Source organism: Schistocerca gregaria, chromosome 8, assembly GCF_023897955.1.
Source record: "Schistocerca gregaria isolate iqSchGreg1 chromosome 8, iqSchGreg1.2, whole genome shotgun sequence".
NCBI lineage: Eukaryota > Metazoa > Arthropoda > Insecta > Orthoptera > Acrididae > Schistocerca > Schistocerca gregaria.
Window position 1 is genome coordinate 16,928,500 of NC_064927.1, and position 60,948 is coordinate 16,989,447.

Genomic DNA, 60,948 nt, shown 5'->3' on the forward strand with positions numbered 1-60,948 from the left:
CACTTAGATCACCTAACGAGAGTGACCACGGCGTTGCGGGGGAGAAAGTTGATAATTGCAGCTGACATAAATGCCAAATCCCCCCTGTGGTACAGTGGCACACGAGATGCAAATGGTGAGAAGGTAGAAGAATTTATTATGGCAACACAACTTGTGGTGGCTAATAGGCCGGGCAATCCTCCTACCTACACGGCGGGAGGAAGACAAGGGACAAATATTGACATAACTCTAACAACACCGAATGTTACAAACATACTCCAAAATTGGAAGGTAATAGGGAATGCCACCACAAGCGACCATAACTTAACAACTTTCACCATAGGGGATAGAGAGTGCCGCTGGGCCATGGGGTGGGAATTGCAATATAACTTTAATAGAGCAGATTGGGAGCGGCTAGCGAGGGAGTGCGACATTCCTCCTATACCGGGAGGGGACGCACAACAAGATATAGACGTAAACGACAGAACTGACGACATAGTGACCGCCATAACTAGAGCGGTGAGGGCTGCTGTACCAACCAGGAGGAGGGCCATGGCGGCCTCTACGTCACCATGGACGCCTGAACTAGAGGAATTGCGTCAGTCTGTCAGAAGGCTTAGGAGGTACTACCAGCGCAGTGTCGTCTGGCAGGAGAAACAAAGATGGCACTTGCGGTATAGGGAGGCCAAGCAACAGTTCCAAAAGGAACTACGCGAGGTCAGGACACGGAGCTGGGAATGCTATGTGCTCAGTCAACTTGTGCTGGATCCATGGGGACTTCCCTACAAGTTAGTGAGGGAAAAGATCCGCTCTCCTATGGAGCTATCAACTGTCAGGCACAGGGGCGGGATGACGGAGTCCTGGCAGGAAACTGCTGGGTTCCTCCTCCAGTCCCTGTTGCCTGATGACTATGCGGACGGGGAAACTGAAGCACAGCGGCAACTGCGAGAGGAGGATCAAGTGCAATATAACAACGATGCAGCGGTCTACCCCTTCTGGGAAGAGGAGGTGGCGGCCCACATAAAATCTCTCAAAAGAGGGAAAGCTCCTGGGCCAGATGGCATTGTGGCGGAGGTGGTGCAATTCCTGGCCCCCCAGCTGGTTGCGCCATTAACGCATTTATACAATGAATGCCTAAGGCAACAACAGTTCCCAAGGAGATGGAAAAAGGCAAATGTTGTCATTATAAAGAAAGGACAAGATAAAGATCCAGCGGAAGTGAAGTCATACAGGCCAATCTGCCTGTTGGACTTGCTTGGTAAAATATTAGAGAAGTTGCTGGCTGACAGACTGGCGGCACACAGAGTTTTGTGCGGGATGAGCAGCAGGCAATTCGGTTTCAGGCCGGGGCGATCGGCATCTGATGCAATCGCCCTAGCAGCCGAGGTCTGCGGCTCAACCCCGCATAAATACTTGGTGGGCATCATGGTGGACATCAGTGGCGCCTTTGACAACCTGTGGTGGCCTTCGCTCTTCTCCTGCTTGCGGGAGAAAGAGTGTCCAGGGCCGCTATATGGTTGCCTGAGGAGCTATTGCGAGGAACGAGAGGTCTGGCTATCATCCTCTAGCGAGAGAGTTAGTAAAGTGATCACGAAAGGATGTCCCCAGGGATCGGTCCTTGGACCGCTTTTTTGGGACATCCATATGGAGCCTTTATTGGACAATCTACAACAATGCGAGGATGTGCTAGAGGTGATAGCCTACGCAGATGACCTCCTCCTGTTGGTCGGTGGCCGGAGCCGAGAAGACATTGAACCTAAGATAGAAAGGGCCATAGACAAACTTCAACAGTGGTGCCACACCACCAAAATGACAGTCTCACCAAGTAAGACAACTTACTTACTGCTGAAAGGACAACTAACCAGGAACCCGACAGTCAGAATCGACGGTTCACCAGTATTACGAAGACGTGACACACGATACTTAGGAGTCATCATTGATGAGAAATGGAACTTCGGGAGGCACATTGAAACCGTAACCCAAAAGGCCCTACAAATTCTAAATAACCTCATTTCCATAGGACATAAAAGATTTCACCTCCCTCCACACCTCATTAAACTATATCATAATAGTATCTTAACCTCAGTGGTGGGTTACGGCTCGGGAGTCTGGGCGCACAGACTCACGAGGGTTGTGCCTGCCATGGCAGTGAGAAGGGTGCAAAGAAGTATGATATTACGGTCTGTGGGGGCTTATAGAACGTCTCCAGGGGGGGCCCTGTTAGTCATAACGGGGCTCTGCCCACTAGATATAAAGATAAGGGAGCAAGCAGCCTGGTATTGGGCAAAAAAGGGGAATCTAGGTAAAATTGAAGAGATTATGGGGGTGAGGGTGGCAAATAAGACGGAAATTATGAAAAGGGGAGAAGAATTATGGCAGGGGACTTGGGAAACGGAGGAAACCGGACGTAGAACTTTTCAGTTCATTCCGGACGTGAGGGAACGCTTGCAAATGAAGTATTTTGAGCCAACAAGGGGATTGTTCCACTTTCTCACTGGACATGGACCCTACCCGACATACCTATGTCGGTTTGGGAAGAAGGCAACGCCCGCGTGTGACTGTGGCTTCCCGGAAGGTACTCCTGAACATGTGATCTACGAGTGTCATCTCTTCAATGATGTTGCAGCCACACTCCGAGATAGACTACCAAACCAAGACACATACCAACTTCTGAGACGCGAAGATACCTTTCAACTGCTTAACACTCTGGCAAACGAGGTATCACGTAAGGTGTTGATGGAATATCTGAGGGACATGAATTAACATAAACTCAGAAATATACACCGATTTCGTCTAGATCCCTGTTCCCATACCGCCTGTGCGCGGACTGGCCGACTATCCACCATAGTTGGGATCCGCCGCGTGCAGGAATAGGGGGAGTAGGGGTCAACTTTACCAAAATGGAAAGCACCGGATTTGACTTAGGATAAGCCTAGTTTGTAGGAATTAGACTAGGATATTTACGTTTAGGAAACTGCAGCGAAATAACATCTTGGCCTGCCCAGTGCCAGGGGCATGCTCTTCGGGTTTAGCTCGAAGAGCAAGGCAATTATCAGTAGGTTTATACTCTCTGCTGGCATATATGTGACGCTGCAGATGTTAGAACTCAGAGATAAGAAGTGGTATTTAATTGTAGGTATAGACAATAATATTAGTAATGCCAATCATTGTGTAACACCTGTAGCTCACTTACAAGTTAGAATTAAGAGCTGCATATTTGTAACAATCATTGTATAATAATACAGGCCCACTAATCAACTAAGGGAGTGGGTTATTAAGTATAACTATTATTGTAGTTGAAATAAAGTATTTTTTAAAAAATAAAAAAAAAGGCTTTATCTGCGCCATTCACCTTAATCACATCTGAGAGTAATTCTTAATAAAAGGCATGTCGCTAATTGTTCGTCATCACAGATACTGTTTGCTATACGGCCACGACGCGCAACTGATTTCCAAAATTCGACTTCTTCCTTTGAGGATGGAACTCACGACCCTTGGTTTACTAGTTCAGTGCTCTACCACTGAGCTAAAGGGGTGCGGCCTAGCGGTACTTTTGCGTACTTCGTCCTTACGCTCGTCTGGATCATCAGACTTCATCTGACAACACTTCATATTACCGACTAATATTTGCAGCTATGGCGACCCATTACTGCTTGGCTACACATCTGACACATAACCGATGTCCTCTCCAAACAACAACACTTCCATTTCAGAACATGTCTTTCACACATGTCTACAAAATCACCTTCACCTTCAAATACAGTTTCCTTGCGACTGACAGAGACGTAGGCAAAGTTTAAAGTTGCTATTGCCATTACATCACGTTAATCAGAAAAACGGTAATTTACATCTGCAGCGGAACAAAATTCCGTTCCGCCCAGCGTGGGGCTCGAACCCACGACCCTGATATTAAGACTCTCATGCTCTACCGACGGAGGTAGCCGGGCTGCTTCGGTGAATACTTGCCGGGCAGCACGTCACACAGTACTCGTTTGGGTTGGGTGGTCCCATACAGAATCTCTCCATGCTGCCTAATGTTTTTCCTAACGTCACACTCGTCACGTACTTCACTTTTATTTCATAATCATTTCTGAGAGGTAAAGGAATTGCATGACAACCTGCAGAGCTAGTGGCGTCAAAATTAACACTCATACTTGATGTGACTCAAAAGGCGAACGAGTTACTTTCCGACGTTGTTTTAGATGTGCAAGTGCCAGTGGAAACTCGCGGTGACGGCACTCTGCCGACCATTTCGCTAGTTAACACCGGTCTTGTAGTGTGTGTTTCAAGCTCAAGAGCATCTCCAAGCAGAAAATGGTCAACAGCAACATTCAGACGGTTTCGTACTGCTCAAATGCTACATTAAAACGGTATGTTTCTTTTTCAGAACTGATAAAACACGAGTGTGACAGCATTCGAACCTGTAATCTTCAGATCCGAAGTCCGACGCCTTATCCATTAGGCCACACAGTCACTGACGACCAAGTGCAACTTGTATATGACTCATCTCTAAACGCTCACACCCCTGATAATTTGTGTTTTCGTTCTACACAGCCGCTGCCCTTGCTCTTTCCCACCCATTCGTTACATTCAACCTCTTACGTGACCGACCAAATATAGACTGGGAAACAAGACCACACACTTTGTGCATACGGAATCGAAGGCAGGGCGTGCCTCGCCGCATTTGCCACGATGGCCATTTGCTACTTCTGCAGATGCGGCGGCGGCGACGACGACGAAGACAGCGAGAGGCTCTGCCATATGTGAGAAATACATCTATAAAATGTAATTCAGACTGCCTCGTCCCACCTTATGCTGTACCGCTTTGGCAAAGGCTTTATCTGCGCCATTCGCCTTAATCACATCTGAGAGTAATTCTTAATTAAAGGCATGTCGCTAATTGTTCGTCATCACAGATACTGTTAGCTATACGTCCACGACGCGCAACTGATTTCCAAAATTCGACTTCTTCCTTTGAGGATGGAACTCACGACCCTTGGTTTACTAGTCCAGTACTCTACCACTGAGCTAAATGGGGGCGGCCTAGCGGTACTTTTGCGTACTTCGTCCTTACGGTCGTCTGGATCATCAGACTTCAGCTGACAACACTTCATATTACCGACTAATATTTGCAGCTATGGCGACCCATTACTGCTTGGCTACACATCTGACACGTAACCGATGTCCTCTCCAAACAACAACACTTGCATTTCAGAACATGTCTTTCACACATGTCTACAAAATCACCTTCACCTTCAAATACAGTTTCCTTGCGACTGACAGAGACGTAGGCAAAGTTTAAAGTTGTTATTTCCATTACATCACGTTAATCAGAAAAACGGTAATTTACATCTGCAGCGGAACAAAATTCCGTTCCACCCAGGGTGGGGCTCGAACCAACGACACTGAGATTTAGAGTCTCATGCTCTACCGATTGAGCTAGCCGGCCTGCTTCGGTGAATACTTGCCGGGCAGCACGTCACACAGTACTCGTTTGGGTTGGGTGGTCCCATACAGAATCTCTCCATGCTGCCTAATGTTTTCCTAACGTCACACTCGTCACGTACTTCACTTTTATTTCATAATCATTTCTGAGAGGTAAAGGAATTGCATGACAACCTGCAGCGCTAGTGGCGTCAAATTTAACACTCATACTTGATGTGACTCTAAAGGCGAACGAGTTACTTTCCGACGTTGTTTTAGATGTGCAAGTGCCAGTTGAAACTCGCGGTGACGGCACTCTGCCGACCATTTCGCTAGTTAACACCGGTCTTGTAGTGTGTGTTTCAAGCTCAAGAGCATCTCCAAGCAGAAAATGGTCAACAGCAACATTCAGACGGTTTCGTACTGCTCAAATGCTGCATTAAAACGGTATGTTTCTTTTTTTGAACTGATAAAAAACGAGCCTGACAGCATTCGAACCTGTAATCTTCAGATCCGATGTCCGACGCCTTATCCATTAGGCCACACAGTCACTGACGACCAAGTGCAACTTGTATATGACTCATCTCGAAGCGTTCACACCCCTGATAAATTGTGTTTTCGTTCTACACAGCCGCTGCCCTTGCTCTTTCCCACCCATTCGTTACATTCAACCTCTTACGTGACCGACCAAATATAGACTGGGAAACAAGACCACACACTTTGTGCATACGGAATCGAAGGCAGGACTTGCCTCGCCACATTTGCCACAATGGCCATTTGCTACTTCTGCTGAAGCGGCGGCGGCGACGACGACGTCAACCGCGAGAGGCTCTGACATATGTGAGAAATACATCTATAAAATGTAAATCAGACTGTCTCGTCCCATCTTATGCTGTACCGCTTTGGCAAAGGCTTTATCTGCGCCATTCGCCTTAATCACATCTGAGAGTAATTCTTAATAAAAGGCATGTCGCTAATTGTCCGTCATCACAGATACTGTTTGCTATACGGCCACGACGCGCAACTTATTTCCAAAATTCGACTTCTTCCTTTGAGGATGGAACTCACGACCCTTGGTTTACTAGTCCAGTGCTCTACCACTGAGCTAAATGGGCGCGGCCTGGCAGTACATTTGCGTACTTCGTCCTTACGGTCGTCTGGATCATCAGACTTCAGCTGACGACACTTCATATTACCGACTAATATTTGCAGCTATGGCGACCCATTACTGCTTGGCTACACATCTGACACGTAACCGATGTCCTCTCCAAACAACAACACTTGCATTTCAAAACATGTCTTTCACACATGTCTACAAAATCACCTTCACCTTCAAATACAGTTTCCTTGCGACTGACAGAGACGTAGGCAAAGTTTAAAGTTGCTATTTCCATTACATAACGTTAATCAGAAAAACGGTAATTTACATCTGCAGCGGAAAAAAATTCCGTTACGCCTAGCGTGGGGCTCGAACCCACGACCCTGAGATTAAGAGTGTCATGCTCTACCGACTGAGCTAGCCGGGCTGCTTCGGTGAATACTTGCCGGGCACGTCACACAGTACTCGTTTGGGTTGGGTGGTCCCATACAGAATCTCTCCATGCTGCCTAATGTTTTCCTAACGTCACACTCGTCACGTACTTCACTTTTATTTCATAATCATTTCTGAGAGGTAAAGGAATTGCATGACAACCTGCAGCGCTAGTGGCGTCAAATTTAACACTCATACTTGATGTGACTCTAAAGGCGAACGAGTTACATTCCGCCGTTGTTTTAGATGTGCAAGTGCCAGTTGAAACTCGCGGTGACGGCACTCTGCCGACCATTTCGCTAGTTAACACCGGTCTTGTAGTGTGTGTTTCAAGCTCAAGAGCATCTCCAAGCAGAAAATGGTCAACAGCAACATTCAGACGGTTTCGTACTGCTCAAATGCTGCATTAAAACAATATGTTTCTTTTTTTGAACTGATAAAACACGAGCGTGACAGCATTCGAACCTGTAATCTTCAGATCCGATGTCCGACGCATTATCCATTAGGCCACACAGTCACTGACGACCAAGTGCAACTTGTATATGACTCATCTCGAAGCGTTCACACCCCTGATAAATTGTGTTTTCGTTCTACACAGCCGCTGCCCTTGCTCTTTCCCACCCATTCGTTACATTCAACCTCTTACGTGACCGACCAAATATAGACTGGGAAACAAGACCACACACTTTGTGCATACGGAATCGAAGGCAGGACTTGCCTCGCCACATTTGCCACGATGGCCATTTGCTACTTCTGCTGAAGCGGCGGCGGCGACGACGACGTCAACCGCGAGAGGCTCTGACATATGTGAGAAATACATCTATAAAATGTAAATCAGACTGTCTCGTCCCATCTTATGCTGTACCGCTTTGGCAAAGGCTTTATCTGCGCCATTCGCCTTAATCACATCTGAGAGTAATTCTTAAGAAAAGGCATGTCGCTAATTGTCCGTCATCACAGATACTGTTTGCTATACGGCCACGACGCGCAACTTATTTCCAAAATTCGACTTCTTCCTTTGAGGATGGAACTCACGACCCTTGGTTTACTAGTCCAGTGCTCTACCACTGAGCTAAATGGGCGCGGCCTGGCAGTACATTTGCGTACTTCGTCCTTACGGTCGTCTGGATCATCAGACTTCAGCTGACAACACTTCATATTACCGACTAATATTTGCAGCTATGGCGACCCATTACTGCTTGGCTACACATCTGATACGTAACCGATGTCCTCTCCAAACAACAACACTTGCATTTCAGAACATGTCTTTCACACATGTCTACAAAATCACCTTCACCTTCAAATACAGTTTCCTTGCGACTGACAGAGACGTAGGCAAAGTTTAAAGTTGCTATTTCCATTACATGCCGTTAATCAGAAAAACGGTAATTTACATCTGCAGCGGAACAAAATTCCGTTCCGCCGAGCGTGGGGCTGGAACCCACGACTCTGAGATTAAGAGTCTCACGCTCTAGCGACTGAGCTAGCCAGGCAGCTTCGGTGAATACTTGCCGGGTAGCATGTCACACAGTACTCGTTTATGTTGGGTGGTCCCATGCAGAATCTCTCCATGCTGCCTAATGTTTTCCTAACGCCACACTCGTCACGTACTTCACTTTTATTTCATAATCATTTCTGAGAGGTAAAGGTATTGCATGACAACCTGCAGAGCTAGTGGCGTCAAAATTAACACTCATACTTGATGTGACTCAAAAGGAGCACGAGTTACTTTCCGACGTTGTTTTAGATGTGCAAGTGCCAGTGAAAAGTCGTGGTGACGGCACTCTGCCGACCATTTCGTTAGTTAACACCGGTCTTGTTGTGTGTGTTTCAAGCTCAAGAGCATCTCCAAGCAGAAAATGGTCAACAGCAACATTCAGACGGTTTCGTACTGCTCAATTGCTACATTAAAACGGTATGTTTCTTTTTCAGAACTGATAAAACACGTGCATGACAATATTCGAACCTTTAATCTTCAGATCCTAAGTCCGACGCCTTATCCATTAGGCCACAAGGTCACTGACGACCAAGGGCAACTTGTATATGACTCATCTCGAAACGCTCACTCCCCTGACGATTTGTGTTTTCGTTCTACACAGCCGCTGCCCTTTTCTCTTTCCCACCCATTCGTTACATTCAACCTCTTACGTGACCGACCAAATATAGACTGGGAAACAAGACCACACACTTTGTGCATTTGGAATCGAAGGCAGGGCGTCCCTCGCCGCATTTGCTACGATGGCCATACCCTACTTCTGCAGAAGCGGCGACGACGACGACGACGACGGCGAGAGGCTCTGACATATGTGAGAAATACATCTATAAAATGTAATTCAGACTGCCTCGTCGCACCTTATGCTGTACCGCTTTGGAAATGCTTTATCTGCGCCATTCGCCTTAATCACATCTGAGAGTAATTCTTAATAAAAAGCATGTCGCTAATTGCTCGTCATCACAGATACTGTTTGCTATACGGCCACGACGCGCAACTGATTTCCAAAATTCGACTTCCTCCTTCGAGGATGGAACTCATGACCCTTGGTTTACTAGATCAGTGCTCTACCACTTTTTTTTTTTTGGTGCGTGTGTTGTATTCCATGTTCAGAGAGTTGTCCTGGGCCTTCACGGCTACCGTAGCGGCGAGAGGGCCCACGAAGTCCCCACCATACTTCACCCCAGGCAGCAATCCCCTACTTCTGGTCTGCAACACTCTTTCTGTTGTTTGTTGTTCTTTTTAGTGCTTTCGTTGTATTGTTGGTTTGTTTATCAACTTTTATAATCGTTTATTTTTTATTATAATTTACTTATTTATCTTTATTTATTTTTATTTTTTTTAATAGAAAATGAAACAAGGAACTCTGGTCCTCTAGAAAAACAGAAGAAAATAAAATAGTCCTTGTCGTATCACTGTTCAGTATACGTCACTGTGACATTTGAAGAAGAAAAGAAAAAAAACAAAGCAATGTAGAGTGAAGGAAAGAAAAAAAATACTTCTTTCATCGAAGAACGACTTCTAAAAAATTCGCATATCGTTTCCTGTAATGTCTCGTCTGTGAAAGTATGTGAAACTGTAATGCCAGGTAAAGACAGAACGCCGCCTCACTCTTGGGTTCTTGCGTCTGTAAATAATGAACATAATGACCCTTCAACCAATTGACAGAGTTCCGTTTGGTGTTTGGGTACGGCACTGAATCCGGATACAGGAAATCTTCAGGTTTAATACAAAGCTGGGAAGTCCTCATAATCGTAGCCAGTTTTCGGCGAATGCATGGCCAAACTGCTTGGACAGTGGTGCACAGAAAACGATGTTCATCAGTATCAGGCAAATTGCACGTAAGGCACAAAGGTGAGTCAGCCAAATGTAGAGCATGAAGTCGTGAATTGGTACTTATTTTACGGTTCACGACCCTGTACCAAGAGGCTTTCACTGACGTTGGTAAATCACGGCTATGTATGTTTTTCCATATCACTGGCCAGCGATGATTGGGGTATTTGTGTTCGATGTTGTTCCTGTTCTTGGTTGCCAGTAGTTTATTATAAACTAACTTCACCACGGAAAGCTCATTTTCTGGGAGAGTTGACCGTACGTAACTGAACTCAATGAAAAAGCTCTTAAAGTGAGTCAGCGCAGGCGAAATATGTTGAACAGAGACGGGAGGCTGCAGGCAGGCCGGCGCTATTTCAGTTAACAAGTGAGCCGTTAGACTGTTCGGTAACGACCTCCACCGTTTGTAGGTGGTGCATACGTACAATGCTCGTGACTTGGAACGAACATCTGTTAAATTTAAGCCTCCATCCGTCGTGGAGAGAGTGAGCGGATCGTACTTGACTTTAAAAATGTGTCCACGTGTGACAAAATGGCCTAGAGCGGACATCATTCGCTTCGCTGTCTCCTGTGTTGCATGGGCAGTACTTGTGCAACGTAGTTAATCTTTGAGGTGAGGTAGACATTAGCGAAGGTGACTTTCTGCAGTTCATCAAGGCTCCTTAGGTAGTGGGTCTGCATGCAAGCACGCATACTTGCCAGGAGATTCCTATAGTTCACCGCAATTGTGTGCTGTATGTTGCTCCTGTACTCAATACCAAGGCATTTCATTTTAGAAAGTAGTTGCAACTGACCGTGATGGTGCAGCGAGATGCCGCGTCCTATGTTCATAATGCCAGATTTCCTGGCATTCAACTTCGCACCCGCAACAAGTTCGTAGTTTTAGACGATCTGAAGGGCTTCCTCGACTTCACCTTCGTCCATGACCAAAAATCCGACGTCATCCGCATATGCAGTACAAACAATCTTAAAGCCGTGGATGGTTAATCCTTGTAGACGCTGTGTCAAGGGGACAAGCAAAGGCTCAATGGCAATGGCAAACAAGGCCATTGACATAGGGCATCCCTGGTGCACTGAATTAGTAATATTATTCGATGCGCTCAGCTGGCCATTCACCATGAGTCGAGTTACTCCTTTATGAAGGAGCTCATGTATAAGATTGATAAAACGTAGTGGAAATCCCATGGCATGCATCGTCCGGATGAGAAACTGATGGTTTACTCTGTCGAATGCCTTTGAAAAGTCAAGGGAAACTAGCGCACACCGTATCTTGCACGCATCTGCAATGGCTATGACGTCCCTGTATTGAGACAAATTTTGGAAGATCGTCCTACCGACACCTACACTGGTCTGGTACTGACCAATGACAGTATTTATCAACATTTTCAATCTATTAGAAATAATACGTACTAAAATTTTGTAGTAACTGTTCAGTAAAGTAAGCGGCCGAAAATCATCAACAGAACTGCACATTGGGCGTTTAGGGATTAAAACCATGATGCCTTCCACGAGAGCCTGAGGAACATTAAAATCAGGCCGTAAAATGTCATTAAACATACTCAACAACTTGGGCTTTAATTTGTCGCGGAAAGTAAGATAAAATTCGGCAGTGAGACCGTCAGGTCCCGGCGATTTATTTTTCCGACTTCGTGATAGCGCAGAATCAAATTCGTCTTCATCAATTTCTCGCATGAGAGTTTCGACTTCAGCAGCACCCAAAGTCCTTTGCAAGTTATTGAGTAATTCATCGTGAGTTCCATCGTCGGTATGTGTCGTTGCCAGCAGATCTGCCAGGTGATTGTGAAGTGCAGTCCGTATGTCTTGTTGCCGCGTGAGCGCAACGCCTTCACTCAACTGAAGACGAGTTATTAATCTCCGCCGCCCCCTCTTATTTTCACGAATGACGTGAAACATGGATGTCATTTCGTCGTCTATCACATTCTGGGGCCTGGACCTTATTTGAAAGCCTTCTGCCTGCTGCCGCTGAAGTTTTAATAATTTTGCCTTAATTTTTTTAATCTGCATAAAATTTTCAGGTACAGTCACATCGGACTGGTAGAGCTCCCTGAGACAAGTAAAATAAAACTCAGATGTTTGCCGTTGCCACCAGGATTTGTCCCGAGCGTAGCGTTTAAACATTTTTGATAAAGTTGGTTTGGCATGTGTTATCCACCATTCAGTAACGGAGGCATACTGTGCAACCCGTCGTTCACATGCCTCCCATGTTTCGTTAAAGACACGGTGACAGTCAACATCGTTAAGGAAAGCATTGTTAAGTTTCCAGAAACCTCTGCCGCGAAATGTGCCATGCTTGCTTAACAGTACAAATATATGCGGCATGATCGGAAAAAATTGTGGGCCAAACTTCGGAATGGAGGACTTGAGTCTTCATACACGCCGATACATAGATTCTGTCTAGCCGGCTTGCAGAGTGGTTCGTGACATGGGTGAACCCAGGTGCCGCTCCGTGCGTATGCTCCCATGTGTCAATGAGGTTCATTTCTTGGACGATATGTTCTAGTTCTCCAGATTTGTTAAAATTAGGCGTCTGGTCTTTTGGACTTAAGACGCAATTGAAGTCACCCGCAAAAATTATACGATCGTAGGTTCCCCTAAAAAGTGGGACTATGGCGCTTGTGAAGAACTCAGCCCTAGCACGCCTATTGCTACTGCCGGACGGGGCGTAAAAATTGATTATGCGCGTCCGATTGAAAGTGACAGCGATCCCTCTATGATCAGGCAGTTTTTCTGCGTCGGTCGCTACAATCCCTTCTTTTAACAGAATCGCTGTCCCTAAATTCGCACCGCTCCCGGAATTGGAGAGAGTAGTATAACCAGTTATTCGGTCAAGTTCAATCGCAGCGACTTCTTGAAGTAACAGAATATCGATATCCGCTGCGTATACAAAATCTTGTGAATTACGGAGCCGCCAGTACGACTGTATCTTATTGATATTTAACGTGGCAATTTTATAGGCCTGGGGCTCGTTCATGGGGGAAGGCACATACTATTAATTAGACAGTCTTAGAAGGATGGCTAACGAAATTGAGGCCAAGCGCGTCAGTCGGAGTTCCTGTACTTCCCGGTACGGTTGGTGTATGCTGCTCTGTGGGGGGTGCCGAAGATTCCGTCTCAATGGTCCGCATGACAGCCGCATCATTGCTCGCATCCAAGACTTCCATTTCCTGTGCCTAATTCCCAGTGAGAGTGGCCTCTGACAAAAGCGATCCTGCGTTTCCTTGAGCGTGGGCATCCGGCAAAACGACTCTACTCGAGGTATCACTATCTTCCACCCGTCGTGGATTCACAGGGGGAGACACTACTGGATCAATGTCCATTCGACCAGACGCAGGGAGACCAACTTCAGAGGGTTCAGAAGTGTTCTGACTCATTTGGCTGCTTATTCGTTTCGCTTTTTCGCGGAGCTGTGGGGCGAGCTGATTGGCTCCTTGATGTGCAAGTCTCCGCTTCTTTTTGGAAGGCTTCCTGTTAGGGTTCGCGGTATCATCAACATCCGAAGTGGACTGTTGACTCTGGGGTTGATCCGCCGGGAACACAGCGTCTGCTTCATCCTCAGTACCAGTGGCATCAACCACTGGGGAGCCATCCGTCGTTACCTCCATCTGTGAGTGTGGTAGCGGCGGTGCCGGGTCAGCACTCGGTTCTTTGACGTTATCGGAAAAACATCATTCAAACGAGGGGCATCTACAGGCGGGGTCGCGGGTGGAAGACCAGAAGCCGCGGCAACGTATGTCAGTGGCAGCGCCGTCGTCACAGGGGGGCTAGCGGCTTCACCGACAGGTATCTGCGTCACGCGTCTTTGTATAAATTCAGAGCGCACGTGGCCGGGCGCACCACAGCCGGCACACGTTTTTGGCTGCCCATCATATATGACAATTCCGCGATGTCCACCTACGTAAATATATGAAGGTATGTGCTTTTGTAGATCGATCTGAACCTGCCTGACGCCGTTAAGCACCGGAAATTTGTGGGCTTTGGAGCAACGCTCCACAAAATTGTTAATGACCCTCCTGTAAGATGTTAATGCAGAATTTATTTGCGCGGATGATATTTCAAACGGGAGTTCGAAAATACGTGCCTTTCGGATGCCCAGTCCAGCATGCGTAATGCTGACGTCACTGACGGTACCATCACTATGTTTAAACTTCAGTACACCTCCACTGGACTCCACAATTCTGTCACACATTTCAGAAGACGTTAATTTCACATAAACAACACTAGTCACGATAGAGAAATTTATCCCTACAAAGTCATCAAAAGTTATCTTAGCTGTTTCCTCTAACCAAGCTTCAACTTCAAACGAATTTGGTTTCGAAAAGTTCCTATCAAAGGTAAACTTCAAGGTATCTTTCCTGTTACTAGGATTCATAATTCCATATCAGATCCTACAGAACGGAACGAATACTAATACGCAGACGCTGTAAGCACGCGACTCACCGCCTGACGTAAACACTTCCTGCCACAGCGCGCTGGCCCTGACGGTCCGCTCACCACCGCTGCCGCAGGCAGACTGACCACTGAGCTAAAGAGGCGCGGCCTAGCGGTACTTTTGCGTACTTCGTCCTTACGGTCGTCTGGATCATCAGACTTCAGCTGACAACACTTCATATTACCGACTAATATTTGCAGCTATGGCGACCCATTACTGCTTGGCTACACATCTGACACGTAACCGAGGTCCTCTCCAAACAACAACACTTGCATTTCAGAACATGTCTTTCACACATGTCTACAAAATCACCTTCACCTTCAAATACAGTTTCCTTGCGACTGACAGAGACGTAGGCAAAGTTTAAAGTTGCTATTTTCATTACATCCCGTTAATCAGAAAAACGGTAATTTACATCTGCAGCGGAACAAAATTCCGTTCCGCCCAGCGTGGGGCTCGAACCCACGACCATGAGATTAAGAGTCTCATGCTCTACAGACTGAGCTAGCCGGGCGGCTTCGGTGAATACTTGCCGGGGAGCACGTCACACAGTACTCGTTTGGTTTGGGTGGTCCCATACAGAAAAACTCCATGCTGCCTAATGTTTTCCTAACGTCACACTCGTCACGTACTTCACTTTTATTTCATAATCATTTCTGAGAGGTAAAGGAATTGCATGACAACCTGCTGAGCTAGTGGCGTCAAAATTAACACTCATACTTGATGTGACTCAAAAGGCGAACGAGTTACTTTCCGACGTTGTTTTAGATGTGCAAGTGCAAGTGGAAACTCGCGGTGACGGCACTCTGCCGACCATTTCGCTAGTTATCACCGGTCTTGTAGTGTGTGTTTCAAGCTCAAGAGCATCTCCAAGCAGAAAATGGTCAACAGCAACATTCAGACGGTTTCTTACTGCTCAAATGCTACATTAAAACGGTATGTTTCTTTTTCAGAACTGATAAAACACGAGCGTGACAGCATTCGAACCTGTAATCTTCAGATCCGAAGTCCGACGCCTTAACCATTAGGCCACACAGTCACTGACGACCAAGTGCAACTTGTATATGACTCATCTCGAAACGCTCACACCCCTGATAATTTGTGTTTTCGTTCTACACAGCCGCTGCCCTTGCTCTTTCCCACCCATTCGTTACATTCAACCTCTTACGTGACCGACCAAATATGGACTGGGAAACAAGACCACACACTTTGTGCATACGGAATCGAAGGCAGGGCGTGCCTCGCCGCATTTGCCACGATGGCCATTTGCTACTTCTGCAGAAGCGGCGGCGGCGACGACGACGACGACGACCGCGAGAGGCTCTGACATATGTGAGAAATACATCTATAAAATTTAATTCAGACTGCCTCGTCCCACCTTATGCTGTACCGCTTTGGCAAAGGCTTTATCTGCGCCATTCGCCTTAATCACATCTGAGAGTAATTCTTAATAAAAGGCATGTCGCTAATTGTTCGTCATCACAGATACTGTTTGCTATACGGCCACGAGGTGCAACTGATTTCCTAAATTCGACTTCTTTCTTTGAGGATGGAACTCACGACCCTTGGTTTACTAGTCCAGTGCTCTAACACTGAGCTCAAGGGGCTCGGTCTAGCAGTTCTTTTGCGTACTTCGTCCTTACGGTCGTCTGGTTCATCAGACTTCAGCTGACAACACTTCATATTACCGACTAATATTTGCAGCTATGGCGACCCATTACTGCTTGGCTACACATCTGACACGTAACCGATGTCCTCTGCAAACAACAACACTTGCATTTCAGAACATGTCTTTCACACATGTCTACAAAATCGCCTTCACCTTCAAATACAGTTTCCTTGCGACTGACAGAGACGTAGGCAAATTTTAAAGTTGCTATTTCCATTACATCACGTTAATCAGAAAAACGGTAATTTACATCTGCAGCGGAACAAAATTCCTTTCCGCCCAGGGTGGGGCTCGAACCCACGACCCTGAGACTAAGAGTCTCATGCTCTACCGACTTAGCTAGCCGGGCTGCTTCGGTGAATACTTCCCGGGTAGCACTTCACACAGTACTCGTTTGGGTTGGGTGGTCCCATACAGAATCTCTCCATGCTGCCTAATATTTTCCTAACGTCACACTCGTCACGTACTTCACTTTTATTTCATAATCATTTCTGAGAGGTAAAGGAATTGCATGACAACCTGCAGAGCTAGTGGCGTCAAAATTAACACTCATACTTGATGTGACTCAAAAGGCGAACGAGTTACTTTCCGACGTTGTTTTAGATGTGCAAGTGCCAGTGGAAACTCGCGGTGATTGCACTCTGCCGACCATTTCGCTAGTTAACACCGGTCTTGTATGTGTGTTTCAAGCTCAAGAGCATCTCCAAGCAGAAAATGGTCTACAGCAACATTCAGACGGTTTCGTACTGCTCAAATGCTACATTAAAACGGTATGTTTCTTTTTCAGAACTGATAAAACACGAGCGTGACAGCATTCGAACCTGTAATCTTCAGATCCGAAGTCCGACGCCTTATCCATTAGGCCACACAGTCACTGACGACCAAGTGCAACTTGTATATGACTCATCTCGAAACGCTCACACCCCTGATAATTTGAGTTTTCGTTCTACACAGCCGCTGCCCTTGCTCTTTCCCACCCATTCGTTACATTCAACCTCTTACGTGACCGACCAAATATAGACTGGGAAACAAGACCACACACTTTGTGCATACGGAATCGAAGGCAGGGCGTCCCTCGCCGCATTTGCTATGGTGGCCATTTGCTACTTCTGCAGAAGCGGCGGCGGCGGCGGCGACGACGACGACGACGACGACGACGAGGACCGCGAGAGACTCTGACATATGTGAGAAATACATCTATAAAATGTAATTCAGACTGCCTCGTCCCACCTTATGGTGTACCGCTTTGGCAAAGGCTTTATCTGCTCCATTCGCCTTAATCACATCTGAGAGTAATTCTTAATAAAAGGCATGTCGCTAATTGTTTTGAGGATGGAACTCACGACCCTTTGTTTACTATACCAGTGCTCTACCACTGAGCTAAAGAGGCGCGGCCTAGTGGTACTTTTGCGTACTTCGTCCTTACGATCGTCTGGATCATCAGACTTCAGCTGACAACACTTCATATTACCGACTAATATTTGCAGCAATGGCGACCCATTACTGCTTGGCTACACATCTGACACGTAACCGATGTGCTCTCCAAACAACAACACTTGCATTTCAGAACATGTCTTTCACACATGTCTACAAAATCACCTTCACCTTCAAATACAGTTTCCTTGCGACTGATAGAGACGTAGGCAAAGTTTAAAGTTGCTATTTCCATTACATCACGTTAATCAGAAAAACGGTAATATACACCTGCAGCGGAACAAAATTCCGTTCCGCACAGCGTGGGGCTCGAACCCACGACCCTGAGATTAAGAGTCTCATGCTCTACTGACTGAGCTAGAGCGGCTGCTCCGGTAAATACTTGCAGGGTAGCACGTCACACAGTACTCGTTTGGGTTGGGTGGTCCCATACAGAATCTCTCCATGCTGCCGAATGTTTTCCTAACGCCACACTCGTCACGTACTTCACTTTTATTTCATAATCATTTCTGAGAGGTAAGGAATTGCATGACAACCTGCAGAGCTAGTGGCGTCAAAATTAACACTCATACTTGATGTGACTCAAAAGGCGAACGCGTTACTTTCCGACGTTGTTTTAGATGTGCAAGTGCCAGTGGAAACTCGCGGTGGCGGCACTCTGCCGACCATTTCGCTAGTTAACTCCGGTCTTGTAGTGTGTGTTTCAAGCTCAAGAGCATCTCCAAGCAGAAAATGGTCAACAGCAACATTCAGACGGTTTCGTACTGCTCAAATGCTACATTAAAACGGTATGTTTCTTTTTCAGAAGTGATAAAACACGAGCGTGACAGCATTCGAACCTGTAATCTTCAGATCCGTAGTCCGACGCCTTATGATACTTATATGTGAACACGGGACTTATGAAGCGTTGTCTATTCAAAGAGTTATTTTGCCTTCCTGCCAAGATTGTACCTAAGAACTAGCGAGAATGTCTTCCCTGTCATGAAGTTAGCTCAGTATGCCCCTATACCGGTTCCATTAATGATTCAGGCGCAGGAGCGATCAATAGAAATTGAAACTTAACCAACTCCCTGCTTTTCGAAAACAATAGTAAGCATATTCGCAAAGTCCCTCTTAAGGTGTGGGAAAGACTTTTGCGTCCAGTACTCATGAAGCATGTAACCAGTAAACGAAATAAAATCGGTAATACCATGATCATCAACCACTGCAAAAATGTAACGGCCAAGAAGCCACATAACGGTGTTGTTCTTGGTCCGTGGATAAAAAACCGTGTCCGGCCAGCAGAGAATATCAGTCTTAAATGCCGATTCTGAGCTCCTGGTGAGTAAAGCCAGTGCCACATGCGATGACGGTCAGCGCAGGTAAATCGGTGTTGGGGTGTATCAACACAACCACACGTTTGACAAATCGGAGAGACACATAAACCTATACGATGAAGGCGTTCGTTCGTAGGAATCAGCTGATTAACTACCTTATACCATAGGGACGCAACAGCTGTTGAATGAACGGGTAAGCTAATATTCGTCCATATGTTACGCCAATTAAAACTGGTATAATGCAAAACAATCGGGTTGGAAGAAGAAGACCGGTGCCATTTGTCAAGCAGGGTTAGCGTAGTAATAACAGGACGACGTTGTAAGTGGAGGTCTGGGTAACTAATCTCAATGTAGAAGTCCCGAACATGCCGTAGCTTCGCATTTAGAGGCCCAACGTTAATGGGCGGTGACAAGCTCGCAGGACGAACGACATGGAATAATTGCGAAGTAACAGTCGGGGACTCAGATAATAAAAGATGGAGGGTTCGCTTAACATAAAGGGCAGCAGCCTTGAGACGGACATCGGTGAACGACAAGCCGCCCTCAAGACGCGGCTTCGTAAGAACATCACAACGTAATTTAAAAATATGCCCCCGCCAAATATATCTGTTAATAAGCTGGACCATTTTTGCACCCTGCATTCGGGGAAGCGGAAACAGCTGAGCAATATAATATACTTTACATAAAACATAAGTGTCTCATACACGCTTTTTTTGCAGTAGCGGTATCGAACGCCATGAGTGTTCCAATAAAACACCTTGCAGCTTGGAAATGGCCACTTGCCAATTTTTTGCAGCCATCCGGAGAGGACAACGTTCAAGATAGATACCTAAATGTGTATAGTGTTCAACAGCTGTAACCCACGTAGCAACCACACGTTCAAAGCCCCGCAAATTCAGGAGCTTGCTTTTACGGGGATTGATACGAGAACCTGAGGCCGCAGAAAATTTATCGAGTTCCATTTTCAACTGCGGCACTTCTGCGGTGGAACGAAGCAAAACAACCAAATCATCAGCATAAGCCGTTGCCGTCTGGTTAACCCCAGAGATCGTAAGACCACGAAGTGTCGAGTTGAGACGTGTGAGGAGTGGTTGAAGGGAGAGAGCATAAAGGGTCATGGATAAAGGACTACCTTGCGGGAAGCCACGTTGAATATCAATGACCTTTGTCAGCTGGCCATTAATGTCAATCTTAGCAGAAATGCCAGTCGTCATATTCTTAAGTACCAGCAGCGCCTGTTCATTAAAACCGAGCCGGTGCAGCAGAAGCTCTAAAAACGAATGGGACACACGATCAAAGGCCTTACTAAAATCAACAAATAAAAGCGCACAGGAAATATTGGTGACAGCGACAATCGACACGACATCACGATACCCCGCCAGAGACGTCAGTATGGAGCGCCCTGGAAAGCAGCTTTGACAAGGAGGTATCACAGGTGTAAGCAAGAGGGATAGACGTGCATTAACAGCCCTAGCGGCCGTCTTATAGTCAAAATTTAAAAGGGTTAAAGGACGAAAGTCACTAGCTGTCTTCAAACCAGCAGATTTTGGTATCAGGACAACCGTACCTCTCTTGAAATTGGCTGGAATTGTGCCACCATTCAAGATTTCATTCACAATATCCGTAAAAACAGACCCTATAATAGGCCAAAACTAACAAAAAACTCCTTAGGTAGGCCATCAGGACCAGGAGATTTGTGAGATGCTGAACAAGCAATGAAAGCTGAAATTTCGTCTGCAGTAAAAGGAGCTAAAAATTTCGCATTATGGTCCTCTGTTAAAACTGATGGGATAGCAGTTAAAATCTCGTCAACATCAATCGGATCAGAATCAGCCGCAGTATATAACGTCTCATAGTAGCAGGTAAGTTCATGGGTTATTTGATTCTGTAAGGTAAGCCGGCGACCATCAGCTGCCATAAGGCCGTCAATCAATACACGTCGACGGTTCTTGTGGTGACGAAACAGATGGTACATAGAAGTCATTTCATGTGCTAACGTGGACGGTGGTTTGGATTTAATCTTCAATCCTTCCATCTGAAGCCGCTTAATACTAAGAAGCTTGGCCTTAATTTTCCGAATCTCAGAAAGGTGGGCACATGTCATTGTAGAATTATCATAAAGTTCGCGAAGCACCGAATAGTAATACTCAAAAGTCAGTTTCAGATCTCGCGCTCTATTATAACTGTAGGACATTAAAGTGCGACGTAGTTTTGGCTTCACACAGTGGATCCACCAATGAAGCTTAGACGGATAGTATCGCAGAGAACGTAATCAAATGTCCCACGCCGTCTGTATTAGAGGTTCGATGTGAGGGTCATCGAGCAAGGAGACATTTAATTTCCACAGCGGCCTATAAAGTTTAAGAGGTTGACGCTCCAAATTAATTATAACAGCAAGGGCACAATGATCCGTAAAACTGGCTGGAATAACATCTACATCTAAAACAGAAACACTAAGGGGATCAGAAATATACAATCGGTCAAGTCGACTACTTGAGGTGGCAGTAAAAAATGTAAATTTAACTAAAGTGGGGTGTTTAACCTCCCACGCATCGCGTAGTCGTAATTGACGTACAAGAGAATGTAGCTCGAAACAATAATTAAAATGAGGGGATTGGTCTTTAGCTTGTAACACACAATTAAAATCGCCCCCCAATATCAAGGTCGCAGGATTTTTTCGTAGAAGGTAAATCAGATCCTCTTTATAAAAACGAGACCTTTCCTGCCGCTTGCTAGAACCAGAGGGGGCGTAAATGTTAACCAAGGTCGTGTCAAATAACCGACAACCAATGCCCCGTCCCGAGTCTAAAAGCTCAATTTCGGTAACGGGGATACCGTCACGAATTAGGAAAGCAGTACCTGCAGAAAACTCAGGTGCAAAATTTATAATAGTACGAAAACCAGGAACAAACAGGTGTGTAACGGAGACTTCCTGCAGGAAAACAATATCAGCTGCAGAGTCATAAATAAACTGCTGCAGAGACGCTAACTTCAGAGCAGATTGAATGCCATTTATATTTAAGGTAATAAACGTGTACGCCTGCAACATCAACCAAAAAATGGGAAATGAACCCAAATTACACCACACTAGAAGCAACTACATCCATATCATCAACATCAGACATGGCAGAGGGTGATTGTCCAGAATCAACGGAATCGGAGTCGTCCTTCGCATGCTTATGTTTCTTCCGCACCGCGTGGAGATTGGGGGGCACTTTCACCCGACGACGTATCTGATGCACACCAGATTCAAGAGCAGGCGGAGTGGGGGGTTCGAGATCAGGCACGTCAACCAAAGCGTCCGAAGGATTAGCAGGGCGAGAGGAGTCAGAAGGAGGAGCCATCAAGGGGAAAACTGCATCAGGAACATCGGCACCGGTTTCAGAATGTGTAGGTATTGGAAGTGTAGGAGGTGGTAAGATAGGTTTGGAGTCTGCTGATGCGGAGCGCGCAGTTCTAGGAGCGGTTTTCCGACAAACAGCCGTCTCCACCGAAGTGTCGTCAACATGTTGTGATGCCTGTGGCGGTGGGGATGTCAACAACACCTCGACCGAATGTTGTGGCTCTTGCGCCGACGGCATGGCAGCAAGTTTGATGTCATCAGGCAAAGCAGGAGAGACAGCGGGAACAGATTCCGAAACAGTCATGGGAGATTCTGGAATTCTCTCATCAGATTCGCAAACCGGCTGCGAAACAGCAGCTTCGTCATCAGTGCTACCGGTATCACTAGCACGACGGCGTTTGTTGTTGGTAACAGACGGAATCGGTATAGGAGCAGCCGATACGTCTGGGCGAGTGGGTAGCGGAGGAAAACCTGCATCAGGGGAGGGTGACACCTGTTGTGAAGAAGCTACTGCAGGAGGCAGATAGGAAACAGTGGAGGAAGCTGCTGGCACAAGATCGGCAACCGTTAATTTGCGGCGCTGTGCTAGGCCATTTTTAAGCACAAATACCCGCTTAGGGCAATTAGCTCGAACATGACCATGTTCATTACATAGGAAACATGTACCAAGCTGCCCCTCATAAGTAAGATGTACACGATAACCACATACAATCAGATGGGACGGTATATTAGACTTAATATGCATTTCAACTGATCTGACACCATTATAAAATTGCAGCTTATGTTGTGCAGACCAACGTTCATTTCGAATTGACCGAACAGTACCATAACCAAGCAAAGCTTCCTTAAGATAGCTGTTGTCAACTTCAGGGGGTAAATTATAAACCCGAACTGTGGTATACGTAATTTCAGCATTTGAGACAGTAACACTGCTAACAGAACCATCCCTATGACGGAACGACACTTGCTCACCATGTTTAAGTAATATCTTATCCAGCAAAACCGAGTTCAACAATTTCACAAAAAAGCAGTATAATTCTGTATCAAAATACGCCGTATGTACCTGGTCCGATGTAATGCCAATCGTGTCCACAATCCATTCGTGAATATCCAACGATGTCGGTTGGACATTCCTGGTAGCCTTGTTAAACTGAAAACTGAGACTACACTTCCGCGGAAAAAAACCGGGAAGCCATAACACTTAATTAATGCGGCAAAAGCCGCAATACAACGCAAGACACAAAACAAACACTAAGGCAAAGAAACAACGAAAAACAGAAGACAAAGAAACGTCACACACAGAAGGTAAATATTCACAACCCGAGGGTAACGGCGGATCGAATACACAGCACGTCCGATCGCTGTCGCGTCTCAAGCGGAACTATCCATTAGGCCACACAGTCACTGACGACCAAGTGCAACTTGTATATGACTCATCTCGAAACGCTCACACCCCTGATAATTTGTGTTTTCGTTCTACTCAGCCGCTGCCCTTGCTCTTTCCCACCAATTCGTTACATTCAACCTCTTACGTGACCGACCAAATATAGACTGGGAAACAAGACCACACACTTTGTGCATACGGAATCGAAGGCAGGGCGTGCCTCGCCGCATTTGCCACGAAGGCCATTTGCTACTTCTGCAGAAGCGGCGGCGGCGACGACGACGACGACGACGACGACGACGACGACGACGACGACCGCGAGAGGCTCTGACATATGTGAGAAATACATCTATAAAATGTAATTCAGACTGCCTCGTCCCACCTTATGCTGTACCGCTTTGGCAAAGGCTTTATCTGCGCCATTCGCCTTAATCACATCTGAGAGTAATTCTTAATAAAAGGCATGTCGCTAATTGTTCGTCATCACAGATACTGTTTGCTATACGGCCACGACGCGCAACTGATTTCCAAAATTCAAGTTCTTCCTTTGAGGATGGAACTCACGACACTTGGTTTACTAGTCCAGTGCTCTACCACTGAGCTAAAGGGGCGCGTCCTAGCGGTACTTTTGCGTACTTCGTCCTTACGGTCATCTGGATCATCAGACTTCAGCTGACAACACTTCATATTACCGACTAATATTTGCAGCTATGGCGACCCATTACTGCTTGGCTACACATCTGACACGTAACCGATGTCCTCTCCAAACAACAACACTTGCATTTCAGAACATGTCTTTCACACATGTCTACAAAATCACCTTCACCTTCAAATACAGTTTCCTTGCGACTGACAGAGACTTAGGCAAAGTTTAAAGTTGCTTTTTCCATTACATCACGTTAATCAGAAAAACGGTAATTTACATCTGCAGCGGAACAAAATTCCGTTGCGCCCAGCGTGGGGCTCGAACCCACGACCCTGTGGTTAAGAGTCTCATGCTCTACCGACTGACCTAGTCGGGCTGCTTCGATGAATACTTGTCGGGCAGCACTTCCCACAGTACTCGTTTGGGTTGGGTGGTCCCATACAGAATCTCTCCATGCTGCCTAATGTCACGTACTTCACTTTTATTTCATAATCATTTCTGAGAGGTAAAGGAATTGCATGACAACCTGCAGAGCTAGTGGCGTCAAAATTAACACTCATACTTGATGTGACTCAAAAGGCGAACGAGTTACTTTCCGACGTTGTTTTAGATGTGCAAGTGCCAGTGGAAACTCGTGGTGATGCACTCTGCCGACCATTTCGCTAGTTAACACCGGTCTTGTAGTGTGTGTTTCAAGCTCAAGAGCATCTCCAAGCAGAAAATGGTCAACAGCAACATTCAGACGGTTTCGTACTGCTCAAATGCTACATTAAAACGCTATGTTTCTTTTTCAGAACTGATAAAACACGAGCGTGACAGCATTCGAACCTGTAATCTTCAGATCCGAAGTCCGACGCCTTATCCATTAGGCCACACAGTCACTGACGACCAAGTGAAACTTGTATATGACTCATCTCGAAACGCTCACACCCCTGATAATTTGTGTTTTCGTTCTACACAGCCGCTGCCCTTGCTCTTTCCCACCCATTCGTTACATTCAACCTCTTACGTGACCGACCAAATATAGACTGGGAAACAAGACCACACACTTTGTGCATACAGAATCGAAGGCAGGGCGTGCCTCGCCGTATTTGCCACGATGGCCATTTGCTACTTCTGCAGAAGCGGCGGCGGCGACGACGACAACGACGACGACCGCGAGAGGCTCTGACATATGTGAGAAATACATCTATAAAATGTAATTCAGACTGCCTCGTCCCACCTTATGATGTACCGCTTTGGCAAAGGCTTTATCTGCGCCATTCGCCTTAATCACATCTGAGAGTAATTCTTAATAAAAGGCATGTCGCTAATTGTTCGTCATCACAGATACTGTTTGCTATACGGCCACGACGCGCAACTGATTTCCAAAATTCAAGTTCTTCCTTTGAGGATGGAGCTCACGACCATTGGTTTACTAGTCCAGTGCTCTACCACTGAGCTAAAGGGGCGCGTGCTAGCGGTACTTTTGCGTCTTCGTCCTTACGGTCATCTGGATCATCAGACTTCAGCTGACAACACTTCATATTACCGACTAATATTTGCAGCTATGGCGACCCATTACTGCTTGGCTACACATCTGACACGTAACCGATGTCCTCTCCAAACAACAACACTTGCATTTCAGAACATGTCTTTCACACATGTCTACAAAACCACCTTCACCTTCAAATACAGTTTCCTTGCGACTGACAGAGACGTAGGCAAAGTTTAACGTTGCTATTTCCATTACATCACGTTAATCAGAAAAACGGTAACTTACATCTGCAGCGGAACAAAATTCCGTTTCGCCCAGCGTGGGGCTCGAACCCACGACCCTGTGATTAAGAGTCTCGTGCTCTACCGACTGAGCTAGTCGGGCTGCTTCGGTGAATACTTGCCGGGCAGCACGTCACACAGTACTCGTTTGGGTTGGGTGGTCCCATACAGAATCTCTCCATGCTGCCTAATGTCACGTACTTCACTTTTATTTCATAATCATTTCTGAGAGGTAAAGGAATTGCATGACAACCTGCAGAGCTAGTGGCGTCAAAATTAACACTCATACTTGATGTGACTCAAAAGGCGAACGAGTTACTTTCCGACGTTGTTTTAGATGTGCAAGTGCCAGTGGAAACTCGCGGTGACGGCACTCTGCCGACCATTTCGCTAGTTAACACCGGTCTTGTAGTGTGTTTTTCAAGCTCAAGAGCATCTCCAAGCAGAAAATGGTCAACAGCAACATTCAGACGGTTTCGTACTGTTCAAATGCTACATTAAAACGGTATGTTTCTTTTTCAGAACTGATTAAACACGAGCGTTACAGCATTCGTACATGTACTCTTCAGATCCGAAGTCCGACGCCTTATCCATTAGGCCACACAGTGACTGACGACCAAGTGCAACTTGTATATGACTCATCTCGAAACGCTCACACCCCTGATAATTTGTGTTTTCGTTCTACACAGCCGCTGCCCTTGCTCTTTCCCACCCATTCGTTACATTCAACCTCTTACGTGACCGACCAAATATAGACCGGGAAACAAGACCACACACTTTGTGCATACAGAATCGAAGGCAGGGCGTGCCTCGCCGCATTTGCCACGATGGACATTTGCTACTTCTGTAGAAGCGGCGGCGGCGACGACGACGACGACGACGACCGCGAGAGGCTCTGACATATGTGAGAAATACATCTATAAAATGTAATTCAGACTGCCTCGTCCCACCTTATGCTGTACCGCTTTGGCAAAGGCTTTATCTGCGCCATTCGCCTTCATCACATCTGAGAGTAATTCTTAATAAAAGGCATGTCGCTAATTGTTCGTCATCACAGATACTGTTTGCTATACGGCCACGACGCGCAACTGATTTCCAAAATTCAAGTTCTTCCTTTGAGGATGGAACTCACGACCCTTGGTTCATTGGTCCAGTGCTCTACCACTGAGTGCTCTGTGCTCTGTGTTTCACACATGTCTACAAAATCACCTTCACCTTCAAATACAGTTTCCTTGCGACTGACAGAGACGTAGGCAAAGTTTAAAGTTGCTATTTCCATTACATCACGTTAATCAGAAAAACGGTAACTTACATCTGCAGCGGAACGAAATTCCGTTCCGCCCAGCGTTGGGCTCGAACCCACGACCCTGAGACTAAGAGTCTCATGCTCTACCGACTGAGCTAGCCAGGCTGCTTCAGTGAATACTTGCCGGCAGCACGTCACACAGTACTCGTTTGGTTTGGGTGGTCCCATACAGAATCTCTCGATGCTGCCTAATGTCACGTACTTCACTTTTATTTCATAATCATTTCTGAGAGGTAAAGGAATTGCATGACAACCTGCAGAGCTATTGGCGTCAAAATTAACACTCATACTTGATGTGACTCAAAAGGCGAACGAGTTACTTTCCGACGTTGTTTTAGATGAGCAAGTGCTAGTGGAAACTCGAAGTGACGGCACTCTGCCGACCATTTCGCTAGTTAACACCGGTCTTGTAGTGTGTGTTTCAAGCTCAAGAGCATCTCCAAGCAGAAAATGGTCAACAGCAACATTCAGACCGTTTCGTACTGCTCAAATGCTACATTAAAACGGTATGTTTCTTATTCAGTAATGATAAAGCACGAGCGTGACAGCATTCGAACCTGTAATCTTCAGATCCGAAGTCCGACACCTTATCCATTATGCCACACAGTCACTGACGACCAAGTGCAACTTGTATATGACTCATCTCGAAACGCTCACACCCCTGATAATTTGTGTTTTCGTTCTACTCAGCCGCTGCCCTTGCTCTTTCCCACCCATTCGTTACATTCAACCTCTTACGTGACCGACCAAATATAGACTGGGAAACAAGACCACACACTTTGTGCATACGGAATCGAAGGCAGGGCGTGCCTCGCCGCATTTGCCACGATGGCCATTTGCTACTTCTGCAGAAGCTGCGGCGGCGACGACGACGACGACGACGACGACGACCGCGAGAGGCTCTGACATATGTGAGAAATACATCTATAAAATGTAATTCAGACTGCCTCGTCCCACCTTATGCTGTACCGCTTTGGCAAAGGCTTTATCTGCGCCATTCGCCTTAATCACATCTGAGAGTAATTCTTAATAAAAGGCATGTCGCTAATTGTTCGTCATCACAGATACTGTTTGCTATACGGCCACGACGCGCAACTGATTTAAAAAATTCAAGTTCTTCCTTTGAGGATGGAACTCACGACCCTTGGTTTACTAGTCCAGTGCTCTACCACTGAGCTAAAGGGGCGCGTGCTTCCGGTACTTTTGCGTACTTCGTCCTTACGGTCGTCTGGATCATCAGACTTTAGCTGACAACACTTCATATTACCGACTAATATTTGCAGCTATGGCGACCCATTATTGCTTAGCTACACATCTGACACGTAACCGATGTCCTCTCCAAACAACAACACTCTCATTTCAGAACATGTGTTTCACACATGTCTACAAAATCACCTTCACCTTCAAATACAGTTTCCTTGCGACTGACAGAGACGTAGGCAAAGTTTAAAGTTGCTATTTCCATTACATCACGTTAATCAGAAAAACGGTAATTTACATCTGCAGCGGAACAAAATTCCGTTCCGCCCAGCGTGGGGCTCGAACCCACGACCCTGCGATTAAGAGTCTCATGCTCTACCGACTGAGCTAGTCGGGCTGCTTCGGTGAATACTTGCCGGGCAGCACGTCATACAGTAATCGTTTGGGTTGGGTGGTCCCATACAGAATCTCTCCATGCTGCCTAATGTCACGTACTTCACTTTTATTTCATAATCATTTCTGAGAGGTAAAGGAATTGCATGACAACCTGCAGAGCTAGTGGCGTCAAAATTAACACTCATACTTGATGGGACTCAAAGGGCGAACGAGTTACTTTCCGACGTTGTTTTAGATGTGGAAGTGCTGGTGGAAACTCGCGGTGACGGCACTCTGCCGACCATTTCGCTAGTTAACACCGGTCTTGTAGTGTGTGTTTCAAGCTCAAGAGCATCTCCAAGCAGAAAATGGTCAACAGCAACATTCAGACGGTTTCGTACTGCTCAAATGCTCCATTAAAACGCTATGTTTCTTATTCAGAAACGATAAAACACGATCGTGACAGCATTCGAACCTGTAATCTTCAGATCCGAAGTCCGACGCCTTATCCATTTTTTTTTTTTTTTTAGGGCCTCCCATCACCCCTTTTAGCCCATCCTTGCGCTCTCCATAATTCGCCTTCCACGGCGTCGGCTTCTCACGCCATGTACATAACCATAAACTGATGAGACAAAGTTAATCCCTTTATCGTGGAGAAACTAATGTACCCCTTCTTTGGGCTTATTGATAATGTGAAAAAAGAATGAAGTCTTCAGTAGGTAGAAACAGAAGTTATGTTCAGTTTGTTTCCTTCTTCATCGCTGTTTTTTGTTGTCACACTTAAAGCAAATAGGCTTCCTTGACAAAGAAACGTCAGAGGGCATTCCGAAACTGCCTCTTCTCTCTGAAAATGCTTAAAAAGCAAACCATATTCGGTGAGAAGCAACTATTTATAATGGCTTCTTGAAAAATAAATTAATAAACGTTGAACTCAAAGAACGGCAATTCCGGTAAAAACTAAAATAATTTTTTTTTTCCACTATTGTAAAGTAAGTTAGTAGTGGTGAACACTCTCTTACGTTTGTCTTCTGTGTCCGCAGATATTTCTTGTTAATTCTTTTACATCAAGGTCTTGATTAAAAAATTTGCGTATGTTTCTTTATATTTACTAGTCTTCAGTAACATGTGATGCTCAGTTAGCAGATAGATCCAAAAATCCTCTTGGCTTTTCTCTTCCGTCGTGAAGAGGTAATGTACCGTTGCCGCTTTCAGCCAATTGACTGCGTTGCGTTTCGTGTTAGGAAAGGGTACATCATCCGGTGTCAAAAAGTCCGCAGGCGTTATAGCGTTAGGTGACGTTCGAAGGATGAGTGCCAGCTTTCGTCGGACATTCAGCCATATATCTTTAACCTTGTCACACACGAAACGATGTTCTTCGTTATCAATTAAACTACACGTTGCACACAAAGGCGAATCCGCTAAGTGGATCGTATGAAGTTTCGAGTTGGTTGCAACTTTCCTATTTACAACAAAGTACCATGTTGCTTTCAGATGAGTAGCTAAGTTACGGTTATGAATATTTGCCCATATCACTTTCCAGTTAGAACATGGATAGTTTTGTTCTATTTTGTCGTTCTTCTTTTCTCCCATCAATTTGCCATATATTTCTTTTACGTTTGTCATGTCTTTTTCCGGAATTCTTGAATGTAGGTAGCTATATTCTATTAAAAACCATCGTAAATGGTAAAGTCCGCTCGGTATGTGCTGCACATTAATGGGTGGAGAGAGGTCATCTGGAGCTATTTCAGATAGCAAGTGCGCGGCGATACAGCTGCCGGATTGTCTCCATTGTTGAAACGTATTGGATATGAACAGAGCCTGCAACTTTTTAGTAACATTCGTTAAGTTTAAGCCGCCATTACTAGTGGCGAGCGTCAGAGTGTCATACTGGATTTTAAATATGTGGCCACGGCTCACAAAATAGCCTGTTGCTGACATAATTTGTTTGGCGATGCCGGCGGGTATTGGCAGTATCTGGGCGACATAATTGACTTTGGAAGTAATAGAGACGTTCGCTAAAGACACTCTCTGAATTTCATTTAATTGTCGAATACTATGTGTCCGTACACTAGCTCGTATGGTAGTTAGTACTTGTCTATAGTTGGCCGAAAATACGAATTCTTCCTTTGAGGATGGAACGCACGACCCTTGGTTTACTAGTCCAGTGCTCTACCACTGAGCTAAAGGGGCGCGGCCTTCCATTAGGCCACACAGTCACTGACGACCAAGTGCAACTTGTATATGACTCATCTCGAAACGCTCACACCCCTGATGATACGTGTTTTCGATCTACACAGCCGCTGCCCCTTGCTATTTCCCACCCATTCGTTACATTCAACCTCTTACGTGACCGACCAAATATAGACTGGGAAAAAAGACCACACACTTTGTGCATACGGAATCGAAGGCAGGGCGTCCCTCGCCGCATTTGCTATGGTGGCCATTTGCTACTTCTGCAGAAGCGGCGGCGGCGGCGACGACGACGACGACGACGACGACGACGAGGACCGCGAGAGACTCTGACATATGTGAGAAATACATCTATAAAATGTAATTCAGACTGCCTCGTCCCACCTTATGGTGTATCGCTTTGGCAAAGGCTTTATCTGCTCCATTCGCCTTAATCACATCTGAGAGTAATTCTTAATAAAAGGCATGTCGCTAATTGTTTTGAGGATGCAACTCACGACCCTTTGTTTACTATACCAGTGCTCTACCACTGAGCTAAAGAGGCGCGGCCTAGCGGTACTTTTGCGTACTTCGTCCTTACGGTCGTCTGGATCATCAGACTTCAGCTGACAACACTTCATATTACCGACTAATATTTGCAGCTATGGCGACCCATTACTGCTTGGCTACACATCTGACACGTAACCGATGTGCTCTCCAAACAACAACACTTGCATTTCAGAACATGTCTTTCACACATGTCTACAAAATCACCTTCACCTTCAAATACAGTTTCCCTGTGACAGACAGAGACGTAGGCAACGTTTAAAGTTGCTATTTCCATTACATGACGTTAATCAGAAAAACGGTAATTTACATCTGCAGCGGAAGAAAATTCTGTTCCGCCCAGCGTGCTACTCGAACCCCCGACAGTGAGATTAAGAGTCTCATGCTCTAGCGACTGAGCTACCCAGGCTGCTTCGATGAATAATTGCCAGGTAGCATGTCACACAGTACTCGTTTGGGTTGGGTGGTCCCATACAGAATCTCTCCATGCTGCCTAATGTTTTCCTAACGTCACACTCGTCACGTACTTCACTTTTATTTCATGATCATTTCTGAGAGGTAAAGGAATTGCATGACAACCTGCAGAGCTAGTGGCGTCAAAATTAACACTCATACTTGATGTGACTCAAAAGGCGAACGAGTTACTTTCCGACGTTGTTTTAGATGTGCAAGTGCCAGTGGAAACTCGCGGTGACGGCACTCTGCCGACCATTTCGCTAGTTAACACCGGTCTTGTAGTGTGTGTTTCAAGCTCAAGAGCATCTCCAAGCAGAAAACGGTCAACAGCAACATTCACACGGTTTCGTACTGCTCAAATGCTACATTAAAATGGTATGTTTCTTTTTCAGAACTGATATAACACGAGCGTGACAGCATTCGAACCTGTAATCTTCAGATCCGAAGTCAGACCCCTTATCCATTAGGCCACACCGTCACTGACGACCAAGTGTAACTTGTATATGACTCATCTCGAAACGCTCACACCCCTGATAATTTGTGGTTTCGTTCTACACAGCCGCTGCCCTTGCTCTTTCCCACCCATTCGTTACATTCAACCTCTTACGTGACCGACCAAATATAGACTGGGAAACAAGACCACACACTTTGTGCATACGGAATCGAAGGCAGGGCGTGCCTCGCCGCATTTGCCACGATGGCAATTTGCTACTTCTGCAGAAGCGGCGGCGGCGACGACGACGACTACGACGACGACCGCGAGAGGCTCTGACATATGTGAGAAATACATCTATAAAATGTAATTCAGACTGCCTCGTCCCACCTTATGCTGTACCGCTTGGGCAAAGGCTTTATCTGCGCCATTCGCCTTAATCACATCTGAGAGTATTTCTTAATAAAAGGCATGTCGCTAATTGTTCGTCATCACAGATACTGTTTGCTATACGGCCACGACGCGCAACTGATTTCCAAAATTGGACTTCTTCCTTTGAGGATGGACCTCACGACCCTTGGTTTACTAGTCCAGTGCTCTACCACTGAGCTAAATGGGCGCGGCCTAGCGGTACTTTTGCGTACTTCGTCCTTACGGTCGTCTGGATCATCAGACTTCAGCTGACAACAATTCATATTACCGACTTATATTTGCAGCTATGGCGACCCATTACTGCTTGGCTACACATCTGACACGTAACCGATGTCCTCTCCAAACCACAACACTTGCATTTCAGAACATGTCTTTCACACAGGTCTACAAAATCACCTTCACCTTCAAATACAGTATCCTTGCGACTGACAGAGACGTAGGCAAAGTTTAAAGTTGCTATTTCCATTACATCACGTTAATCAGAAAAACGGTAATTTACATCTGCAGCGGAACAAAATTCCGTTCCGCCCAGCGTGGGGCTCGAACCCACGACCCTGACATTAAGAGACTCATGCTCTACCGGCTGAGCTAGCCGGGCTGCTTCGGTGAATACTTGCTGGGATGCACGTCACACAGTACTCGTTTGGGTTGGGTGGTCCCATACAGAATCTCTCCATGCTGCCTAATGTTTTCCTAACGTCACACTCGTCACGTACTTCACTTTTATTTCATAATCATTTCTGAGAGGTAAAGGAATTGCATGACAACCTGCAGAGCTAGTGGCGTCAAAATTAACACGCATACTTGATTTGACTCAAAAGGCGAACGAGTTACTTTCCGACGTTGTTTTAGATGTGCAAGTGCCAGTGGAAACTCGCGGTGACGGCACTCTGCCGACCATTTCGCTAGTTATCACCGGTCTTGTAGTGTGTGTTTCAAGCTCAAGAGCATCTCCAAGCAGAAAATGGTCAACAGCAACATTCAGACGGTTTCGTACTGCTCAAATGCTACATTAAAACGGTATGTTTCTTTTTCAGAACTGATAAAACACGAGCGTGATAGCATTCGAACCTGTAAGCTTCAGATCCGAAGTCCGACGCCTTATCCATTAGGCCACACAGTCACTGACGACCATGTGCAACTTGTATATGACTCATCTCGAAACGCTCACACCCCTGATAATTTGTGTTTTCGTTCTACACAGCCGCTGCCCTTGCTCTTTCCCACCCATTCGTTACATTCAACTTTTTACGTGACCTACCAAATATAGACTGCGAAACAAGACCACACACTTTGTGCGTAGGAATCGAAGGCAGGGCGTGCCTCGCCACATTTGCCACGATGGCCATTCGCTACTTCTGCAAAAGCGGCGGCGGCGACGACGACAGCGAGAGGCTCTGACATATGTGAGAAATACATCTATAAAATGTAATTCAGACTGCCTCGTCCCACCTTATCCTGTACCGCTTTGGCAAAGGCTTTATCTGCGCCATTCGCCTTAATCACATCTGAGAGTAATTCTCAATAAAAGGCATGTTGCTAATTGTTCGTCATCACAGATACTGTTTGCTATACGGCCACGACGCGCAACTGATTTCCAAAATTCGACTTCTTCCTTTGAGGATGGAACTCACGACCCTTGGTTTACTAGACCAGTGCTCTACCACTGAGCTAAAGAGGCGCGGCCTAGAGGTACTTTTGCGTACTTCGTCCTTACGGTCGTCTGGATCATCAGACTTCAGCTGACAACACTTCATATTACCGACTAATATTTGCAGCTATGGCGACCCATTACTGCTTGGCTACACATCTGACACGTAACCGATGTCCTCTCCAAACAACAACACTTGCATTTCAGAACATGTCTTTCACACATGTCTACAAAATCACCTTCACCTTCAAATACAGTTTCCTTGCGACCGACAGAGACGTAGGCAAAGATAAAGTTGCTATTTCTATTACATCACGTTAATCAGAAAAACGGTAATTTACATCTGCAGCGGAACAAAATTCCGTTCCGCCCAGGGTGGGGCTCGAACCCACGACTCTGACATTAAGAGTCTCATGCTATACCGACTGAGCTAGCCGGGGTCCTTCGGTGAGTACTTGCCGGGCAGCACGTCACACAGTACTCGTTTGGGTTGGGTGGTCCCATACAGAATCTCTCCATGCTGCCTAATGTTTTCCTAACGTCACACTCGTCACGTACTTCACTTTTATTTCATAATCGTTTCTGAGAGGTAAAGGAATTGCATGACAACCTGCAGAGCTAGTGGCGTCAAAATTAACACTCAGACTTGATGTGACTCAAAAGGCGAACGAGTTACTTTCCGACGTTGTTTTAGATGTGCAAGTGCCAGTGGAAACTCGCGGTGACGGCACTCTGCCGACCATTTCGCTAGTTAACACCGGTCTTGTAGTGTGTGTTTCAAGCTCAAGAGCATCTCCAAGCAGAAAATGGTCAACAGCAACATTCAGACGGTTTCGTACTGCTCAAATGCTACATTAAAACTGTATGTTTCTTTTTCAGAACTGAAAAAACACGAGCGTGACAGCATTCGAACCTGTAATCTTCAGATTCGAAGTCCGACGAGTTATCCATTAGGCCACACAATCACTGACGACCAAATGCAACTAGTATATGGCTCATCGCGAAACGCTCACACCCCTGATAATTTGTGTTTTCGTTCTACACAGCCGCTGCCCTTGCTCTTTCACACCCATTCGTTACATTCAACCTCTTACGTGACCGACCAAATATAGACTGCGAAACAAGACCACACCCTTTGTGCATACGGAATCGAAGGCAGGGCGTGCCTCGCCGCATTTGCCACGATGGCCATTTGCTACTTCTGCAGCAACGGCGGCGGCGACGACGACGACGACGACGACGACGACCGCGAGAGGCTCTGACATATGTGAGAAATACATCTATAAAATGTAATTCAGACTGCCTCGTCCCACCTTTTGCTGTACCGCTTTGGCAAAGGCTTTATCTGCGCCATTCGCCTTAATCACATCTGAGAGTAATTCTTAATAAAAGGCATGTCGCTAATTGTTCGTCATCACAGATACTGTTTGCTATACGGCCACGACGCGCAACTGATTTCCAAAATTCAACTTCTTCCTTTAAGGATGGAACTCACGACCAGTGGTTTACTAGTCCAGTGCTCTACCACTGAGCTAAAGAGGCGCGGCCTAGCGGTACTTTTGCGTACTTCGTCCTTACGGTCGTCTGGATCATCAGACTTCAGCTGAAAACACTTCATATTACCGACTAATATTTGCAGCTATGGCGACCCATTACTGCTTGGCTACACATCTGACACGTAACCGATGTCCTCTCCAAACAACAACACTTGCATTTCAGAACATGTCTTTCACACATGTCTACAAAATGACCTTCACCTTCAAATACAGTTTCCTTGTGACTGACAGAGACGTAGGCAAATTTTAAAGTTGCTATTTCCATTACATCACGTTAATCAGAGAAACGGTAATTTACATCTACAGCGGAACAAAATTATGTTCCGCCCAGCGTGGGGCTCGAACCCACGACCCTGAGATTAAGAGTCTCATTGTCTACCGACTGAGCTAGCCGGGGTGCTTCGGTGAATACTTGCCGGGCAGCACGTCACACAGTACTCGTTTGGGTTGGGTGGTCCCATACAGAATCTCTCCATGCTGCCTAATGTTTTCCTAACGTCACACTCGTCACGTACTTCACTTTTATTTCATAATCATTTCTGAGAGGTAAAGGAATTGCATGACAACCTGCAGAGCTAGTGGCGTCAAAATTAACACTCATACTTGATGTGACTCAAAAGGCGAACGAGTTACTTTCCGACGTTGTTTTAGATGTGCAAGTGCCAGTGGAAACTCGCGGTGACGGCACTCTGCCGACCATTTCGCTAGTTAACACCGGTCTTGTAGTGTGTGTTTCAAGCGCAAGAGCATCTCCAAGCAGAAAATGGTCAACAGCAACATTCAGACGGTTTCGTACTGCTCAAATGCTACATTAAACGGTATGTTTCTTTTTCAGAACAGATAAAACACGAGCGTGACAGCATTCGAACATGTAATCTTCAGATCCGAAGTCCGACGCCTTATCCATTAGGCAACACAGTCACTGACGACCAAGTGCGACTAGTATATGACTCATCTCGAAACGCTCACACCCCTGATAATTTGTGTTTTCGTTCTACACAGCCGCTGCCCTTGCTCTTTCCCACCCATTCGTTACATTCAACCTCTTACGTGACCGACCAAATATAGACTGGGAAACAAGACCACACACTTTGTGCGTACGGAATCGAAGGCAGGGCGTGCCTCGCCACATTTGCCACGATGGCCATTCGCTACTTCTGCAAAAGCGGCGGCGGCGACGACGACGACGACGACGACAGCGAGAGGCTCTGACATATGTGAGAAATACATCTATAAAATGTAATTCAGACTGCCTCGTCCCACCTTATCCTGTACCGCTTTGGCAAAGGCTTTATCTGCGCCATTCGCCTTAATCACATCTGAGAGTAATTCTCAATAAAAGGCATGTCGCTAATTGTTCGTCATCACAGATACTGTTTGCTATACGGCCACGACGCGCAACTGATTTCCAAAATTCGACTTCTTCCTTTGAGGATGGAACTCACGACCCTTGGTTTACTAGACCAGTGCTCTACCACTGAGCTAAAGAGGCGCGGCCTAGCGGTACTTTTGCGTACTTCGTCCTTACGGTCGTCTGGATCATCAGACTTCAGCTGACAACACTTCATATTACCGACTAATATTTGCAGCTATGGCGACCCATTACTGCTTGGCTACACATCTGACACGTAACCGATGTCCTCTCCAAACAACAACACTTGCATTTCAGAACATGTCTTTCACACATGTCTACAAAATCACCTTCACCTTCAAATACAGTTTCCTTGCGACTGACAGAGACGTAGGCAAAGTTTAAAGTTGCTATTTCCATTACATCACGTTAATCAGAAAAACGGTAATTTACATCTGCAGCGGAACAAAATTCCGTTCCGCCCAGCGTGGGGCTCGAACCCACGACCCTGACATTAAGAGTCTCATGCTATACCGACTGAGCTAGCCGGGGTCCTTCGGTGAGTACTTGCCGGGCAGCACGTCACACAGTACTCGTTTGGGTTGGGTGGTCCCATACAGAATCTCTCCATGCTGCCTAATGTTTTCCTAACGTCACACTCGTCACGTACTTCACTTTTATTTCATAATCATTTCTGAGAGGTAAAGGAATTGCATGACAACCTGCAGAGCTAGTGGCGTCAAAATTAACACGCATACTTGATTTGACTCAAAAGGCGAACGAGTTACTTTCCGACGTTGTTTTAGATGTGCAAGTGCCAGTGGAAACTCGCGGTGACGGCACTCTGCCGACCATTTCGCTAGTTATCACCGGTCTTGTAGTGTGTGTTTCAAGCTCAAGAGCATCTCCAAGCAGAAAATGGTCAACAGCAACATTCAGACGGTTTCGTACTGCTCAAATGCTACATTAAAACGGTATGTATCTTTTTCAGAACTGATAAAACACGAGCGTGATAGCATTCGAACCTGTAAGCTTCAGATCCGAAGTCCGACGCCTTATCCATTAGGCCACACAGTCACTGACGACCAAGTGCAACTTGTATATGACTCATCTCGAAACGCTCACACCCCTGATAATTTGTGTTTTCGTTCTACACAGCCGCTGCCCTTGCTCTTTCCCACCCATTCGTTACATTCAACTTCTTACGTGACCTACCAAATATAGACTGCGAAACAAGACCACACACTTTGTGCGTAGGAATCGAAGGCAGGGCGTGCCTCGTCACATTTGCCACGATGGCCATTCGCTACTTCTGCAAAAGCGGCGGCGGCGACGACGACAGCGAGAGGCTCTGACATATGTGAGAAATACATCTATAAAATGTAATTCAGACTGCCTCGTCCCACCTTATCCTGTACCGCTTTGGCAAAGGCTTTATCTGCGCCATTCGCCTTAATCACATCTGAGAGTAATTCTCAATAAAAGGCATGTTGCTAATTGTTCGTCATCACAGATACTGTTTGCTATACGGCCACGACGCGCAACTGATTTCCAAAATTCGACTTCTTCCTTTGAGGATGGAACTCACGACCCTTGGTTTACTAGACCAGTGCTCTACCACTGAGCTAAAGAGGCGCGGCCTAGAGGTACTTTTGCGTACTTCGTCCTTACGGTCGTCTGGATCATCAGACTTCAGCTGACAACACTTCATATTACCGACTACTATTTGCAGCTATGGCGACCCATTATTGCTTGGCTACACATCTGACACGTAACCGATGTCCTCTCCAAACAACAACACTTGCATTTCAGAACATGTCTTTCACACATGTCTACAAAATCACCTTCACCTTCAAATACAGTTTCCTTGCGACCGACAGAGACGTAGGCAAAGATAAAGTTGCTATTTCTATTACATCACGTTAATCAGAAAAACGGTAATTTACATCTGCAGCGGAACAAAATTCCGTTCCGCCCAGGGTGGGGCTCGAACCCACGACCCTGACATTAAGAGTCTCATGCTATACCGACTGAGCTAGCCGGGGTCCTTCGGTGAGTACTTGCCGGGCAGCACGTCACACAGTACTCGTTTGGGTTGGGTGGTCCCATACAGAATCTCTCCATGCTGCCTAATGTTTTCCTAACGTCACACTCGTCACGTACTTCACTTTTATTTCATAATCGTTTCTGAGAGGTAAAGGAATTGCATGACAACCTGCAGAGCTAGTGGCGTCAAAATTAACACTCAGACTTGATGTGACTCAAAAGGCGAACGAGTTACTTTCCGACGTTGTTTTAGATGTCCAAGTGCCAGTGGAAACTCGCGGTGACGGCACTCTGCCGACCATTTCGCTAGTTAACACCGGTCTTGTAGTGTGTGTTTCAAGCTCAAGAGCATCTCCAAGCAGAAAATGGTCAACAGCAACATTCAGACGGTTTCGTACTGCTCAAATGCTACATTAAAACTGTATGTTTCTTTTTCAGAACTGAAAAAACACGAGCGTGACAGCATTCGAACCTGTAATCTTCAGATTCGAAGTCCGACGAGTTATCCATTATTCCACACAATCACTGACGACCAAATGCAACTAGTATATGGCTCATCGCGAAACGCTCACACCCCTGATAATTTGTGTTTTCGTTCTACACAGCCGCTGCCCTTGCTCTTTCACACCCATTCGTTACATTCAACCTCTTACGTGACCGACCAAATATAGACTGCGAAACAAGACCACACACTTTGTGCATACGGAATCGAAGGCAGGGCGTGCCTCGCCGCATTTGCCACGATGGCCATTTGCTACTTCTGCAGCAACGGCGGCGGCGACGACGACGACGACGACGACCGCGAGAGGCTCTGACATATGTGAGAAATACATCTATAAAATGTAATTCAGACTGCCTCGTCCCACCTTTTGCTGTACCGCTTTGGCAAAGGCTTTATCTGCGCCATTCGCCTTAATCACATCTGAGAGTAATTCTTAATAAAAGGCATGTCGCTAATTGTTCGTCATCACAGATACTGTTAACTATACGGCCACGACGCGCAACTGATTTCCAAAATTCGACTTCTTCCTTTGACGATGGAACTCACGACCCTTGGTTTACTAGACCAGTGCTCTACCAATGAGCTAAAGAGGCGCGGCCTAGTGGTACTTTTGCGTACTTCGTCCTTACGGTCGTCTGGATCATCAGACTTCAGCTGACAACACTTCATATTACCGACTAATATTTGCAGCTATGGCGACCCATTACTGCTTGGCTACACATCTGACACGTAACCGATGTCCTCTCCAAACAACAACACTTCCATTTCAGAACATGTCTTTCACACATGTCTACAAAATCACCTTCACCTTCAAATACAGTTTCCTTGCGACTGACAGAGACATAGGCAAAGTTTAAAGTTGCTATTTCCATTACATCACGTTAATCAGAAAAACGGTAACTTACATCTGCAGCGGAACAAAATTCCGTTCCGCCCAGCGTGGGGCTCGAACCCACGACCCTGAGATTAAGAGTCTCATGCTATACCGACTGAGCTAGCCGGGCTGCTTCAGTGAATACTTGCCGGGCAGCACGTCACACAGTACTCGTTTGGGTTGGGTGGTCCCATAGAGAATCTCTCCATGCTGTCTAATGTTTTCCTAACGTCACACTCGTCACGTACTTCACTTTTATTTCATAATCATTTCTGAGAGGTAAAGGAGTTGCATTACAACCTGCAGAGCTAGTGGCGTCAAAATTAACACTCATACTTGATGTGACTCAAAAGGCGAACGAGTTACTTTCCGACGTTGTTTTAGATGTGCAAGTGCCAGTGGAAACTCACCGTGACGGCACTCTGCCGACCATTTCGCTAGTTAACACCGGTCTTGTAGTGTGTGTTTCAAGCTCAAAAGCATCTCCAAGCAGAAAATGGTCAACAGCAACATTCAGACGGTTTCGTACTGCTCAAATGCTACATTAAAACGGTATGTTTCTTTTTCAGAACTGATAAAACACGAGCGTGACAGCATTCGAACCTGTAATCTTCAGATCCGAAGTCCGACGCCTTTTCCATTAGGCCACACAGTCACTGACGACCAAGTGAAACTTGTATATGACTCATCTCGAAACGCTCACACCCCTGATAATTTGTGTTTTCGTTCTACACAGCCGCTGCCCTTGCTCTTTCCCACCCATTCGTTACATTCAACCTCTTACGTGACCGACCAAATATAGACTGGGAAACAAGACCACACACTTTGTGCATACGGAATCGAAGGCAGGGCGTGCCTCGCCGCATTTGCCACGATGGCCATTTGCTACTTCTGCAGAAGCGGCGGCGGGGACGACGACGACCGCGAGAGGCTCTGACATATGTGAGAAATACATCTATAAAATGTAATTCAGACTGCCTCGTCCCACCTTATGCTGTACCGCTTTGGCAAAGGCTTTTTCTGCGCCATTCGCCTTAATCACATCTGAGAGTAATTCTTAATAAAAGGCATGTCGCTAATTGTTCGTCATCACAGATACTGTTAGCTATACGGCCACGACGCGCAACTGATTTCCAAAATTCGACTTCTTCCTTTGAGGATGGAACTCACGACCCTTGGTTTACTAGTCCAGTGCTCTACTACTTTTTTTTCTTTTTTTTTGTTTTGTCTTTTTTTTTCTTTTTTTTACCTTTTTTTGTTTTTCTTTTTATTTTTTATTTTACTTTTGGGCCTCCCTTCTCCCCACACAGCCCATCCATTCGCTCTCCTTTTATGCCTTCTTCGGCGAGCTTCTATGCTATATCGACTGATTTTTTTTCAAATTTACTGTGACAGTTAGGGAAATGAAATGATGTTTGGCTTCTTCGCCATGTGAGGCTTCTCCTCCGTAGAACTGAAAATTGAAAAATTAAGGCTTCTTGGGAATTAATAAAATGTCACTCTTGCTTCATACTGAAAAATATTAAACAAAAATAGAAAGATTGTAACTGAGGAACACGTGCAAGAAGCTTCCACTGCATTGTGTGCAACGAAACCACCTTCCGATATTACCGAGATCCTGGAAAATCATCATAGATGAAAGTAGTTGCTGGAGATATGGGGTTCATCCAGCAGTAAGTGTGAAGCCGCAGTGCCGTTTCGGGGTTCTGTCCGAGGCCTTCACGGCTACCGTAGCGGCCCTGGGGCACACGAAGTCCCCACCGTACTTCACCCTCAACAGCGATCCCCTACTTTGGCCTGTGACTACATTTTTCGTAGACGAGGGCTATTAAGATGTTTATCCAATCCCTTGTCTCTGAAACAGAATGTGTAACATGTTACCAAAAGTTTTTTTGTGGTCCCTGCGCGTACATATCTGATAATATTTTGCTCGTTCGTATAATTCGTATTCTAAAACACGGTCATTGCCGTGTTCAGATATAACGTAATGTACATAATTGCCAAACAACCACAACACAGCATTGGTTTTTTGGACAGGGAAGAAAACACCATCGGGGAAGAGTAATTTTTCAACATTGATCTCAGTACTAACAGTTCTGGTTATAAAGGCTACCCGCCGTTGGAGTCCCCTCCATATTTCGGCGTATCCGCCACAGAGAAAGCGGTGGATCAATGTGTCAACTGCGTCACATCGGGTGCACACAATCGTGTCACTAAGACCAATGGAGTGCAACTTTTCGTTAGTGGAAACTACGTTATTAATAACTCGGTACCAGGTTGCCTGAATGTCGGAAGACAGTTCACGATTACTAATATTTTTCCAAATTCTTTTCCAGTCTTTGTCGGGATATCTGCACTCCATTTTGTTGACATGTTCTTTCGTTGTTAAGAGTTCCATTAATTTCCTGCAATTCCTTGATTGTGGATTCGTAACAATACTGTCCATGTAGCTAATCTCTAAAAAGAACTGGCGAATATATTTCAATTTATAATTAATTCCGCCTATATTTATGGGTGGACGTAAATTTTCTGGCTGTAGGAGTCGATACAGCCTGGCTGTAATACTATGTGGATGTTTTTCTATAATTTGTAGGGTCCTCTTTATATATAACGCCGTAGTCTTCCGCCATATATCTGTTAAACCTAGGCCCCCTTCAGCGGAAGGTAACGTAACTGTACCGACTGCTACTCTAAAAATATTTCCTGTCCATATAAATCGGCAAATGATACTCATTATACGTTTGGCAATGGGTTTCGAAACTGGCAATATTTGACCTATATATATAGCTTTTGATAAAATGGACCAATTAATTATTCTGATTCGTTGTTTAATGTTCAGATGTCTGGTCTGATTGAGTATTGTGGCTCCTCTGATTGTATCCAGTACTTTCTTCCAATTGTAGGTCATGGTCTGAAGCGGACATCGGTAAAAGGTGACACCCAGAGCAGTGTGACGATCGACGGAGCGTGCCCATTCCAAACGGACATCTTGAAGACCTTTAAGATTTAAAAACGAACTCTTCACCTCGTTAACCCTAGCGCCTGTAGCTTCACAAAAGATCTGAATATTCGTAGTTAATTTCTCTAAATCTTCGTTACTACGAATAACCACTCCAACGTCATCAGCATATGCATTGGTGACGTTGTTAACGCCAGATATCGTGATGCCCTCAAGATCGACATCGAGTCTCCTTAGTAAAGGCTCCAGTGCAACAACATACAGGAGCATTGACAAAGGACTTCCCTGCGGGACGCCGTTGCGAATTTCAATGGGTGGAGTGAAATGCCCATTTACAGACACTTGTGTTTGGAGTCACTGAGCTAAAGAGGCGCGGCCTAGCGGTACTTTTGCGTACTTCGTCCTTACGGTCGTCTGGATCATCAGACTTCAGCTGAAAACACTTCATATTACCGACTAATATTTGCAGCTATGGCGACCCATTACTGCTTGGCTACACATCTGACACGTAACCGATGTCCTCTCCAAACAACAACACTTGCATTTCAGAACATGTCTTTCACACATGTCTACAAAATCACCTTCACTTTCAAATACAGTTTCCTTGTGACTGACAGAGACGTAGGCAAATTTTAAAGTTGCTATTTCCATTACATCACGTTAATCAGAGAAACGGTAATTTACATCTACAGCGGAACAAAATTATGTTCCGCCCAGCGTGGGGCTCGAACCCACGACCCTGAGATTAAGAGTCTCCTGGTCTACCGACTGAGCTAGCCGGGGTGCTTCGGTGAATACTTGCCGGGTAGCACGTCACACAGTACTCGTTTGGGTTGGGTGGTCCCATACAGAATCTCTCCATGCTGCCTAATGTTTTCCTAACGTCACACTCGTCACGTACTTCACTTTTATTTCATAATCATTTCTGAGAGGTAAAGGAATTGCATGACAACCTGCAGAGCTAGTGGCGTCAAAATTAACACTCATACTTGATGTGACTCAAAAGGCGAACGAGTTACTTTCCGACGTTGTTTTAGATGTGCAAGTGCCAGTGGAAACTCGCGGTGACGGCACTCTGCCGACCATTTCGCTAGTTAACACCGGTCTTGTAGTGTGTGTTTCAAGCGCAAGAGCATCTCCAAGCAGAAAATGGTCAACAGCAACATTCAGACGGTTTCGTACTGCTCAAATGCTACATTAAAACGGTATGTTTCTTTTTCAGAACTGATAAAACACGAGCGTGACAGCATTCGAACCGGTAATCTTCAGATCCTAAGTCCGACGCCTTATCCATTAGGCCACACAGTCACTGACGACCAAGTGCAACTTGTATATGACTCATCTCGAAACGCTCACACCCCTGATAATTTGTGTTTTCGTTCTACACAGCCGCTACCCTTGCTCTTTCCCACCCATTCGTTACATTCAACCTCTTACGTGACCGACCAAATATAGACTGCGAAACAAGACCACACACTTTTTGCATACGGAATCGAAGGCAGGGCGTGCCTCGCCGCATTTGCCACGATGGCCACTTGCTACTTCTGCAGAAGCGGCGGCGGGGACGACGACGACCGCGAGAGGCTCTGACATATGTGAGAAATACATCTATAAAATGTAATTCAGGCTGCTTCGCCCCGCCTTATGCTGTACCGCTTTGGCAAAGGCTTTATCTGCGCCATTCGCCTTAATCACATCTGAGAGTAATTCTTAATAAAAGGCATGTCGCTAATTGTTCGTCATCACAGATGCTGTTAACTATACGGCCACGACGCGCTACTGATTTCCAAAATTCGACTTCTTCCTTTGACGATGGAACTCACGACCCTTGGTTTACTAGACCAGTGCTCTACCAATGAGCTAAAGAGGCGCGGCCTAGTGGTACTTTTGCGTACTTCGTCCTTACGGTCGTCTAGATCATCAGACTTCAGCTGACAACACTTCATATTACCGACTAATATTTGCAGCTATGGCGACCCATTACTGCTTGGCTACACATCTGACACGTAACCGATGTCCTCTCCAAACAACAACACTTGCATTTCAGAACATGTCTTTCACACATGTCTACAAAATGACCTTCACCTTCAAATACAGTTTCCTTACGACTGACAGAGACGTAGGCAAAGTTTAAAGTTGCTATTTCCATTACATCACGTTAATCAGAAAAACGGTAATTTACATCTGCAGCGGAACAAAATTCCGTTCCGCCCAGCGTGGGGCTCGAACCCACGACCCTGAGATTAAGAGTCTCATGCTCTACCGACTGAGCTAGCCGGGCTGCTTCGGTGAATACTTGCCGGGCAGCACGTCACACAGTACTCGTTTGGGTTGGGTGGTCCCATAGAGAATCTCTCCATGCTGTCTAATGTTTTCCTAACGTCACACTCGTCACGTACTTCACTTTTATTTCATAATCATCTCTGAGAGGTAAAGGAGTTGCATGACAACCTGCAGAGCTAGTGGCGTCAAAATTAACACTCATACTTGATGTGACTCAAAAGGCGAACGAGTTACTTTCCGACGTTGTTTTAGATGTGCAAGTGCCAGTGGAAACTCACGGTGACGGCACTCTGCCGACCATTTCGCTAGTTAACACCGGTCTTGTAGTGTGTGTTTCAGGCTCAAGAGCATCTCCAAGCAGAAAATGGTCAACAGCAACATTCAGACGGTTTCGTACTGCTCAAATGCTACATTAAAACGGTATGTTTCTTTTTCAGAACAGATAAAACACGAGCATGTCAGCATTCGAACCTGTAATCTTCAGATCCGAAGTCCGACGCCTTATCCATTTTTTTTTTTTTTGGACGCTTCCCCTTTTTTTTATGAAGTAATTTATTTATTTTACATATATTTGTTCATATCACATAGGACGCCCTCCAGGCGAAAAAAAAAATTATGTGGAATTACCATCAGTAACATATAAAATAGAAAGGGAATTATAGGAATTAAAGAAAACGCCCTCCTGGCAGAACAGACAAGCAGCCTCCGCGTCCCGCCAACTTGTGGGTAGACGCACACCGAATCCCACGGCAGTCAGGCATGTTCCAGGCACGTCTTCACGAAGAATATTGCATTTTCCGGTACATGGGACTGAGTCCTGGTATTACACACTCTCATTGAAGTCATCTTCTCATACCTGGGACACCCCAGCTGCAGGGGGGATCGAAGAAGGCACTACCCAAAAAGTTGGCATAGTACTGACGGTATCGCGGATGGTGCATGAGAAAAGTAAAGCGATCTTGCAGGAATGTCCAAAAATCAAGAACACTCTTATCACCTTCATGGAACAAATAAGAGATCGAGAGACCTTTTATCCAGATCACAGCGTTGGTCTTCGTACTTGGGAAGTATGTCTCATATGGGAACAGAAGAGATTTCGGTGTAATGGCATGGGGAGCCGTACGTAGAAGAAAGGCAAGCATCTTCTGAATCAGCTGCCACACCTCTGCAGAAGATCCACACATCAGTCGATGTTCGTCCGTATCAAGCGTTTGACAGCGAGGACACAGCGGCGAATCTGTCATTTTTATGGCATGTAGACGAAGTTGTGTCATGTATTTTCCATTAACGACCAAATACCAGGTCGCACGTGCGCTCGTGTCTAGGTATATATGGTGTACAGAACGCCATACCACGGGCCATGCGATCGTAGGATATCGCCTTTCCACAACATTCCGAGTGTGATTTCTCATCATGATTCAGTAAACATCACGTGCCATAGGGGGTCTGGTACTAGGCAAGTCGGCATGGACATAACTGTATTCGATGAAAAAGGTCCGGATATGTGAGAGAGGGGAAGAAATATGGGCTACTGCGACGGGTGCCACTCGAGAGGGAGGGGCCACTTCATCAATCAGGCTTCCCGATAATCCGTTTCGGCGGCGGATCCACGATTTAACCATCGTACTTACATAAAGGGCAGCTGCTCTCGCTCGGACGTTGACAAGGCCGAGGCCGCCATCTCGAGGAGGAAGTGTCAGCGTGTCGTAGCGGACTTTGAAGATAAGACCCGCGCTAACAAAGTAGCCGAACGCCGCCTGAAGTCTGTGTGCCATTGCCTTTGGCATCGGTAAAATCTGTGCTAAATGGGGTAGTCGCGAGACTAGATGAGTGTTAACAAAATCCACCCTTTGTAACATGTCCAATGCTCTCAGGTGGTTGCCACGAACGTTCGTGCGGATAGCTTGAAGCAGGCGTTTGTAGTTAAATGAGATCGTGCGCTGTATATCACGCGTGAAGGTGATCCCCAAACATTTGAGCTTGTCCACTAATGGCAATGGTGCCACACTCTCAGCTGGAAGGCCTCTACCGACGGGCATAGCACTAGATTTCGTCAAGTTCACACGGCTGCCCGCAGCAGCCCCGTACTGGTTGATCCACGCCAGTGCCTCTCGCACTTCATCCTCCGATAGAACCAAGAACACCAAGTCATCTGTATAGGCGCGGCAGATGAAAGAAGACCCCCTCATTGTTATGCCTGTCAACCGGCTCCTCAAACCGTGTAATAGTGGCTCAAGGGCAATGGCGAAAAGCAGCATCGACAGCGGACATCCTTGACGGACCGACCGCATGACGTTAATAGGGCCCGCCACACGGCCATTGACCAGCACCCGCGACGTGGCACCTCGGAGAAGCTGCAAGACGAGGTGTATAAACCTGTGGGGAAAGGCCATCCGTCGGAGTACGTTTTCGAGAAAGTCATGACTCACTCTATCAAAGGCGTGGTCGAAGTCCACTGTCACTAAGGCACCACGACTGCGACAGGTCATGGTCAGGGCTATAACGTCACAGTAATCGCTGAGTGCCGTCTGAATGTTACTATCACCTCCAAAGCACGTTTGATCCAGAGAGATAACTTGAGGGACGACGCGCCTAATGCGAGCGCCAAGAATCCGGGTAAAAATCTTGAAGTCACAATTTAACATGGTCAGCGGCCGATAATGTTCCACTCCTCGACCTCCCGATGGCTTGGGGACCGGGATAAGCAAGCCTTCTACGAATTCGGGTGGGAGAGGAAAGTCAGGGTTCATCAGTTCTTCATACATCGCAGTCCAGCGTGAGCCCATGATGTCATGAAATGTGCAGTAAAACTCCAGCGGGAACCCATCTGGACCTGGGCTTTGTTTGCCGCACCCTTATGAAGAGCATCGGCGACGTCATCAGCCGTAATTGTCGCCGTGAGAATCTCCGCAGCAGACTCGTCCAGGGTATCTGTCAAGGAACGGAGGACATCAGACATTACCGCCACGTTCCGGTCCTCTGCTGCATAGAACTCGTTGTAGTGATCCACAAAGGCTCTTATGATGTCATTCTGGGACGTCAATCGACGACCATCTGGCATGTCGAGGGCGTTGATCAACTTTCTACGACACCGCTGCTTCTCTCGGATAACATGATGCATGGACGGGAGCTCTCCTGGTACACATTCGTGACATCTTGCGCGTACTACTGTGCCTTCAAGGCGGTGACGCATAAGAGAAATTATCTTCGCCTTAATACGTTGAATTTCAACCTGTCGTTGAACTGAGGGGGCAAGGTTTGAGAGTTCCCAGAGAATTGTGAAATAGTATTCCATGGTATGTCGGTGCCATAACATTTTATCGCGACCGTAATTCATCATAGAACGACGTAAAGCAGGCTTGGCGCAGTCGATCCACCACCGAAGTGTTGAAGGATACGCTGGAAGGCGTCTCACACAGTTGTTCCACGTCGTCTCTACGACCTGCCTACATTCCGGATCCTTGAGGTGGGCCACATTCAGCTTCCACAGGCCTCGACCGCGCCACACCTTCTGCCTCTGGAGCGAAACAGTGCAAATGTAGGCGATATGGTCGGAAAAGGCGGTAGGCCATATCTCAGCGTCAAGCGTGGCAGTTACGAGTCCTGGGGACACGTAGACACGGTCAAGACGACTTGCTGAATGGCTGGTGACGTACGTATACCCAGGCCGATCGCCATGCACGCGGTCCCAAGTATCGGTGAGTTTCAGTTCATGCACAAGCAGCTTGAGTTCCTGGCATGTGGTGAAATGGGGTTGTTGGTCCTTTTGGGATAACACACAATTGAAGTCACCGCCAAGAACAATATGGTCGTAGCGTCCGACAAACAAAGGAGCGATCTGTTCTGAATAGAATCGCGACCGCTCCCGTCGCTTGGCCGTGCCCGAGGGAGCGTAAACATTGATGACTCGAACACCGTGGAAAGTCACAGCAAGACCCCTAGCCGATGGTAGGTAAATCACGTCATCTACATCAATGCCTTCCTTTAAAAGAATAGCTGTCCCACTGCCACCGTCGGCACACGGCGTGAGGTAGGAAACATAGCCATAGACATTAGGAAACGTCGCCAGGCGAACTTCCTGCAAAAGGGCAACATCTAGGTCCGACGCCCTCAACATATCAAGGAGCAATTGTAGTTTGACAGGGGTGCCAATGGTGTTGACATTGATGGAGCCAATCCTGTAAGATTGTCGTAGAATTGGGACTACAGGGACGCTCATGGAGGCACGAAGAGCAGCAGCGAACAAGAATGTTGTCCCAGTAGGCTGCACATCCCCATCCTGTAACCCTGCCGATTAGGAGTCGTGGGCTGGAGCAGCGGCATTCGCGGCTGTCTCACTAGTTGGTGTTTCGTCGGCTACATCGTCAGACCACGCAAGGGTGCGTGGATGGTGTGCGTCTAGTGAAGTACCAGCAGAGTCCGAAGGCAGTGTCACGTCGGTGGTGGAAGAGTTGTCCTGGCTCAGCTGTTGTTCAACGTCCATAGGTACAGCGCCTGGTGCATGCAAGGATGGTTGTACGTCCGACGGAGTGCAAGTTGGTGCTTCCACCACAGATTCGTCCTTCGGGGGAACAACTTGATAATTTTGATCTTCATCGTCTTGAGACTGCGTCCTGCAGGTGTCAGACGGGGCGATCCGCCGTTTCCGACGTCTCTTCGGCGACCGTTGCTTGCGCACGTGATCTTCAGTGTCCGAAGACGCCTGGGGATCCGGATGTTCTGGCACAAAAGCATCGGTAGGCACAATCATGGAGTCAAGGGCCATCCCCTGTCGTTGAGATTGCTCACCACTGCACACGTCGGGAGGAGGAGGCAAGGGCGTCGGTCCGTCCGCAACAGCCTGAGGCAGTACCGGAGACGACGATGTACCAGTAGTAGGAGCCAGTGGTGTTCGCGGTCGGGGGTCGCTATGGAGAGCTTCGACAAACGTCAGCGGTAGCGACGTCGGAGCGGTCGTGGCCGGCAGGTCCCCAGGCGGTAACTGTGTTATTCTGCGCTGCAGACAGCTGGAACGGAGGTGTCCTTCTTTGCCACATCCCGAGCATGTCTTCGGCTGTCCATCATAAATAATAATTGCACGGCAGCCACCAATATATAAGTAGGACGGCACATGTTTGGTTAGTTCTATGCGGATCTGCCGTACTCCATTGAGAACCGGGTATGTAGTGAACTGAACCCATTTCTCAGCTGTGTGGCTAATCACTTTTCCATATGGATGGAATGCAGATACCACTACCTCTGAAGGCACCTCGAAGGGGAGTTCAAAAACACGTATCGTGCGCAGTCCAAGTCCCGCATGTTCCACAGTTACGTCACCGATGTGTCCATCAGAGTGACGGAACTTAAGACCACTTCGAGTTGCATCTAGAATTTTTTTCACATATGTCTTCGTTGACCAATTTCACGTATACCACACTGCTCACTATAGAAAGGTGGATGCCAACAAGATCGTTGCAGTCAATCTTGACTTCATCTCTGATAAACTGTTCGATTTCCAGTGCTTTTGGTCGGGCATATTCAGGTGCAAAGCTAATCTTCAGTGTCGATTTTCGGTGGGCATAAGCCATTCTCTGTCGAATGAAATATAGCGCGCTAAGACGGCAGAATCACGTAAACAACTCCGCGAGCGAGCTGCGCGGCGAGGACGTAAACAAGACGTCCGTGCCGCTAGCGTGCCGAAAGGCGACTGTCCATTAGGCCACACAGTCACTGACGACCAAGTGCAACTTGTATATGACTCATCTCGAAACGCTCACACCGCTGATAATTTGTGTTTTCGTTCTACACAGCCGCTGCCCTTGCTCTTTCCCACCCATTCGTTACATTCAACCTCTTACGTGACCGACCAGATATAGACTGCGAAACAAGACCACACACTTTGTGCATACGGAATCGAAGGCAGGGCGTGCCTTGCCGCATTTGCCACGATGGCCATTTGCTACTTCTGCAGAAGCGGCGGCGACGACGACGACGACGACGACGACGACGACGACGACGACGACGACGACCGCGAGAGGCTCTTACATATGTGAGAAATACATCTATAAAATGTAATTCAGACTGCCTCGTCCCACCTTAAGCTGTACCGCTTTGGCAAAGGCTTTATCTGCGCTATTTGCCTTAATCACATCTGAGAGTAATTCTTAATAAAAGGCATGTCGCTAATTGTTCGTCATCACAGATACTGTTAGCTATACGGCCGCGACGCGCAACTGATTTCCACAATTCGACTTCTTCCTTTGAGGAAAGAACTCACGACCAGTGGTTTGCTAGTCCAGTGTTCTACCACTGAGCTAAATGGGCGCGGCCTAGCGGTACTTTTGCCTACTTCGTCCTTACGGTCGTCTGGATCATCAGAAATCAGCTGACAACGCTTCATATTACCGACTAATATTTGCAGCTATGGCGACTCATTACTGCTTGGCTACACATCTGACACGTAACCGATGTCCTTTCCAAACAACAACACTTGCATTTCAGAACATGTCTTTCACACATGTCTACAAAATCACCTTCACCTTCAAATACAGTTTCCTTGCGACTGACAGAGACGTAGGCAAAGTTTAAAGTTGCTATTTCCATTACATCACGTTAATCAGAAAAACGGTAATTTACATCTGCAGCAGAACAAAATTCCGTTCCGCCCAGCGTGGGGCTCGAACCCATGACCCTGAGATCAAGAGTCTGATGCTCTACCAACTGAGGTAGCCGGGCTTCTTCGGTGAATACTTGCCGGGCAGCACGTCACACAGTACTCGTTTGGGTTGGGTGGTCCCATACAGAATCCCTCCATGCTGCCTAATGTTTTCCTAACGTCACACTCGTCACGTACTTCACTTTTATTTCATAATCATTTCTGAGAGGTAAAGGAATTGCATGACAACCTGCAGAGCTAGTGGCGTCAAAATTAACACTCATACTTGATGTGACTCAAAAGGCGAACGAGTTACTTTCCGACGTTGTTTTAGATGTGCAAGTGCCAGTGGAAACTCGCGGTGACGGCACTCTGCCGACCATTTCGCTAGTTAACACCGGTCTTGTAGTGTGTGTTTCAAGCTCAAGAGCATCTCCAAGCAGAAAATGGTCAACAGCAACATTCAGACGGTTTCGTACTGCTCAAATGCTACATTAAAACGGTATGTTTCTTTTTCAGAACTGATAAAACACGAGCGTGACAGCATTCGAACCTGTAATCTTCAGATCCGAAGTCCGGCGCCTTATCCATTAGCCCACACAGTCACTGACGACCAAGTGCAACTTGTATATGACTCATTTCGAAACGCTCACACCCCTGATAATTTGTGTTTTCGTTCTACACAGCCGCTGCCCTTGCTCTTTCCCACCCATTCGTTACATTCAACCTCTTACGTGACCGACCAGATATAGACCGCGAAACAAGACCACACACTTTGTGCATACGGAATCGAAGGCAGGGCGTGCCTCGCCGCATGTGCCATGATGGCCATTTGCTACTTCTGCAGAAGCGGCGGCGGCGACGACGACAACGACGACGACCGCGAGAGGCTCTTACATATGTGAGAAATACATCTATAAAATGTAATTCAGACTGCCTCGTCCCACCTTATGCTGTACCGCTTTGGCAAAGGCTTTATCTGCGCCATTCGCCTTAATCACATCTGAGAGTAATTCTTAATAAAAGGCATGTCGCTAATTGTTCATCATCACAGATACTGTTACCTATACGGCCACGACGCGCAACTGATTTCCAAAATTCGACTTCTTCCTTTGAGGATGGAACTCACGACCACTGGTTTGCTAGTCCAGTGTTCTACCACTGAGCTAAATGGGCGCGGCCTAGCGGTACTTTTGCGTACTTCGTCCTTACGGTCCTCTGGATCATCAGACATAAGCTGACAACGCTTCATATTACCGACTAATATTTGCAGCTATGGCGACCCATTACTGCTTGGCTACACATCTGACACGTAACCGATGTCCTCTCCAAACAACAACACTTGCATTTCAGAACATGTCTTTCACACATGTCTACAAAATCACCTTCACCTTCAAATACAGTTTCCTTGCGACTGACAGAGACGTAGGCAAAGTTTAAAGTTGCTATTTCCATTACATCACGTTAATCAGAAAAACGGTAATTTACATCTGCAGCAGAACAAAATTCCGTTCCGCGCAGCGTGGGGCTCGAACCCATGACCCTGAGATCAAGAGTCTGATGCTCTACCGACTGAGCTAGCCGGGCTCCTTCGGTGAATAGTTGCCGGGCAGCACGTCACACAGTACTCGTGTGGGTTGAGTGGTCGCATACAGAATCCCTACATGCTGCCTAATGTTTTCCTAACGTCACACTCGTCACGTACTTCACTTTTATTTCATAATCATTTCTGAGAGGTAAAGGAATTGCATGACAACCTGCAGAGCTAGTGGCGTCAAAATTAACACTCATACTTGATGTGACTCAAAAGGCGAACGAGTTACTTTCCGACGTTGTTTTAGATGTGCAAGTGCCAGTGGAATCTCGCAGTGACGGCACTCTGCCGACCATTTCGCTAGTTAACACCGGTCTTGTAGTGTGTGTTTCAAGCTCAAGAGCATCTCCAAGCAGAAAATGGTCAACAGCAACATTCAGACGGTTTCGTACTGCTCAAATGCTACATTAAAACGGTATGTTTCTTTTTCAGAACTGATAAAACACGAGCGTGACAGCATTCGAACCTGTAATCTTCACATCCGAAGTCCGACGCCTTATCCATTAGGCCACAGAGTCACTGACAACTAAGTGCAACATGTATATGACTCATCTCTAAACGCTCACACCCCTGATAATTTGTGTTTTCGTTCTACACAGCCGCTGCCCTTGCTCTTTCCCACCCATTCGTTACATTCAACCTCTTACGTGACCGAACAAATATAGACTGGGAAACAAGACCACACACTTTGTGCATACGGAATCGAAGGCAGGGCGTGCCTCGCCGCATTTGCCACGATGGCCATTTGCTACTTCTGCAGAAGCGGCGGCGGCGACGACGACGACGACCGCGAGAGGCTCTGACATATGTGAGAAATACATCTATAAAATGTAATTCAGACTGCCTCGTCCCACCTTATGCTGTACCGCTTTGGCAAAGGCGACCCAACCCGATGCGAAAGCGAAGGGTGCGTGGCACAGGGGGAGCTGTGTCGAGGGACGAACATCTGTCCCTTTCTGTTCGCAGGGCCCAGACCAGCAGGAGCCCTGCATGCCGGCGACTTCGCTCGTCGGCGTGGGATCGCGGCGCTAGTCGGCAAGGGCGCTTCGCCGCGCCCCTGGGTAACCGGGGCGTGTTCTGCCAAACCCAGGAGGTGGTGACACTGCCTGGGCCAGGTTAACTGGGTCCAGACCGCCGAACGTCTGGGGGACCGGCCCGCCACCGGAGTAGGAGTGGGTCCTTGGCTGAAGGGTGGAAACTCGCGCTAGTAGGCGGCGAAGGGCGAGAGGTGCATCCGCCTCTCCGGAGTGCGGGTTGCAGTTGCCGAGGAGCGTCGCGTTGAATCGCCGATGACGGAGCCATCGATGGGGACCAGTGCGCTGGCAACGGCGCGCTGAACCCGGCAGTTCGAGAGGGCCCTTGACCTTGGGGCGAGGTCGGTGGGCGAGCTGCAAGAAGCCCCCCCCCCCCCCCCATGCCAGAGGAGCCGGTCCGGGGTAAGAGACGGGCTCCCACCTTTTTTATATCACTCGTAAATCATGGCGACGACAGATACGAGTGATTCGAGTGCGCCTCCACGTGCGTCTACTGCGCCTGATCCCTCTCCTCAGGACGAGCTGGGACAGGTCGAGAATGAGTCAGTTATGCAAAGACTTGCCAGAATAACTACGCTCATGGAGCAATCTGTAAAAAATGGCAAGATCAGCCAAGCCGGAATGTCAGCCATTAAAAATGAATTGGCAGCTTGGGCCATTGTCCATGCAAAACTAGAATGTAGGCTAGAAGAACTAGTAAAAGAAAACAATAGACTAAGAAAGCAGCCAGTGAAAACTTGGGCGGCAGGGGCAGCGCAAGCTCCCACCAAGCCCAACACCACCAGAGAGACAATAAATAAGGTAATTAAGAGGCCAGATACGTCAGTCTTTTTGAGAACACTTCCTGGAGAAGACACAAGCATAAAGAAAATACAGGAGTTATTCACGAAAACCGTGGACCCTGTGAAGGAAAAAAGAAAGATAAAGAGAATCAAACCGAGTAGGAACTCAGTCATCGTAGAAGTTGCCTCGGAAGAGGATAAAGAAAAGCTGTTGAAGAACCAAAAGCTGAACTCAGTGGTGAAATGTGAGCCACCAAGAAAAAGAAATCCTCTCGTCATACTTTATGACGTGCCATCTATTATGACGAACGAAGAGCTGTCAGAGACAATCAGAGCACAAAATTTTGAGCATCTAAGCGTTGACGAATTTAATAATTGTTTTAAACTTAGATTTAAAACGGGTCCACGAGGTCGTGATGTTGTACATCATGTCGCTGAAGTGACAGCACAGATGTGGAAGAACATCACAACAATGGGCAGGATCTATGTTGGCTTCCATGCCATCAACACCAGAGACTATGTCGTGGTACCTCGTTGCCACAACTGTGGTGACCTGGACCACATTCTCAGGCTGTGCACCAGGGAGCCGGCGTGCACCAAGTGCGGAGAAAGTGGCCATAATCACAAGGACTGTAAAGGTACACAAATCTGCATACCATGCAAAAGCAGAGGGAAGAAGTCTTGCGGAGCTGTAGGTCGGAATTGCCCAACATACAGAATGTTGGAACAAAGATTAATCTCCAGAACTGATTATGGCTGAACTCGGCATACCGAACAGGATGCCGAAGCATAAATCCCCGAGCAAGAGGAGGAGGGACGCTATGAGGGCAAGTAAATTCAAGTTATTTCTGAGGTCGCTTACGGGCGCCGGAAAACCTAAAACAACAGATATAGCCATTCAAACTGAGCCTCAATGGGTGAACATAGCAATACAAACAGATCTCCCTATAGCAGCAGCTCCCTCCTCTGAAAGCCGAGGAGCAGAGCCGATAAAACATCAGAAACGGCAAGGGCATCCTGCGGCCATAACAGTCTCTGAAAAGAAACAGAACAAGCATGAGAAACGGATTCAAGAAAATGAAGTAACTAGCTCCAGCATAAATTCCACTGAACAGAGTACTCGAGTGGTCAGATTGCCACCTGTGGATCCTGTGAGGGTCTACCCTAATTTAGAATATACTATGCAGCTAGCAAGACTTGAACAGCCGGCTACCCTGACCACAGCCCTGAGACATGTGGTTCGTGTAGGACATGAAGAAGGAAGAAGGGTAACCTTCTCGGTGATGGAGGCTGTTGACAGAATCCAACTAAAATCAGTGAATCTCCCCACCGACTTCGGAGCCCTGCGGGACCTGCTACGAAAAGTCTTCGAAAGGAGAGGGGAGAAATTCAACTTAGACGACATTTACGAGCAGGCAGTTCTAGCCAATGGAAGAATTGCATTTGACTGGTCTAAAACCTGGCCAAATGACCGCATACATACATACTTCCCTTGATGACAAAGCTTAACATAGGACAACTAAATACACATAACAGCCGACTCGTAATGCAGGAACTCCGAAGGGAGGTGGAGGAGAGGAGATTGGATGTGCTCTGTCTACAGGAGCCGTACTCCCAAGCTGGAAAGGTCGCTTTTGCTGCCGCAACATGGCAGATAATTAGTAAAGGAAAAGTCCCGAAAGCGGCGATAATAATAACAAATAAGCTCCTGAGAGTCACCACGCTCTCTCAATTCACAACTACCCACTGCAACGTCGTGGAGTTGCAATCCCCAACTGGAATCGTCTTCATAATAAACATGTACTTTCAGTACAGTGATAATATTGAAACACACTTAGATCACCTAACGAGAGTGACCACGGCGTTGCGGGGGAGAAAGTTGATAATTGCAGCTGACATAAATGCCAAATCCCCCCTGTGGTACAGTGGCACACGAGATGCAAATGGTGAGAAGGTAGAAGAATTTATTATGGCAACACAACTTGTGGTGGCTAATAGGCCGGGCAATCCTCCTACCTACACGGCGGGAGGAAGACAAGGGACAAATATTGACATAACTCTAACAACACCGAATGTTACAAACATACTCCAAAATTGGAAGGTAATAGGGAATGCCACCACAAGCGACCATAACTTAACAACTTTCACCATAGGGGATAGAGAGTGCCGCTGGGCCATGGGGTGGGAATTGCAATATAACTTTAATAGAGCAGATTGGGAGCGGCTAGCGAGGGAGTGCGACATTCCTCCTATACCGGGAGGGGACGCACAACAAGATATAGACGTAAACGACAGAACTGACGACATAGTGACCGCCATAACTAGAGCGGTGAGGGCTGCTGTACCAACCAGGAGGAGGGCCATGGCGGCCTCTACGTCACCATGGACGCCTGAACTAGAGGAATTGCGTCAGTCTGTCAGAAGGCTTAGGAGGTACTACCAGCGCAGTGTCGTCTGGCAGGAGAAACAAAGATGGCACTTGCGGTATAGGGAGGCCAAGCAACAGTTCCAAAAGGAACTACGCGAGGTCAGGACACGGAGCTGGGAATGCTATGTGCTCAGTCAACTTGTGCTGGATCCATGGGGACTTCCCTACAAGTTAGTGAGGGAAAAGATCCGCTCTCCTATGGAGCTATCAACTGTCAGGCACAGGGGCGGGATGACGGAGTCCTGGCAGGAAACTGCTGGGTTCCTCCTCCAGTCCCTGTTGCCTGATGACTATGCGGACGGGGAAACTGAAGCACAGCGGCAACTGCGAGAGGAGGATCAAGTGCAATATAACAACGATGCAGCGGTCTACCCCTTCTGGGAAGAGGAGGTGGCGGCCCACATAAAATCTCTCAAAAGAGGGAAAGCTCCTGGGCCAGATGGCATTGTGGCGGAGGTGGTGCAATTCCTGGCCCCCCAGCTGGTTGCGCCATTAACGCATTTATACAATGAATGCCTAAGGCAACAACAGTTCCCAAGGAGATGGAAAAAGGCAAATGTTGTCATTATAAAGAAAGGACAAGATAAAGATCCAGCGGAAGTGAAGTCATACAGGCCAATCTGCCTGTTGGACTTGCTTGGTAAAATATTAGAGAAGTTGCTGGCTGACAGACTGGCGGCACACAGAGTTTTGTGCGGGATGAGCAGCAGGCAATTCGGTTTCAGGCCGGGGCGATCGGCATCTGATGCAATCGCCCTAGCAGCCGAGGTCTGCGGCTCAACCCCGCATAAATACTTGGTGGGCATCATGGTGGACATCAGTGGCGCCTTTGACAACCTGTGGTGGCCTTCGCTCTTCTCCTGCTTGCGGGAGAAAGAGTGTCCAGGGCCGCTATATGGTTGCCTGAGGAGCTATTGCGAGGAACGAGAGGTCTGGCTATCATCCTCTAGCGAGAGAGTTAGTAAAGTGATCACGAAAGGATGTCCCCAGGGATCGGTCCTTGGACCGCTTTTTTGGGACATCCATATGGAGCCTTTATTGGACAATCTACAACAATGCGAGGATGTGCTAGAGGTGATAGCCTACGCAGATGACCTCCTCCTGTTGGTCGGTGGCCGGAGCCGAGAAGACATTGAACCTAAGATAGAAAGGGCCATAGACAAACTTCAACAGTGGTGCCACACCACCAAAATGACAGTCTCACCAAGTAAGACAACTTACTTACTGCTGAAAGGACAACTAACCAGGAACCCGACAGTCAGAATCGACGGTTCACCAGTATTACGAAGACGTGACACACGATACTTAGGAGTCATCATTGATGAGAAATGGAACTTCGGGAGGCACATTGAAACCGTAACCCAAAAGGCCCTACAAATTCTAAATAACCTCATTTCCATAGGACATAAAAGATTTCACCTCCCTCCACACCTCATTAAACTATATCATAATAGTATCTTAACCTCAGTGGTGGGTTACGGCTCGGGAGTCTGGGCGCACAGACTCACGAGGGTTGTGCCTGCCATGGCAGTGAGAAGGGTGCAAAGAAGTATGATATTACGGTCTGTGGGGGCTTATAGAACGTCTCCAGGGGGGGCCCTGTTAGTCATAACGGGGCTCTGCCCACTAGATATAAAGATAAGGGAGCAAGCAGCCTGGTATTGGGCAAAAAAGGGGAATCTAGGTAAAATTGAAGAGATTATGGGGGTGAGGGTGGCAAATAAGACGGAAATTATGAAAAGGGGAGAAGAATTATGGCAGGGGACTTGGGAAACGGAGGAAACCGGACGTAGAACTTTTCAGTTCATTCCGGACGTGAGGGAACGCTTGCAAATGAAGTATTTTGAGCCAACAAGGGGATTGTTCCACTTTCTCACTGGACATGGACCCTACCCGACATACCTATGTCGGTTTGGGAAGAAGGCAACGCCCGCGTGTGACTGTGGCTTCCCGGAAGGTACTCCTGAACATGTGATCTACGAGTGTCATCTCTTCAATGATGTTGCAGCCACACTCCGAGATAGACTACCAAACCAAGACACATACCAACTTCTGAG

The 60,948-nt window shown here is 46.8% G+C and overlaps 16 non-coding genes across 16 annotated transcripts; all 16 read right to left on the reverse strand.

Annotated features, from left to right (window-relative positions):
• Window positions 1-6,856: 6,856 nt before the first annotated feature.
• Window positions 6,857-6,929, reverse strand: Trnak-cuu (transfer RNA lysine (anticodon CUU)). Its single transcript has one exon. It is a non-coding gene; the product is annotated as a tRNA-Lys (tRNA).
• Window positions 6,930-8,354: 1,425 nt separating this feature from the next.
• Trnak-cuu (transfer RNA lysine (anticodon CUU)) lies at window positions 8,355-8,427 on the reverse strand. Its single transcript has one exon. It is a non-coding gene; the product is annotated as a tRNA-Lys (tRNA).
• A 6,723-nt stretch (window positions 8,428-15,150) lies between these two features.
• Window positions 15,151-15,223, reverse strand: Trnak-cuu (transfer RNA lysine (anticodon CUU)). The gene has a single exon. It is a non-coding gene; the product is annotated as a tRNA-Lys (tRNA).
• A 1,431-nt stretch (window positions 15,224-16,654) lies between these two features.
• Trnak-cuu (transfer RNA lysine (anticodon CUU)) lies at window positions 16,655-16,727 on the reverse strand. The gene has a single exon. It is a non-coding gene; the product is annotated as a tRNA-Lys (tRNA).
• Window positions 16,728-18,103: 1,376 nt separating this feature from the next.
• Trnak-cuu (transfer RNA lysine (anticodon CUU)) lies at window positions 18,104-18,179 on the reverse strand. Its single transcript has one exon. It is a non-coding gene; the product is annotated as a tRNA-Lys (tRNA).
• An 8,110-nt stretch (window positions 18,180-26,289) lies between these two features.
• Window positions 26,290-26,362, reverse strand: Trnak-cuu (transfer RNA lysine (anticodon CUU)). Its single transcript has one exon. It is a non-coding gene; the product is annotated as a tRNA-Lys (tRNA).
• Window positions 26,363-27,597: 1,235 nt separating this feature from the next.
• On the reverse strand, window positions 27,598-27,670 carry Trnak-cuu (transfer RNA lysine (anticodon CUU)). Its single transcript has one exon. It is a non-coding gene; the product is annotated as a tRNA-Lys (tRNA).
• A 1,419-nt stretch (window positions 27,671-29,089) lies between these two features.
• On the reverse strand, window positions 29,090-29,162 carry Trnak-cuu (transfer RNA lysine (anticodon CUU)). The gene has a single exon. It is a non-coding gene; the product is annotated as a tRNA-Lys (tRNA).
• A 4,560-nt stretch (window positions 29,163-33,722) lies between these two features.
• Trnak-cuu (transfer RNA lysine (anticodon CUU)) lies at window positions 33,723-33,795 on the reverse strand. Its single transcript has one exon. It is a non-coding gene; the product is annotated as a tRNA-Lys (tRNA).
• A 2,933-nt stretch (window positions 33,796-36,728) lies between these two features.
• Trnak-cuu (transfer RNA lysine (anticodon CUU)) lies at window positions 36,729-36,801 on the reverse strand. The gene has a single exon. It is a non-coding gene; the product is annotated as a tRNA-Lys (tRNA).
• Window positions 36,802-38,234: 1,433 nt separating this feature from the next.
• On the reverse strand, window positions 38,235-38,307 carry Trnak-cuu (transfer RNA lysine (anticodon CUU)). The gene has a single exon. It is a non-coding gene; the product is annotated as a tRNA-Lys (tRNA).
• A 2,927-nt stretch (window positions 38,308-41,234) lies between these two features.
• On the reverse strand, window positions 41,235-41,307 carry Trnak-cuu (transfer RNA lysine (anticodon CUU)). Its single transcript has one exon. It is a non-coding gene; the product is annotated as a tRNA-Lys (tRNA).
• Window positions 41,308-44,846: 3,539 nt separating this feature from the next.
• On the reverse strand, window positions 44,847-44,919 carry Trnak-cuu (transfer RNA lysine (anticodon CUU)). Its single transcript has one exon. It is a non-coding gene; the product is annotated as a tRNA-Lys (tRNA).
• Window positions 44,920-46,344: 1,425 nt separating this feature from the next.
• Window positions 46,345-46,417, reverse strand: Trnak-cuu (transfer RNA lysine (anticodon CUU)). Its single transcript has one exon. It is a non-coding gene; the product is annotated as a tRNA-Lys (tRNA).
• A 6,643-nt stretch (window positions 46,418-53,060) lies between these two features.
• Window positions 53,061-53,133, reverse strand: Trnak-cuu (transfer RNA lysine (anticodon CUU)). The gene has a single exon. It is a non-coding gene; the product is annotated as a tRNA-Lys (tRNA).
• A 1,434-nt stretch (window positions 53,134-54,567) lies between these two features.
• Window positions 54,568-54,640, reverse strand: Trnak-cuu (transfer RNA lysine (anticodon CUU)). Its single transcript has one exon. It is a non-coding gene; the product is annotated as a tRNA-Lys (tRNA).
• Between the last annotated feature and the right edge of the window lie 6,308 nt (window positions 54,641-60,948).